The sequence below is a fragment of the Rhinolophus hipposideros genome, assembly GCF_964194185.1.
Source record: "Rhinolophus hipposideros genome assembly, chromosome: 2".
In the NCBI taxonomy this organism is placed as follows: domain Eukaryota; kingdom Metazoa; phylum Chordata; class Mammalia; order Chiroptera; family Rhinolophidae; genus Rhinolophus; species Rhinolophus hipposideros.
This window is the reverse complement of record NC_138048.1, coordinates 71,347,344-71,415,207: the sequence shown is the minus strand read 5'-3', so window position 1 is coordinate 71,415,207 and position 67,864 is coordinate 71,347,344. Positions and strand designations below refer to the sequence as shown.

The 67,864-nt window shown below is 33.6% G+C and overlaps 1 protein-coding gene across 6 annotated transcripts; it reads left to right on the top strand.

Moving 5' to 3' along the window:
• The first annotated feature begins 7,166 nt into the window (after positions 1-7,166).
• On the top strand, positions 7,167-64,705 carry ECT2 (epithelial cell transforming 2). Of its 6 annotated transcripts, none has more exons than XM_081067704.1 (26): positions 7,167-7,278; positions 12,104-12,249; positions 12,866-12,945; positions 13,047-13,139; positions 15,160-15,342; positions 16,586-16,675; positions 17,389-17,496; positions 18,458-18,531; positions 19,232-19,362; positions 19,512-19,627; positions 19,727-19,789; positions 21,151-21,373; positions 25,236-25,372; positions 34,049-34,168; positions 39,756-39,824; positions 42,185-42,295; positions 42,961-43,057; positions 44,635-44,716; positions 48,908-48,986; positions 49,152-49,271; positions 52,257-52,395; positions 53,656-53,810; positions 59,291-59,398; positions 59,877-60,023; positions 61,568-61,823; positions 63,110-64,457. In XM_081067704.1, exons 2-25 carry the CDS (start codon positions 12,120-12,122, stop codon positions 61,820-61,822), a joined length of 2,910 nt encoding a protein of 969 aa, XP_080923830.1. In that variant the 5' UTR covers positions 7,167-7,278; positions 12,104-12,119; the 3' UTR covers position 61,823; positions 63,110-64,457. The 6 variants fall into 6 exon arrangements, with proteins under 6 accessions (XP_080923830.1, XP_080923829.1, XP_080923832.1 ...); XM_081067703.1 differs by lacking the exon at positions 7,167-7,278 and adding an exon at positions 8,899-9,001 and having other exon boundaries at positions 63,110-64,463; XM_081067706.1 differs by lacking the exons at positions 7,167-7,278; positions 61,568-61,823 and adding an exon at positions 8,899-9,001 and having other exon boundaries at positions 21,151-21,286; positions 63,110-64,705.
• The last annotated feature ends 3,159 nt before the right edge of the window (positions 64,706-67,864 follow it).

Below are 67,864 nucleotides of genomic sequence, written 5' to 3'. Positions count from 1 at the left end.
TTTGATGAAGCTAGTTGCAATGTCATGTACTGTCCTACAAAGAGGATTATGATATCGTACTGAGGACAGTGAGAAATGGAGGACATCAGTCAAGCAATCTGCAGGGCACTGAATCCTGCCCACAACCACTGAGTGAGCTTGAAAGCAGACCCTATGCACTTGAATTTTGAGATGACTGTTACCCTGCCCAATACCTTGATTGTACCTTTGAGAAATTCTGGGTCAGTACCTTGATTAACTGTTTTAAAAGATGCTTAACTGGAGGATCTAGCTAAGCTCTGCCCCAGATTCCTGACCAATAGAAACTATAAGATACTAAATTGTGTTTTACATTTTCAAGTTTTGGGGGGTTACTTGTTACTCAGTAGTGAATAACAAATACACATGGTATATTTTTTTCTATCAATTATCTTCCGACCTACCTGAGTTTTCTTAACTCAAAATGTGTTTTATATAGTCTACAGTTGGGTACTGCTCTTTTTATCCATTCTGACAATCTCATCCTTTTAAGTGGACTGTTTAGTCCATTTATATTTAATCTAATTATTGATCTGGTTGCATTTAAATCTATCATTTTATTATTTATTTGTTTTTAGGATTGTATGTCAGTTTTTTGTTATTCCTTTTCCCCTTTCCTTCCTTCTTCTGGTTTAAATATTTCTGGAATTTTAGTTTGCCTCTTTGCATTTTTCATTATATGTCTTTGAATGATTAATTTAGTGTTTTCTCTAGAGATTACAGTAAATACTCAACTTTTCATATTCTACTTCATAAACATGTGCTGTGGTCTGAATATTTGACCCCTCCCTCCAAATTCATACATGGAAATCCGAATGCCCAATGTGATAGTATTGGCAGGTGGGGCCTTTGGGAGGTGCTTAGGTCATGAGGGTAAAGCCCTCATGAATGGGATTACTATTCTTATAAAAGAGGTCTCATAGATATCCCTCACTCCTTCTACTATATGAGTGAGAAGTTGGCAGTCTGCAACGTAGAACAGGGCCGGACTTCCCTAGAACACAAATGTGCTGTTACCCCAATCTTGAACTTCCAGCCTACAGAACTGTGAGCAATAAATTACTATTACTGCTGTTTGTATGCCACTCAGTCTATGGTATTTTTGTCATAATAGCCCAAACAGATTAAGATATATAAACTTTGCAACCATGTGGGTTCACTTATCATCCCCTGCTGTTTTTATGCTGTAATTGGCATATGTATTACATCTTCTTACATTATGAACTCCATAGAAAGGCTATAATATTTGTTTTAAGTAGCTACATATGTTTTAAAGAAATCAATAGGAAAATTATCTTTTATATTTACCCAGTTATTTACCATTTCTAATGTTCTTCATTCCTTCGTGAGGATTAAAATTTCCATCTTGAATCATTTCACATCATCTTGAAACATTTTCTTTAGCATTTATTATAGTGCAAGTATGCTAGAAATTAATACTCAGTTTTCTTTTATCTGAAAATGTGTTTATTTTGCCTTCATCTGGAAAGATATTTTCGCTGGATATAGAATTTGGGGTTAATTGCTTTTTATTTCAGCATTTGAAAGATGTTGTACCACTGTTTTCTGGTCTCCATAGTCCCTAATGTTCAGTCAGTATATTCACAAATTGTTATTCTCCTATTTGTAATGTGTCCTTTTCCATGAAGATTTTCCTTTTATCTTTGTTTTCCAGCAATTTGACTATGACATGCAAGACCTTCATATTTTTCCTAATTCAGATTTGTTGAGCTTCTGGAAGTTAAAATGTTTTCTTTCAGCAAAGGCTATGTTTTGCCAAATTTGAGAAAGTTTTGGCTATAGTTAGTTTTATGTGTACAACATAATGATTAGAATTTCCATTTTATTCTTTTTTAAAAGTTATGTTTACTGAGGTATAGATACATATAGTAATATTTGTGAGTTTAGATAAAGGTATACATTTGTATAACTACTAACACAATTAACATATGAGTTCTTCCATCATCCCAAAAAGTTCTCTTGTGCCATTTTATAGTAAAGCCCTTCTGCTTGCCCTCAGCCTCTGTCAACCACTGATCTGTTTTTTTTGTCTCTGTATTTGTTTTCAAAATGCCACATAAATGGATTCATACAATACATAGCTTTTTGTTTTTCTGTTTTCTTTCACTTAACATAATGCTTCTAGGAGTTATCCATTTTGCTGCATGTAAGTTGCTGAGTATTCCATGTTTTGGATGTACCAATATTTGTTTACCCATTCACTAATGATACACATGTGGGTTCTTTCCAGTTCTAGCAATTTTGAATAAAATTTCCTTAAAGAGTCTCATAGATAGCAATGAAATTGATGGATCTTAAGGCAATGGTATGTTTAACTTTGTAAGAAACATCCACACTAGCAATGTAGGAGAGGTCCTGTTGCTCCACATCCTCACCAGAACTTGGTATTATTTTTATTTTAAATTCTAGCCATTCTGATAGTTGTGTTAGTGGTCAGTGGTTTTTAAATTCTGTGTTCTAGAAGAACTTAAAAATTTTCAGTCTCTAAAAAGGCAAATCAGGACTTCTCTTCCCTTATTTCAGTTCAGTTTGGTTTCTATCTGTTTTATGTATTGCTGTTCATTGTGATATTTCATTTGAAGAACTATTCAGAAAGCTTGAAAACAATGGATAAAAATATAGACTAAATTTTTATTTTAATATGTAGTGAATATGTATAGAATTTTAAAAGCTTTCCTTCCTCCTTTTCATTTTCATTGCTTCCTTTTTATTTTGTTTGATTTATTATTATTATTATTATTATTATTTTAAAGATTTTTATTAAGGAAGGGGGAACCGTGTGTATTTCCAGGACTTTATTGGGGAACAGTGTGTTTTTCCCAGGACCTATCAGCTCCAATTCAAGTTGTTGTGCTTCAGTCTTAGTTGGGGAGGGCGCAGCTCAGCTCCAAGTCCAGTTAAAACTTTCAATCTAGTTGCAGGGAGCTCAGCCCACCATCCCATGCGGGAGTCGAACAAGCAGCCATGTTGTTAAGAGCACATGCTCTAACTAACTAAGCCATCCAGCCGCCCTGCTTATTCTCATTTGAAAAAAATTTGAGTACCTGCTACATGGCAGGTACTGACCTGGTCACTGGAAATATACCAGGGAACAAAACAGACAGAACTCCTTACCTTCATGGAGCTCACATTCTAGTGTGGAGAGACAGACAAAAAACAGTAACATAACAAACAACTGTATAATATGCTTGCAGGTGATAATGGCTATGAAATAAAAAGAGCAAGGCAAAAGGGACCAGTCATGTTTGAGGAGAGTCTGCAATTTTGGGTGAGGTAGCACCCAAGCTGATTGGTGCATTTGAGCAAGAATTGAAAAAGAGGGAGCGAGTCATGAACATATGATGAAAGAACACAAAGCCGACGAAACAGCCTGAGTTAGGAGCCTCGTATGTTGAGAAGCAGCAAAGAGGCCAGTGTGGCTAGAGGTAAGTAAAGGTGTGAAGGGGAGAGCAGCAGGTGATGATGTCTGTGAGGACGGTGTGGGGCCAAGAAGGCTTCTATGAGAACAGTGGCTTTAGTATGGAAGAAATGGGAAGCCAATACAGGGTTTTGAGTAGAGTGACATGACTTACATTTTAACAGGAATATCCCAGTTGCTTTATTGAGAATAGGTGATAAAGGTTTAAGGGTAAAATTGGGGAGGTGAGTCAGGAGGCTATTACAATAATTCAGGTGAGAGATGTGATGGGAGCCTAGAAAATGGTAATGGATAAAAACTGATCTGATTCAGGATATGTTTTTTTTTTTTTCCAGGTTATGTTTTGAAGGTAGAGCCTACAAGATTTGGATTTGTAAAAGCGACACACCTTAACATTCTTGGTTGCAAACAATAGAAACCAATTCTAACTATCTTTAAGGAAAAATTATTTGTTTTGCAAATTCGCAGAATCAGTTTCAGGATCAGCCTTGGGAAAGGGGCAGGAGCTAGAGAACTCCAGAGGTATTGGCAGTGGAAACACCAGCAAATATTGTTGGACATCAAAAAGCCTGGTCTTCACACTGCTGTCGCTTTTGGAAAGCTTATGATCCTTAACCCTTTCAATATCTTTAATACGCACTACAGTTCAAAGACCTACTGAGATTCTTTGGTGGATCAACTTCCCCACTTTCATCTTCAAATTGACTGACACTCTGGACCATTTTTCCTGACTTCCTTCTAACACTTGTTCCTCTTCCAGTTTATTCCCTCTTTTTTATTTGTATTTTCTTTCTTTCCTTCCCTCCCATCTTTCTCCATATCCATCTTTTAAAATTTTTTTTTTAAATTTTTTAATCTAAATTTTTCAGGGCAGCAGAAAACAGAGAGTTGGGAAACTTAGTTTTGGGTTGTGCAGGTCTAGTAGGTTTGAAGTGTGTTTAAGGAGGTGGTGATATGATGAGTTTCGATTTGTATAATGTCACTCCGAATGCTGGCCTGAGAATGGATTACAAGTTTATATGGATTCTTGGAGATCAATTACAATGCTATTCATGCAACGACTTTTGAGAACGTAGTATGTACAAGGTGGAAGGGATACATTGGTTAACAACACCAACAAGGCTCTTGTGGAACTGAAAGCATCTTAATGTTTTCAGAGGTAAAAAATATATAAGCTTTATGAATATATTGGTACTTTTAAAAGTATAATGTAAAACATAAATATTAATATGTTTAATAAAAAGACAGAATAGATTAGGGGAATAACAGTTTTAATCTTGGTTTTGCCACTAACTAGTTACCTGACCTTGGTAAAGGAATATAACCTCTCTGTTGTTAGCCTTAGTAAAATTCCTCTTTAAAGAATGAGACTAATGAGCTGAGATTTTTTTTTTCTACATCTAAATTTTACTAATCAAATTACATAATTTGAAAAAATGGCCTCATATTTGGAAACCTCTTGTTCCATCAAGAAAAGCTAATTTTATGTCTAAGTGAAACTTTAAGTGCTAAATCTGTATAGTATGGCAAATGTATAGCAAGTGATTCATATGAATACTGATTCATATGAATAAAGCAACCATTCATATCATAATTACAAGCTATTGAGGTGTATAAAATAGCTTCTTCTAGCTCAGAGTGATTATAGCTTCTAAAGCTTGTTTTTCAGGCAGAAATGACAGGTTAGAAGATGCTGTATTATATCCAACTTGGAAATATGACATTTAAATTGGAAAATGTTAATAATTCCAACAGGACAGAATTCCATGGTTATTCAATAAAAATTTTGAAATAAACATCTTAAGCTATAAGCTCTTAGAGGGACTGAATCTTTGTAATTGTATACCTAATGTGGCATTACATAACATATAACTATGTACTTCATAAATACCTTGAGTGTGTAAGGGCGGTGAAAGAGGAGAAAACCAATTACGTGAGATCTAGGTAACATTACAGTGTTAACATTTAGTTACAGCAAAACATTTACTTTTATGATGAAACATTTAAATTATAAAACAGATATAGGTTGATAACATTTCACATGTAGAAATAAAATCAGACTATGTAACATATTTTATCAAACTTTAGGTAATAAAAACAAAGTCCATCACAACAAATTTAATAATTTTTCAGATATACTAGTTCTTATTAGGTTAGAACAAGCTAGAAAATTGTGAGAAATCTTTTTTTTTTTGATTGAAAATATATTGGGGTGACAATTGTTAATGAAATTACATAATTTCAGGTGTACAATTCTGTATTACATCATCTATAAATCCCATTGTGTGTGAAAATTGTGAGAAATCTTGTTCACTCTGATTTGAAGTGTGCACACTTGTGAATGAGGGTAGGTGTGGGGTGGAGAAATATAGTCCATAACCCAAAACTAAGTTTCCCAACTCTCCATTTTGTGCTGCCCTGAAGGAGTACAGTTAGAAAGGAAAAAAAAAAAAGATGGATATGAAAGGGGATGGGAGGGAAGGAAAGAAAGAAAATTGAAATAAAAAAGAGGGAATAAACTGGAAGAGGAACAAGTGTTAGAAGAAGTCAGAAAAAATGGTCCAGAGTGTCAGTCAATTTGGAGATAAAGGTGGGGAAGTTGATCCACCAAAGAATCTCAGTAGTTCTGTCCTCTACATTTCATTTTCCCCACCTCAACTTATTTTATTCCTTGAGGAAAATATGTCATACACTTTAATATGCTAAGTACTCAAATTCAGTTCAATTCCTTTAGCACTTTTTATTTTATTTTTTATTGGGGAATGTTCAGGAACAGTGTGTTTCCCCAGGGCCCATCAGCTCCAAGTCGTTGTCCTTCAATATAGTTGTGGAGGGCGCAGCTCAGCTCTAAGTCCAGTCGCTGTTTTCAATCGCAACCTTGCTGTTGAGAGTTCGCGCTCTAACCAACTGAGACATCTGGCCACCCCTCCTTTAGCACTTTTTAAGTGAAACAGGTTCATTCACCATCTTAGGGGCTGTGGGTGAGACACAGTAATTTTTTCAATGGTATATTCTTTCAAGGAACTTCTCATTTTGATCTAGCCAGCTAGCTAGCTCTGTTATACAGTTTTGTCCACTTGACATGTGACTTCAATAACTATTTCCAGTGAAGGGACCATTTAACATAAAGACTCTTGGCTAGGACCTGCCTGGGGAGGGGACAGAAACCTGGCCAATGGCAGCAGCAAGAGGGCCGTATATTCTAGGCAAGACAAGATGGCTTTAGCACGGCCAACTTTCCCTTCAAAGAGAGGGAGATCAGAGTTGGTGTAGAAGGACTGTCCTCCTCCTGGTACGAAAAGAATGCAGTGGAGGTCTTCCCTGCATCAAACATTTTGGTAGGGGTGGAATGTGTGGCTGGAGTAGGGTGGGGCAAAGGCACAGAAACATAGGTGCCATAGCTGCTGTGTGAGAAATGGGGTGAGAAAGCAGTGTAGAGAACCATGTCTCATGAGGCCATTACAGGGCCTCAGCTGAGATGATAGTAGTAGTAACGTCAGCAGCACCGTACAGTAGTATTAAAAGTAGTAGGAATATTAACAGCTAACGTCTATTGAATGGTTATGATAAGCCAGAACGTTTTTTTGTTTTTTTTTTTTTAATTTTTATTGGGGAAGCTTGGGGAACAGTGTGTTTTTCCAGGACCCATCAGCTCCAAGTCAAGTTGTTGTTTTCAATCTAATTGTGAAGGGCGCAGCTCACGGGCTCATGTGGATACGGAACCCGCGACATCGGTGTTAGGAGCACTGAGCCAACTGGCCGCCCCAGAATGCGTTGTACTAAATACATTAACTCTACAATCCTGACAACAATCCTACGAGGTAAGTACCGACTATCATGTTCTTTCATAAGAGGACAAACCGAGGCCCGAGGGGTTCAATAACCCGCTTGAGGTTACCTGGCTAGGAACTGTTACAAGATTGTATTGCCTGTTTATCTGCGGATCAAACTGCAATAGACCCCTTTGAAGGACTCCAGTACAGCTTTTGTTAGGCCAGCGCACAATTTGTGCGGTGCAGCATGGTCAGTCCCTCGGTTTGAGGGCCAAGCCTGCTTGAAAGGGAGCAGTGCACGGAGGAAGTAGGCTGTGCTGCTCCCTAGCTTACCGTATTTGCAGGGATGAGCGTTTTTGGAAGGCTGGGCACACCCTCGTTGACGCGTGCCAGCACATTCCACCGCGGAATTTCAATGGCTGTTTTTCTTTGCTTTTGCCCTAACAGTTATCACAGCATTACAACGAAGGGCAGGCGGACGGCAAAGGTGTGATCATAAACAGGGAACTCAATAATTACCCGACTGCTTCCCCCATCGTGTGCCCTGCCTTACAAACGTTTCAGGCTGTTGTAAGGGGGCCAGTAAAAATCAGAAAAAAGAAAAAAAAATTGTAAACCCCCCAAGGCCTGTCTGAGTGTTTGGAAGCGCTCCATGCTAAAATACAAGTTTTCCTCCTCTTAGGGGGATTTTAGGTTCTGGCCACGATTCCCCCTTTCTTCCTTCTTTTAAATCAGGGATTAGGTGGGAACGATGCAACCCCCACCCGGGAGAGGCGTAGTTTTCTTAAGAGATTGGGCTACACAGGGTATATTATATTTAGAGAATGAAGACAAGAAGATTGTCTTCCTAATAGCAATAGTTATTACAGGAAAAACGATAGATTCGTGGCTAGGCTTTAGAGGAAAAGGAAAAAAAAAATCTCGCGGGGGAGGGGAGGGGGAAGACCAAGAAGCAATTTACTTTGGCCGCAGGGGATTCTCGAACCTCCTGACTTATTTTTACATTTGTTCCCATGCAAGCTTCTATATATGATGTATACATACATACATGTATGTGTATATGTATATAGTTCAAAGTTCGAGAACTAGTAAGACTTTGTTTTACCCCTTCATGAAGTTCCCTGTAGTGCTTTAGGGGCTGCTGCCTTACAGCCCACCCGGAGAGCCCCCGCGTCCTCCTGGCCTTGGCCCTGCTGCGCCCACACCTGTAACCCAGTTCCCCAAGCAGAAAGCACACAGGCAGGGAAATCTTAGTTGACAGCAACCAGTGGGGGGAAATTCACCCAAGGAGGCACAGATTACGTTGAAAAGGTTTGGTGGCGCTTAAAACAAAATCAGCTAGAGGGAGGACAAGCCACTCCAACCTTCCCTAGGAAAAGGGATGTTTACGGAGTACACAGCGCGGTAGCCCCGGCCGCCAACTACTCCTAGGAGTGAAACGGAGGCGCCACCCCCGCCACCGTCAGGTTACATCCGGGGGCTGCTCTACAAACTCCTGACGTTCCGACGTCCGAGCCGTTGGGTTTATTTGAAACACACGCACAGCCAATCGGTTGGCACCTGAGAGCGGACAGCGGCGACCCATCACCGCCCCCCTGGAGACTCCAGCCTATGGGAAGGAGGCTGACATCACGCGCCAATCGGCATGGCTTTTAGAGAGACAGGCTCCCTTTTTGAATTGGCTGTGGCTGCCCCCGGCGAGGAAGGGTGGGAACGGTGAGAGGAATCGGCGTGTGAAGAAGTGGCAGTTCCAGGGCCTTTTCTGAGAGTGGTGAGGACTCCGTGCGTGTGGGCTGGGGAGGTGGGAGCGGGCCGGCGTCGCGGGAGCGGTGGGCTCCTCTGCTCCCGGCCGACCGCCCCGCCCCGCCGACCGCGAATCCCGCGGCTCCGGGGCCCCAGCTGGCCGGCCCCGGGAACTCCCCCAGCGCACTCCCTGCGACGGGCGGCGTCGCCAAGTGGGAGCCCGCGGTCCACCAGGTGGCCGCGCATCTTCACTGCTCGCCTGCGGCGGTGTCTTTTCCCCGGAGAGTCCCTGGGTGACGGGCCGGAGATGGGAAGGGGGCCGGCGGCCGCGCGCGGTGGGCTTATCTCGGGGTTTCCGTGGTTTCCCTCCGGGATGCGTCGCGGCGTCGTCTCGGTGTTGACTCCAAACGCCCGGCGAGTCCGCCCCCGCGCCCCCGCTGCGTCCGCTTCCGGGCAGATACGGACGGCTCCGTGGTTACAAGCGCAGCCCCCGGAACCGGCCGGGATTTGAATCCCGGTTTTACCACTGACGACCGTGTGGACTCGGGGAAGTTACGGAAGCTCTCCGTCCCAGGTTTCTTTATCAGATGGAGATAATAGTAGTACCTGCCTCTTAGGACTGTTGCAGAGATTGAGCACAAGCAAAGGGTTTAGGACGATGTCTGCCGCATATCGAGGGTTCAATACACGTTAGTTTCAAGCACAGTGTTATATAATGGGAAAAATGTTATTGTCAGCAACACCACCGGCATATCCACTGTTGCATTTAGCCCCTCCACCCTGAAAGGTGATTCCCTAAAAATACAAGTAAAAGGAAACCCAAAGTGCATTCAGTTTAAATGACAAATTTTATCTTTGTGATGAAAAGAGGCGTTTCTAGTTAGTGTATTTAGTCGGACGCTCCTTGCGTGTATTATTGGATGAGAAATAAGCTGTATCGGTTTATGCACACTGATCCTGTTGTGTTTATTTTCAAAGCTTAACAGACTCCATGAATACGAAAGAATGATTAGTGTCTTTCAGTTTGTATCCAGACTGTTGCATATCGTGTCATCAATATATTGTGGACCACTTTTGGCCTCTAACTTTTAAAGCCGTTTTGGCAATAAATTGATCATGTACAATATCACCAGAGACAGTTTTAATTTTTCATCACGTGTTTTGATGCGCTTTCAGAAGAGGCATAGGAGAAAAATGTAAACTTTCGGTGTTTTTGACCAAAATCTCCCTCCATTCCTTAAAGCAGGTTAGTTCATCACTTGACTTTTTTTTAAAACATCTTTTAAGGGGACTTTGAATGAAAGCCTTTTTTTAGAGCCTTTTCTTTTTCACTGGAAGCAATTAACTGTTAGAGACTTAAGAAACAAAAATAGAAGGATTGCATAGAATTTATCGTGGATTCTAACTACTCTTATTGACAACTATTGGAGCTCTCCTTTGGACAGCTATAGAATAATTGACATGGATGTTTGGTGAGAACATAAGGTACGTCCCCATTGTGAATATTATAGGAGAAATAATAATTGTCCCATTTAGGACATCATCTCTTTAGTTTTCATCACAACTGGGTTTGAGTTCTGTTGTCTTTTTCACTGTTGTGGAAACTGAAGCTTAACCTATTAAGCGCAGACTGACACAGGAAGCTGAGTTGCCTGACTTTGAAGTGTGCAGCTAACAGTTGTGCTTAGGTCTGTTGTTACTACTAGTGTCCCCATCGTCACGCTACAGTGTCCCCGTCCAGAAACGATGCTAATGATACTTTACTGTTTCTCCACAGCATACAGTTTACTTAAACTTATTTTGCTAAGAATCTGGTAGAAGATATTTGTATATTTTATTAATCTGAAAAAGTAGGAAAGGGTAAATTAGATCAGACATGTACCTCCAAGTAATAGTCTGGAAATTTACAACAAGATAATAAAGACCCCAAATTAAATTGATGAAAATCTGTTCAACTTTTTCTTTTTCCCCTGCTCGTCAAACTTTTCAACTCTTAAACCCTGGAAATCTACAGAACCCCAACAAAACCCCTGCATAATTGTCTTGTTAATTCTTTTAGAGGTGAGACATTTGTAAAGTAATATGAAAATAGAGATAAGGGAGCAGTCCAATTATATTAGGTTGGTGCAAAAGTAATTGCGGTTTTTACAATTTCAACCTTTTAAACTGCAATTACTTTTGCACCAAGTTAATACCTGAGAGGTTCGGAGAAATCCACAGAGGGTGAGTCAAGAGTGGTGGTTTGGTGGTTGAAAGACGTGATAGGTGGAGAATTAATGCAGGTAGGTGTGGAGTAAATTGTGATTGATCTGTGTTTGAAAAATGCTAAGAAATAAATTGGGGCTGGAGCATACAGCACACGTGGACTGGGGGAATTGTAGGACATGAGGCTGAATAACCTGTTTTGCTAGGCTAGGACCAAACAGCATGTTGGATGGTGAATTTGGACTCGCTCATGAAGGGAAGAGTGCTTCTGGAAGTTCTAAGCAGGGAAGTGATATGGTCACATTTGTTTTGAGGGGCATACCCCTGAACACCATAGGGAAAGTGACCTCTGAAGAAACTGGTGATCAAGTTTGAAGCTGTTCTATTTGGCCAGGTGTCCACTGTGGCATTAGAGAGAGAAGAGCCAGATCCCACAGATAATTTGAGGTGGGATTGATAGGAATTTGGAGGCGGTCGAATAGGATTGATAGGAATTTGGAGGAGGTGGTAGAGGAAAGAGTAAGGATGGATCCAGTTTTTGACTGTGATTATTTGGGGGATGATAGTGGTACATAAATGAATATAGAAGAGAAATAGGTTGGTTGAGGGCAAAGGTATAGAGAAGGAGGGAGGTGGAATAATATTTATGAGTACCTTTTGAGTGTTGTTATGTCAAGTAATGTTACAAATTTTGATATATTGTTATTTTTACTATATTCCTATGAGTCAGGTATTAGTATCTTTATTTTATAGAAGAGGAAACAGGCTCAGAGAAGTTGACCGACTTTCTTTGGTTCAGTATTAAGAGAAATGGGTAATGATGCTTTTTATAAATTCTAGTATAAAAGTAGAGCCTCTAATATTTGGTTTTGCTCAATGTTCATGTTAATTTCATGTATTTTAATTCAAATTTTGTTTTTTTCAGCCAGCTTAGATAAACAATGGCTGACAATAGTGGAATAACATTCACTACTGGGAGGACAAGCTTGGCAGACTCTTCTATTTTTGATTCTAAAGTTATGGAGACATCTAAGGAAAACTTATGTATTGGACCTACTTCATTTGTTGAAGGTAAATCTGCTTAAAACACCAAATAACTCTTTTGATCCTAAACTTACTGACTAGCGACTTTCTTATGATTTGACTGTAATACTGTTAAGCTGGAGTACAGGTATTCAGTAAATATTTGTTGGCAGAAACTCTTTACACTATGTAGATTTTTGATTATTGCCTGGATTAACGATTTCTATCTTTGAAGGGGAAGGCATCTTATTGGATATTGCTTTTTCTGTATGTGAGGGTAATCTAGCTGCAACATTGTTAGCTAGACTATTCAGTTATGATTGGTTAGAGGAAGAGACACTTCTTTCCTCTTACCCCACTACATACTGATCTTTACTAAAGTTGCATGCACTGTTGAAGAGGATAATGCTGCTGGATAATGAATGCTTTCTTTAGTTAAGGGAGTGCTGATATTTGTATATTCTGTTAAAATATGTTTTCTCTTCCTCAAATACGTGGCTACATTTTAAAAAATAAACTGGGATTTAAGTAATTTTACAGAATGTTGTGATTTTACAGGTAGAAAACATACCAGATGATAGCCAAAAAAGGGTTTAGGAACTACTGATTTTGATTTTGATGTTAATTCCTGATAAACATATTTAAACCTTTTTAATTTTAATAGAAGAAATGCCTCAGATTGAAACAAGAGTGATACTGGTTCAAGAAGCTGGAAAACAAGAAGAACTTATAAAAGCCTTAAAGGTATTAAATTTTAGTTTTTTTTTAAAGGCTATTTTTCTTCCATCAGTGTGTAAATAATTTTATAGTTTTCTTAATCTCATACTTAAGTCTCTTTTCCACAGACTATTAAAATAATGGATGTCCCTGTTATAAAGATAAAAGAAAGTTGTCCTGGAAAATCGGATGAAAAGTTAATAAAAAGTGTTGTTAATATGGTAGGTCAAGCATTTCATTGCATGTGGCATGCTGCACTTCTCTTGATTGTGTTCTTATTCCACCTATGGTGACTGGACCGAAATTAGGCACAAGGTGTATTTTGGGTATAGATGAATAGAAGCTAGATGAACAGAAACAATTTTATATTTATTTTTAAAATTTGGGTGTTTCTGAAACCCCAAATTATAGCATATATTGCAAATAATGAAATCCTTTAAAGTAATTTGGCTATGTTAAATTTAAATGACATATATATTTCCAAAAATGCGATGTTTTTCTTAAAACTCATTTTCTTCTTTTTTCTCATTAACTTTATATTTATTCTGAATTCTTGCTTTATTTCCAAAACTGTAAATCATAATAATTGACAATCATCAGGGAATTTGCCTCAGCACATTAGATACATGAAATGTATCTAATTCTCTATACCAGCTGTCATAGTTTGTGAGGGCTGCCATAACCAAATCCCATAGTCAGTGGCTAAAACAACAGAAATGTGTTTTCTCACAGTTCCTGGGGCTAGAAGTCCAAGATCAAGGTATCGGAAGGTGGGATTTCCCTTGAGGCCTTTCTCCTTGGCTTGCAGGTGGCTGCTGCTTTCTTGCTATACCTTCACATGACCTTTCTTAAGTGCATGCATATCCCTGGTATCTCTTTTGTGTGTCTAAATTTTCTCTTATATAAGGATAGGTATCATTGGATTAGAGCCCAGCCATGTGACTTCACTTAACCTTAATTACCTCCTGAAAGGCCCTATCTCCAAATACAGTCACATTCTAAGATAGAGGGGATTAGGGCTTCAACATAAATTTTGGAGGTACATAATCCAGCCTGTCACATTAACCTAGCAAATAAAACCCAAATAATTTATTGACCCATTCGGAATTTTCTTTTTTTCCCTGTTTTATGTGGACCACCCTTTTACTTTATTTTTTTCAATTACAGTTGATAGTATTATTTGATGTTAGTTTCCGTTGTGTTATACATTTATATAACTTACCAAGTGATCACCCCATTAGTCTAGTACCCACCTGGCACTATAAGTAGGTATTACAATATTATTAACTATATTTCCCTTTGCTGTACTGGTTTGTAACTGCCAGTTTGTACTTCTTAATTCGTTTACCTTTTTCACCCAGCCCTCCAACTCCCCTCTCCTCTGGCAGCCATCAGTTTGTTCTCTGTATCTGTGAGTTGGTTTCTGTTTTGCTTGTTTTTTTTGTTCTTTAGAGTCCACATAAAAGTGAGATCATACGGTATTTGTCTTTCTCTGTCTGACTTATTTCACTTAACATAATACCCTCTAGGTCCATCCGTGTCGTTTAGAGTTTTCTTTTAAATGGTTCTCTTTTTTCTGGCACAGGAGTTGTATAGGTGCTTAAATATATTCATTCCTTTTCATAGATGTACAGTATAAAATGGTAAATAGTAACTTGCCTTTTTATATCCTACGTTTGCCATGCTGCAACTGCCTACATATTTCACATCTTTCTCTTATTTCTCTTATGTATGCTGAAATAATTAAGTTTATCTACAGCCTTTTTGTAGATATTAAGTACTGCATAGTATTTTTATATTTTCATGAAGACAATTTGTGTAAGAAATATGTGGTATCGTTTTCTTGGTCAGAATAAAAAGTTCTAATAGTGGGTATCTTTCAAATTCATCCTACTATTAAAATGTGTATACTTAAATTCATTTTTATTTTATATACATACTAGATGATTTATAATCACTACTGAATCAGAAATGTGTGCCTTTCTAATATTAATCCTCAAAATTTAAGATCCTAATGTAGATGGAGATATTATACATAAAATACAAATAAGCAAGTAAAGAAATATGGCTGTTCACTACTATTAAGTATAATGCTCGTTATTGTATGATTTAAAACTGAAGTTTTCTATAAATATAAAAATGTTGATGTTGAATTGATTTTTAGGTCTTATTGAGATAGTTACATGAATTAATTTTTTAATACGTAAATTTTATTTCTACTAACTACATGAAAAAAACAAGGAAATTAAAGTGCCCTTTGTGAAGATGAAATCACTGGAAGAATTTGAAAGTTTAGATACTCCAGAATTTGAAAATGTATTCATAGTCATGGACTTCCAGGATCCTGTCTTGAATGAGTTATACAAGACTGATTGTAGAGTCATTGGACCACCAGTTGTATTAAGCTGTGCACAAAAAAGAGAGGTAAGAATATACATTTATTAGGACTTCTCAAGGTTAAATTTTTATTAATGAATGTTGCATATATTCAGAAAAATACAATGCAGAAAAATCCTATTAATTGTTGGGAGTGTGAAATGTTTAGAATAGGAATAGTAGTGCCCATGCTAATATAGTCCTATATTCTTTCTGTTGTAGTTTTCAGTATTGAAAAATCTAAGACATTTGAAAGTGTGTGTGTGTGTGTGTGTGTGTGTGTGTGTGTGTGTGTGTGTGTTGAGAGAGAGCGAGAGAGAGAATGTCTTAATACCTGTAGTGTCTTGGGAAGAAATAATTTGCTTAACTTTGGGTTCCATAAATGCATATACCTACAGAAACTTCTATTTTCCTCCACACAGAACAGATTTCACATTTCCATTTTAATCAGTTACTGCATAATTTAAAATTAGGGAAATTCAGCTTTTTGTACTTAAATAGCATTTCAATATAAGAATTGTAGTAGTCCCTGTTCTTTGGTTTTGTTGTTATGTTTTGCTACTCTTTAGCTTGCCTTATTAAAATTGCTTAGGTCATTGTGCTGCTTTTGTTACAGATACTAGTAATAAGAACATGATAATCCTTAATTTTGTTTTGATTCAGAAATGTTACTTTTAAAAATCAAATAAAAATTTTAAAGACCAAAATTATGAAAAAGAACCTTCTTGCATAATAGTGGTAATTAAATAGCTGTATTTTTAAAAATCATTCTTTCTGATATATATGTGGATATATATGAAACCATTGTTTAGAGTATTTACTGATTACCTCCTGATTAGAAAATCTTAGCTCAGAAATTCGTTCAAATATATATTATATACCTTGTATTTATTATAAAATTTCCGACTTACTCTAAATTTAATTGGAAGCATTTACAATAGGGTATGGAGTCTAAAATATTTCCTATAGATAGATAATGCTTCATATGTATCAAAGTACATTTGAAACTAAAGGTTTGAATATAAATATTTATGTTCAACGTGGCAGTCATAAAGCATGTTTAGATTATATGTGTCAAATATAATTTGGGAATCATGGGAAATTTTTTTGTTGTGAAACTTGCAATGTTTTGATATTTTTTTGTTGCATATTTAAAAATGCAAGTAAATCTTTGGATTGCAAAAATTGATTGGCAAGAGGAGAAATATATTTAGCTTGAGAAAGATGTATTCTATTCTCTACTATAAAGAAAACTCACAGATTCACAGATTTTAATTGTTGTATTCTTCAGCCTTTGCCATTTTCATGTCGTCCACTCTATTGTACAAGCATGATGAATCTAGTACTGTGCTTTACTGGATTCAGGAAGAAAGAAGAACTAGTAAGTATTTTAAAACATTCTATTCAAAGGATATTTTTTCCAGCAAAATAAATTTAAATTGGCATTCTTTTTTGGTAGTAGTATCATGGTCTTACTTTTAAAAATTTGAAGGAGAAATTGCTATGACTACCAGGTTTTAAATTTTGTGAAGAAACATTCTGAAGAGCCTTGTAAAGAAATATTTTGTTTAGATTGGCTGGCATGTGAATTTACAGAAAAACTTAATTGTCTGATCTGTTTAAACTGTCTTTTCATTAAGTATCATATCAATTACATTATTTGAAGTTTTTGTTTATACATTGCAATTTTTAGTTATACAAATACAGTTTTATTAAAATATTCTCGTTATCCTAGAGAATCTATAGAAACTTATTTCTTTGATTCATAAAATTTCCTGTTTTGGAGCTAATGGAGTATTACTCTAATTTTGTGGGAAGAATCTTGATGTGATGTAACCTGGTGTTTAAAAAAACTAATATGTTTAGGCTGTGTGAAAGCCAGTTTAATTAACTTAATTTTATGTGGTAATCTTTACTAGTTTATGACTGTATAATTTTGCATGTACCAATAAAGTAAAATGAATCTTTATAGAAATCCCTGTATGTACCTTATAAATAGAGAGTATTAAATAAATGCTAAATGAATTACAAACATTGTTTAAAATTTTGTTTAAATTCATCATAAAGTCAGTGTTGCTTAATTTTTCTTTTGAGGTCAGATTGGTGACTTTGGTCCATCACATGGGTGGAGTTATTCGAAAAGACTTTAATTCAAAAGTTACACATTTGGTGGCAAATTGTACACAAGGAGAAAAATTCAGGGTATGTAAACGGGTATTTTTGTGTATTTCAATGTAGCAGCACTTGGGAATGGATTTAATAATAACACTCTTCCGTTTCACAATTTATTGAAGATCACAAATTTAACTTTTGTACGTTTAGTAAACATTTTTAAATCATAGGAGTGTGGTCTCGTGTTTTAAGGAGGCAATGGAACGTAAGTTAGGTCTTACATGATGAGTAGGATTGGTAGTAGATAAGGAGGTAGTAGGTAATGATGAGGAGGTTGGTAGTAGATAACATTTCAGGCAGATGAATAATATTAGCAAAGGTTACTATGAACATTGGTCAGTGAAGATCCGGAAGTGATGATAGCAGATATTTAACTCCGTCTAAGTAGTAGTTCTTATAAAACAGTTCTAAGATTTGACTGGTGAAATTATAAAAGAACAGGATAATGTACTTTTATTAAGATTAAAATCTTAGTTTACGATTGTACTTAAATATGTATCTTAGGAAGAGTTTATCATTTTGTTCCCACTCTCCATCAGTACGTTTATGTAGCAAATGGTGATTTGCATGTGATATTGAATTCCTGGGAGGTATACTTTCTAATTCATATTGAAGTTTTTAATTAATCAGATGTTTTCTTCTGTAGTGCTGTCTTGGGGGTCAATTCTTCCAAGGCAGTAAACATAAAGAAAGGAGAAATAGAAATATGATAAACATGAACTTAACTTCAGAAATATATTTATTTAAAGTGGAATAAGAAAAGGGTTTGGACATCATGGAATGTGTTTTCAAGTTATTTTAACCTAAGTTCTGTGATTGAAAACACAGATTTATTTTTTATTTTTTGGTAATTTTTCTTTATATGTTGTTATAAAGCAGATGAACAATGATCTAAAACTGTGCCAAGAAGTATGTATATAATTGCTTAGAACTTCCACAAATGTAGTTATTTAAAGTAAAAGTTAATCGTAGTTAATATTCATGTTTATAGATTGCTGTGAGCCTGGGTACTCCAATTATGAAGCCAGAATGGATTTACAGAGCTTGGGAAAGGCGAAATGAACTGTAAGTGTTTAGAAATTCAGTAGTTCATTATGTGAGTTAAACATACTATGTTATAAAGATAAACTCATGTGCCCAAACCCTAAATTCATAGATAGTATAGAAAAAATGAGTTCAATCTTTGGGTAGCTTAGGAAATAAAGTCTAGGAAGAGCAAAGTTATAAAAAAAAATGATCAAAAATTGAAAGATACCTTTGGTATCTTTGGATTTTACCTTGTGAAATAATTTTGATGATAATAAACCTTCTGAAATTGTTAGATAATAGCTTAATGCATTTGAATGTTTGGATTGTATTATATTTTGTCTTATGTTTGGTTGCATTTTAAGTGGAGACTGCAATTCATAATCTTTTTAAGCTTTCCATCTTCATAATTCCTTGCTATTGTGCTTCATTACTTAAGGTGTCATGAAACTATAGAACCCCTGGAATATATATGCAATTTCATGTACAGAGCAGGGATTTGAATCTTGTACACATTACTACCTGTGATAAAATTTTGTTAGAAGTTACTTCAGGATGACTGAGGGCACATCAGTTTTATTTTTTAACTGAGGTTTTTGTGAGCATTTCAGGGCCAGATGTAAAATATTTTCAATAAGTGGATTTTGCTAAACATGAGAATTCCTTTAGATTTATAAATTATACCTAATTTATTAAATTTTTATTAAACTGGTTTTAGAAAAATACATTTTGTTTTTAGGGATTTCTGTGCATCAGTTGATGACTTTAGAAATGAATTTAAAGTTCCTCCTTTTCAAGATTGCATTTTAAGTTTCCTGGGATTTTCAGATGAAGAGAAAACCAATATGGAAGAAATGACTGAAATGCAAGGTAGAATTTAGCATAATTTATAAGTTACATATATTTAATTCTTCATTTCTGCCCTGTCACTTCCTGGTGAATATTCCTCTTTAAAAATTTTGGTTTGGAGATAAGTAGTTTGCCTTATTCATGCTTGTCTTGTATACATTCCTCTTTAGGAGGTAACTATTTACCTGTTGGAGATGAAAGATGCACTCACCTTATAGTTGAAGAGAATACAGTGAAAGAACTTCCATTTGAACCTTCAAAGAAACTTTATGTTGTCAAGCAAGAGGCAAGTAATTCTAGAATAAGATTGATTTTCTAAAAATACTACTAAATAGCTTTTCTGGTAAAGTGAATTCTTAATTAGAATGTTCTTTCTCTCACATAGTGGTTCTGGGGAAGCATTCAAATGGATGCCCGAGCTGGAGAAACTATGTATTTGTATGAAAAGGTATGCTTTTTTTTTGTACCTTAGTCATTTGTTCTGCGAATCTGATTATATAAAAAATGACACCTTTCTATTAAAAAGGAGTATGGTACAGTTAGCATATAGATCATCTTTTTTTACATCATGTTTTGGAGTTTGAGAATAATTAAACAATTGGATATTGAGCAGTCTATTATAGATTTAAGTGAAACTTTTTAGCATAATGGATATTATTTTAATCTCATATGTCATTCTGTGCTACTACTTGGTGATACTGTTACGAACAATAACATCCCTGTCTTAGAAACTTAGAACCGTAAACGAAGGATAAATATGCAGACAGTTACAGTGCAGCATGATATATGTTGTAATTGAGTAATATGTTCTGACTAACCTCACTCGAAGAGACTTAGGCCGGATTGAAAAGAGCACATGAATGTTGAGCCAATTTACTAGGCTAATCTGGTAAGGACGTTCAATTTAGCAGGTGGAAGAGGGTATAAACGCTTGAAATTACATTAAAATAGCAGGTCGTTTAGTATGGGTTTAGAAAAGTGTGGGAAAGAAAGAAGGCCAACAGTGAAAGCTTACTGGGTGGACAGAATAAAGAAGTTTGGAATTTATCTTATAAGAATTAAGAGCCAATGGATATTAAGGGGAGAGATGTCATTACAAAAATGACTGTAGCCGTAGAATGTAGGCAAGGAAAATCAAGCCTTTGTGCTGGATCTTGGTGAAGAGTGGTATTATTTACCCAAATGTGACATAAAGCTATAAATGCAGGCTTTAAGGGAAGATTTACTTCAGTTTGGGATTTAATCATTTGGAATGGAATATTGAAGATAAAGTACGGATTTATTGTGTTTCTATAAAATCCAAACAGGTACTGTATTCTCTTCAGACTCTGGTTCTTAATGTAAAGGTTAAAAAATATGCTTTAGATTTTGAGAGAGATCGCTTCTCGGCCTTTTGGCTAAGATCAAGTGTAGATTTTGAGAGAGAGCTCTTAAAATCAAGTGTTATTTACAAATACTGGAGAACACTATATCTAGCACTGTGTTAAATGGTAGGGATACAGTGTACAAAATGTGAATGGTTCCTACCCTTCTGGAGTTTAAGGCCTAATGGGGGAATAGACAGTAAACACGCTTACAGGCGAATATGTAATGGTGATGGTGCCATGAAGAAAAAGAATGAGGTGCTAAGGGTTAGACAATTACAGTGGTCTCTCGACTATTATGTTTTATGAAGCTTCTGAATTACCTGGCAGAATATATAGTTGTAAAATTGTGCAAAATCCAGAGTTTGTCAGACTCATAAACATTTTTCTTTTGTTCCTGTCTCACCATGAAAGGAAAACTGAGCTTTTGTGCTTTTGATTGCAGGCTAATACACCTGAGCTCAAGAAATCAGTGTCACTGCTTTCTCTGAGTACTCCAAACAGCAATCGCAAAAGACGTCGTTTGAAAGAGACACTTGCTCAGCTTTCAAGAGAGACAGACCTGTCACCTTTTCCTCCCCGTAAGCGCCCATCAGCTGAACATTCCCTTTCTATAGGGTCTCTCCTAGATATCTCCAACACACCAGAGTCTAGTGTTAACTATGGAGGTAATTCACATTTTTAAAAATTGATCTTTAAAATTTAGTGGAATGGAAGGATTATTAGAGTATATAGATAAATCTGTACTGTAGTGAATATGAAAGGCTGTACTTTTACTTTTGGTCTAGCTGAGGAGAAAAGGCACATGCAGATTCTTCCGTTTAATAATTGCTTTCTATATGCTAAGTGCTTTTGATATTTTGTATATTTATAAGATAGATTTTATTTCTGTTATTTTACAGATGACTAGACTGAGGTGAAAGAAGTAACTTGTTTAGGATCACACAGTTAGTTAAAAGGTGATGGAGCTCTTGAAAGAGGAAATTCTTAGTACTAGCTAAACAAAATCATAGATGTCACATGAATTGTGGAGAAAATAGGTACAATGAAGTCAGAGGAGGGTGAGTTCACTTTGTTCTCAACTGATACAGGAAGACTTCTACAATGAACTCTTACTCTGTTAATCATCAATTTTCCCCCTCTATTTTTTTGTTTTTTTTAGTTTGCACTCAAATATGTTGTATTTTCTAGATTTAAGAAATAATCAAAACCTTCCCTTGACCTCATAACACTCCACTTGTTATCCCATTTCTCTCTTCCCTTTCTCATGAGTATTCTTCAAAGAATTGCCTTGATTCATCGTCTCGTTTTTTTCGTTGTCTTTTCAACCCATTCCAGTTGAACTTCAGTCCCACTACATGACATGGTTCTCGCTGGGGAGAGTGACAGTTTTGATGCAATCAACAGCAGTCAGCACCGGAACAGCTGCATTCCTGGACACATATTTTCTCTTAGCTTTTGTACATTACTCATTTCTCATTCTCCTTGGCCTTACTTCTCTCTCCAACTCTAAATGCTGAACATTATTTCTGAATTGTTTCTTTGTTTCGTTCTCCGTAAGTTATCTCATTTAATTCTGTGGCTTTAACATGTATATGCTGATGACTCCAAAATTTGTCATCTTCGCCATCTAACTGACTAGTTGATGCCTCCTTGTCCCCATCTTAACATAATCAGATTAGAACCCTTGATTCACTCTACCACTCTCACACTATTCCTTGCCATTTTCCCTTTATCAGCTTTTTTTTTTTCAATTTTTTTTTTGTACAAAGAATCTCTTAGAAAATTGCAGGGGTCTCCTAAATGGTCTCTCTCTATCCATTTTTGCTTTTCTACATATAGCACTTATAGTTATCTCTAAAACTGTACGTGAGATCATGCCACTCCGCCGCTTGAGTCATTCAGGCTTTGTATTACCATAGCTTTTAAGTTCCTATGTAATCCTTCCTCACCTACTCTTACCTCATGTGGTATCATGCTTTCCAAAAATACTCTCTAAGCTTCAGTCACACTATCTTTATTCTTTGAATATTTCTACTACATCCCAAGCTCAGGAACATTATACTTGCTCTCTGCTCTGTCGGCTTTAAAGAAATCCAGTTGGGTTCTCTGTACAGCTAAGTCCCTGTTCTACCATTCCTTCCCACCAACCCATTACCTGATTGTTGTCTTCAGTGGTAGTTACCACTGTTGGAAATTATATTTTTTATTTACTTCTTTATTTGTGTCACCAAAAATGTAACGTTTAAAAGAACCTTTTTTATCTTATTCTTTGCTTTATTCCCATTCTTAGTACAGAGTAAGCATTCAGTAAATATTCATGGAAGCAGTGGAAAGTCATTTTTTTGGTAAGCCCAGAAAACTGGTGGATTTGAGAATATAAGAGGAGCAAGAATACAGTATACAAATTGAGTCTTTAGGGCATAGTGACTAGGTCAGTTTTCCTGGAGTATGGAATATGGAGGAGTCATATTTAATTAGAAAGGTTGATTGGGGCCTAATATTAGAGGACTTTGAAATCAGACTGGCATGTCTGAACTTTATATTGTTATCAACAAAGAACTTTAGAAACTCTTGAGCAGCAGTATCATTTAGTAGGTATTTTGTAGTGGATTATTCTGAAGAATGATTAGAAGGAAAGTAGTTTATGGATAACCAGGCCATGAAGTAATCTACAGCGGCGTGGGCCGTGGGATGAAAAGGCCCTGAACCAGGGTTACTGATGATTAGAAAGAAAAGTAAGAAGCACTGGGGAGATACTGACAGAATGGAGTGATAGGTGGGGAATAAGAAGAGGTGATCTCAAAGTATTGACGGAAGAAATGTTACATTGGCAAAAATAGGAAGCCTGTATTTTGGAGTAAGATAGTGCAGTTTTAGAGCAAATCCAGGTTAAATTGAGGTAATAATGTCCAGTAGGCATTTGGAAAAGTTGAACCAGGTGCTTGCACAGGAGATTATGATTAGATACATAGATCTGAGAATTTACTGATTTTGTAATTATGGACGAAATGGGAATTGGATGGGAAGAGATGATCAAAAAGGACTGAAGCTTGACTATGTAATTTACAGGACAGAAGGGGAAGATGAACCATGAAAAAAAAGCCCAGACATGTCAACTATACTAATATATTAGATACGCTTTATAATAGAATCTCCAGTTTGTGGATTACTGTCTAGACACAATAATTAAATTAGGTCAGTGTATGTCAGTTTCCCCCATCCCCAAAGTACTTTTAATGGAGAGGCTCCTCAGTCTGGTGAGAATAGCCTGAAATAACATGGCAAGTGGGAAGTTCTTTGACGTCTTTTATCTTTAAAAAGCTTTCAAAACTCCAAAGTACACATGATTGTTTAAAAAAGGCTTAAAATTATTTTTCATCGAGTATAATTGATGTACTGGGACTCTATACTGTTTCTTTTTATGTGATTCTATTACATGTTATGCATTCCTTTTCCTATTGAAAAATTTGCTATTAGGAGGTTCAGTATACAGTGTTGAAATACTCTAACCACATTGATTGTAAAAAATTTCATTTCTTAGAATTTTCCTTGAAATACACATAAAATATCCTAATGCATCCTTCCTGCACTTTGGGTTGGACTGGATGTTTTATATTATGTTAAGATACTTTGAACTAATAAAGAATTTGCAGTTGATATTGGGTTTTTTTGAGGGAAGCTTTCCTCTTTATGTATGAAAAGCTTTCCATTGTTGTAATTGTGTAATCATAACCTTTTCCATCTTTTTAACTGAAATATTTCTATATGTTGCTTTCCATTTTATTATTTAAGATTTTTATTTTGAAATAATTTCAGATTGCAAAGAAACTGCAAAAATAGTACAAAGATTCCTGTACTCTCTACTCAGATTTCCCAAACGGAAATATTCTGCCATGTTTGCTTTAACATTCATTCATTCATATTCTCTCTTTTTCTACACATGTGTATTTTTCATATCTGCAGTATTTTGAGAGTAAATTGCAGATATAATGTACCTTAATCTAAATACATAAATTTGTGTTTCCCAAAATACAGGGACATTCCTTGTATAGCTACAGTATAAGTATTGTAATTAGGAAATTAGCATTAATACTATAATCTACTCTGAAGTCCTTCAGATTTGACCAATTGTTGTTCAAATGTCCTAATGTCCTTTTAGCAAAAGAAAAAGTTCGTTTTTTTCTGTTTTAGGATCCAAACCAGGATCACAGGTTACATTGTTTTACTCTAGTCTGTTCTAATCTGGAACAGTTCCTCAATCTTTGTTTCCAATGACTTTGACATTTTTGAAGAGTACAGGCCATTTTTTTAGTCAGATATCTGTCAATTTGGAGTCATGGATATTATTGACAATTTTTTTTTCCTGCCCTCATCTTAGAGGAAATTTTACTTTAATAAAAGTCTATATGGTGGTATATTTATAAGAGTAGGTATATTTCCTTTTTTTTTTTTTCTGTTAAATTAGTGCAGTGTTTGGTACTTATATCTGGCCTCCAATTTAAATCATTCCTCCTTTTTACCTTTTAGAAACACCAAAGTCTTGTACTAAGTCTTCTAAAAATTCCACTCCGGTTCCTTCAAAGCAGTCAGCCAGGTGGCAAGTTGCAAAAGAGCTCTATCAGACTGAAAGTAATTATGTAAATATATTGGCCACAATCATTCAGGTAAGAGTGGTTGCAAAATGATTTCTGTTTCACTATTTCAGAGTAAAAAATCTGAAAGGTGTTATTTCTTACAAGAAAATTACATAAGCATAGAATTTGAGCACAGATATTAAAAATGAAAATGTGTGACAAAAACTGCTGTTAGGAAAATGCCATAACTGTAACAGGAACTTTTATTCATGCAGAAATAGTACCATTTTTTAGAGTGACTTTAAAGAGAAGGATCCTCAATAGATGATTATAGATGGGACCGAGTTTAATTCAGAACTTTCTAGGTTCCTTGTCAAGATACTGCATTTATATCTATATTTGGAAGTGATAGATAACTTTTTTTGGAAGTGTGTGTTCTCGAGTCATTGCTGTATCTAGTACTGTACATATGTGAAAAAAGCAATAGCAGTGAAGTATAACAATGTGGACGTCAGTAATTTTTTGGATCTATCTAATTTCTACTGGCTTTTATAAAATAATTTTTAAAAATTTTAAATTACATTTGGTATACAATATTATATTAGTTTCAGGTGTACGACATAGTGATTAGACATTTATATAACTTACTAAGTGGTCACCCCAATAAATCTAGTATCCATCTGACACCATACATAATTATTGCAACATTATTGACTATTCCTTAACGTTATACTTTACATTTCCGTGACTATTTTGTAACTACCAATTTGTACTTCTTAATTTTTTCCCTTTTCACCCACACTCATAACCCACTTCCCATTTGGCAACCATCAAAATGTCCTCTGTATCTATGAGTTTGTTACTGTTTTGTTTGTTCATTCATTTTTTAGATTCTTTAGATTCCACATATAAATGAGATCATATGGCATTTGTCTGTTTCTGTCTCAACTTATTCCACTCAGGACAGTATACTCTGGGTCCAGCCATGTTGTAGATGGCAAGATTTCATTTTTTTAAAATTTTTTATGGCTGAGTAATATTCTATTATATATATGTGCCACCTCTTCTTTATCCATTCATCCATTGATGGACACCCAGGTTGCCTCCATATTGTAAGTAATGCTGTGATGAACATAGGGATGCACATGTCCCTGTGAAGTAGTGTTTTGAGTTTCTTAGGATAAATACCTAGAAGTGGGATATCTGGGTCCCTATTTGTCTCTTGTTAAGCCTTTGTTTTAAAGTCTATTTTGTCTGTGTAATTGCTACTCCAGTTTTTTTGTTGTTTTCATTTTCATGAAATATCTTTTTACAGCCCTTTACTTTCTGCCTGTGTGTCTTTCAATCTGAAGTGAGTCTCTTGTTGGCAGCATACGTATGGGTCTTGTTTTCTTATGCATTCAGCCACCCTATGTCGATTGGAACATTTAATTCATTTACATTTAAAGTAATTGTTGATAGATATGTAGTTATTGCCGTTTTATTATTTATATTTTTTATCTTTTTCTTTTATTGTTCTTACAGAAGTCCCTTTGACATTTCTTGATATACTTGTTTGGTGGTGAACTCCTTTAGCTTTTTCTTGTCTGGGAATCTTTATCTGTCCTTAGATTCTAAATGATAGCCATGCTGGATAGGGTACTCTTGGTTGTAGGTCCTTGCTTGTCATCACTTTGAATATTTTGTGCCAATCCCTTCTGGCCTGAAAAATTTCTGTTGAGAAATCATCTGACAGTCTTATGGGAGCTCCTTTGTAAGTAACCAACTGCTTTTCTCTTGCTGCTTTTAAGATTCTCTCTTTGTCTTTAACCTGTGGCACTTTAATTATAATGTGTCTTGGTGTTGGCCTCTTTGGATTCATCTATTTGGGACTCTGCTTCCTGAGATTGTGTGTCTATTTCTTTTGCCAAGTTTGGGAAATTTTCCGTCATTATTTCTTCAAGTAGGTTTTAATTCCTTGCCCTCTCTCTTCTCCTGCTGGTACCCTAATGATGGAAATGTTGGTACGCTTGTTGTTATTCCAGAGGCCCTTTAAACTGTCCTCATTTTTTTGGATTCTTTTTTTCTTCTTGCTGTTTTAATTGGGTGTTTTCTGCTACTTTAACTTCCAATTCACGGATTTGATCCTCTGCTTTATCTAATCTGTTGATTCCTTCTAATCTATTATTTATTTCAGTTATTGTGTTCTTTTCTGACGGTTTTTTTTTTTTTTGTTTTCTATCTCCATTTTTATGTTTCCTGTCTCTGTTGAAGTTGTCACTAACATTGAGCATTCTGATAACCAGTGTTTTGAATTCTGCATCTGGTAGATTGGTTTTATCCATTTTGTTTAGTTCTTCTTTCTGGAGTTGTGTTCTGTTCATTCATTTGGGACATGTTTTTCTCCCCATTTGGGGTGCCTCCTTGTGTTTGTTTCTGTGTATTAGGTAGAGCTGCTTTGTCTCCTGGTCTTAATAGTTTGGCCTTATGTAGTAGGTGTCCTGTGGGGCCCAGTGGCTCCCTGGTCACATGAGCTGGGTGCTCCAGGTAAGACCCTTGTGTGGGATGTGTGTGCCCTCCTGTTGTAGTTGAGTCTTGGTTGCTGTTTTCTAGTCAGTGGGAGGGATTGACCCTCAGCTGATTGGTTGTGAGGACTGGTTGTCACTAGAGTGGAGGAACTGTTCTGCAGGGGTCACCCTATGGAGCCAGATTTGCTTTAGCAGGGCTCTGATGCCTCCCCAGTTTGCCCTATGGGTGTGTCTTATGTGGCGGTGGTTGAGTGGTGCTCTGGTGTGGTCTGGAGTGGTGCTCAGGTGTGTTGGTTTGGGGCCTTTTGGGAGGGGCTGTGTTATAGGCCAAGGTCAGCTGCTGCCTGTGCCCTCCCCAGGGCCACTTGGAATGAGCTACAAAGTGACATGTAAATGGTTGCCAGTTGTGCTGATGTTGGAAGTGCCTGGGAGAGGCTAAGCTGTGATCTGAGGCCGGCTGTCACAAGAGCTGTGTGTGGGGCTGTGTAGTAAGAAGTATGGATTATGCTGAGGCCAGATGCTGCTTGTTTGGCCAGATGTTTAGTATTTAAACTCACATAAGGTTTTATTTATGTTTGGGGGGGAGAACCTTTGAGAGATTTTAGGGAAGTCTGCAGTATGAGCCAAGACAGGCTGTTTGTATAGAAAAGCTGTTAAAAGCAGCTTGGGTGGGCCCGAAGGTTGGATGGGGCAGGGTCTCAGGGAATCACCAGGGTGGGGCAAACAGTGTTAGCCAAGTTGATGAAGATTAAGATATAGAGCCTGAGTCTGCTTTCTGGGAGGCGGAGAGCTCATTTTGTATTTCAGTAATGTTTTTAAAAAATCCTTTTGTGTGTCAAGTTTTCTTAAAGTGTGCAGTGGTTAGTTATAAATAAATGTTAACTTATTGCTTACCAATATTAAAATGTACTATGAAATTATTTCTGAAGAAAAACAAGTCTAATGAATCCTTGTAGGATGAGATTGAGGAAGATAATAAGGAATAAACTGAAATTCAAGATTCTGAAAGGCATTATTTTGGAATATTTAGAAAGAAGGAATAAATTTGTTTTAGGTAATGAAGGAGATAGTTTGTTAGGAAAATAAAGTTAATACCACCAAACTTGTCTTTGAATAGGAAAATGATAGTGAGTTTTCTGATTTAGGTTTAAGTTTTAACTGACCTGTATTTGAATTCTTCATATAGCTCATTAAGTACCAATAAAATAGCCTTCAGTTGCTTGTGTATTTCCTACCCATTGGTAAAATGCACTGGCAAGAAATGGAATGACTTCTGTGTTGGTAGTCATGGAGAGGTTATTCTTCACAGTTAATTTGTTTAGCAGTAGTCAAGGTTTTATGAGACCCTCAGCTGTATTAAACCTTACTTGTTTTAAGTCAGCTTTTCTCTTATTCCTCAAGGGAAATCATTCTGGATGAGTTTCTTGTTGAAATTTTTATAGTCAGCTGAATGTAGTTGAGTAGCAAAATATCCCTTTGGCATATACTGTTCATGTACTTTGGAAGCATTTATTACCTAGAAATGTAAATCCTTTCAGGCCATGGTAAGTGCACTGGAGTTTCAGAATCCTAATTTGCATATGAATTAAATTCACCAGAACTCCTTTTGAAAAGCCCTTGAAATTATTAAACTGTAGAGAAAATTTTATACCACTATGTTTAATCTGTAAACTCACTTAAGGTTTTATTTAAAAGATTGTGGTCTAACTTCATGATAGCGTTTTCTTGACATTTTATTTTAGGACTGATTTTTTTTTGGAAATTTGATTTGGGGTAACTTAATTTAGCCCCCAAATTAAATGAAAATCCAGAATATATTATAACATGGACTAGTATAAAATATTATTATACTATATATGTACATATAATAATATGTAATATAATGTATAATATTGCAGAATATTATAAATTAATATTGTGGCAGAAGTTAAAGAGGATTTTTGCTTTAAAGGCGCTTAGACTGGAAGAGGAGATAAAATACACACACCAAATTTTAATAACCTAGTGGAAGGTTAGAAGCATTATGAGCAAGGTTTACTTAAGGTATTTGGAGATTTGTGAGGTGAGTTTTACTCCTTTCCTGCTTAGGGAAGGTGCTGGGCTGGAATTTTCAATGAGTTGAACGTTGGAAAAAGCATCATAAAGAAGGAAAAATTGAAGTGAATGTTAAAGTATGAGTCTCATTAGTACATGCAAAGAATATGGGTGGGAAGTGTATTTGAGATTTTGCAAATCACACAGATGATTGTAAACGTATATTATTCAAGGTGATCTGAGTAGTCTAGGGGAATTAGAGTTTAGGGTGGCTTAAGGGGACCATGCTAGGGAATGAGGCATGGGTACAGTGAGAGCTGATACTGCCTATGCAAGACCCGAGGAGACTGTCATCTGTAAGCTATAAAAGAAATTTTGATGGGAAGGGGAAAATGACATCATCTGCCTTGCATTTTAGAACGATAACTTGGTTCACTTTGAAGGAGGCATTAAAGAGGGGAATTTGTGGAGGCAAGGAGCATGATTTAGAGGTTATTGAAATGACTGCTGGAGCTGTTTTGGTTAGAGATTTTGAGGACCTGAACTTATGATAGTGTCAGTGACAATGAAAAGATAATAGAATTAAGAAATATTGGTAAGGTAGAATCAATAGTTGTTGGCCCTAATTTTGTATAGGGGAATAAAGCAAACAGAACTATTTTAGGATGGTTTAAAATATCTTAATACTATTGAGAGATTTTTAATGAACCTTGATGTATTTTGATTGTATGAATATTTTTGTTCAGGATTTTAAATTAAATGTTGATTAGATAAAGGAATATTTATAAATGATTACAAATATCTTTGAAACTTATATTGTGTTTCTTGCCTTCCCTCACAGGTAATCATTATCTGGGATTTTGTGCTTATTCCCCTTAGAGATCTATCACATATGTGTAGGAAAACAAGTTGTATACATATAGCCATATTTATGTTTTTAGTGACTCACTTTTTTCACTTGAGAGAAGTGGCCATGAGACACATCTGTGTTATTGCATGTAGCTGTAATTCATTGTCCTGTGACTAAATCAGTTTATTTAACTTGTTTTTAATGGACACTGGAGTTATTTTAAGTTTTAGTGTTTTGTTTTTGTTTGTTTTTTTACTGTTATTAATAGTTCTGCTGTGGATACTCTTATTCATGTCTCCTCAAGAACAGGTTCTGGGTAAAAACCTGGAATTTCTAAGTCATAGGTTTTATACATTTTTAACTTGAGTGGAAGTTGATAGCAGTTTGGAAACTAGGTTTTTTGTTAGTCTTTTGTACCCACTGAGGCTTTTGAGGTAAAGCTTAACGTTCATCAGTTCAGGCAAATGTCCTTGGGACAAAAGTTGGTTTTAGTACTCAACTCCCTACTTTTACTTAGATTTTGGCCTTTGAAGGTATTTGACTTTCTTGTCAGCTTATAGGTGTATTTAGAAAGAGGTTTTTCTTACTTCAGTGTTTTAGTTGTTTTTCAGCAGGTAGGGTTCACTGTACTTGGAGAAAAGGAAGCCCTGAATATGTGTGTGTGTGTGTGTGTGTGTGTGTGTGTGTGTGTGTGTGTGTACATATATATATTTGGAGAATAAATGGTTGTAGAACTGTAGGAGTTCTTAAAAATACTTAACTATTTGTAATCATAATGTAGTTTCATATTATTTATAATGTACTTTCTTTTTATACATTTCTTTAACTTCCATTCATCCTCTCTTGACCTTTGTCCTATTATTGTCATTTATTTTACTTCTACATATGTTAAGAACCCAATAATACATTATTATTTTTACTTTGAATAGTAAATTGACATTTAAAAATTTTACATTTTAAATTATCATACAGTAAAATTGACTTTTTATTTGTTCAGTTCTATGAATTTTGACATGTGAAAATTTGTATACCCATCACCCAAATCAGGGTACAGAACATTTCCATTCCCCCCAAAAATTCCTGGTGCTGTTCCTTTATTATAAGTAACACCGTTTCCTCACTTCATCTCCTGGTTACCATTGATCTATAATTTTCTTTTTTTGAAAATGTCGTATAAATGGAATTATTCAGTATATACTGAGGCTGGCTTCTTTTAGACTTTGAGTTCTTCTAACTTGTGTGTATCAATACTTTGATCCTTTTTATTGCCGAGTGGTGTACCATTGTGTGGATGTACCACAGTTTGCTTATCTGTGACTCATTAAGGGACATTTGGGTTGTTTGCAGTCTTGGGCGATTATGAATAGAGCTATCAACATTTATGTACAAGTTTTATGTAAACATAAGTTTTCATTTCTCTTGGATAAATACTCAGGAGCGGGATTGTAGGATCATATGGTAAGTAATGTTTTACTTTATAAGAAACTGTCAAGCTTTTCTCAGAGAGGCTATACAGTTTTGCATTTCCACCAGCAATAGGCAAGAGTTCCAGTTGCTCACATTCTTACTGTTGCTTGATACTTATCAGGTTTTTTTTTTTTTATTTTAGCCATTTGAAGAGGTCTGTAGTCTTATCTCACTGTGGCCTTCATCTTCATTTCCATAATGACTAATGATGTGGAACATGTATTCTTGTCCTTATATATATATCTTTTTTGTTGAAATAACTGTTCAGGATTTTACCCTTTTCAGTTAGCTTATTTCCTTCCTGAATTCTTTATATATTTTGGGCACTAATCCTTTGTCAGATACGTGATTTGCAAATATTTTTTTCCTTAGTCTATAGCATGTCTTCTCATTCTAAGTCTTTTGCTGATAAAAAAGTTTTTAATTTTGATGAAGTCCAATTTATCAGTATTTTTCTTTTGTAGGTCCTACTTTTGATTTCATAGTTTAAAAATCTTTGCTGAAGCCTAAGTCACAGATTTTCTCTCATGTTTTCTTCTAATCATTTCATAGTTGTAGGTTTATAATTAGGTCTAGGATCCATTTTGAGTTTTCTATAAGGTTATATTTATTTTCTATAAGGTTATAAGGTTTTATATAGGTTTTATAAGGTTATAAGGTTATATGTAGGTTGAGGTTTATTTTTTTTGCCTATGGTAAATGGTGTTCTCGTACCATTTCTTGAACAACTAGCCTTCCTCCACTGAACTGCTTTTGCACCTTTGTTGAAATTACTTGGCCGTATATGTGTGGGTTTGTTTCTGTGTTGTATTTTCTTCTATTGAGTTTGTATTTTTCTCCTTTCACCAATACCACACAGTCTTGACTATTGCAGCTTTATAGTGAGAACTTCCTTTGCCTTTCCAGATACATATTTATAATCGGGTTTTCTTTATCTACAAAAAGTCCTGAAGTTTTTATCGGTATTGGGTTAAATCTATAGGATGATTTGTGGGAGAATCGACATATCTTACTGTGTTGAGTTTTTTAATCCATGAGCATGGCTTCATTTATTTAGATCATTGATTTCCTTCATTGGCATCCTTAGTTTTCAGTATCATGTTCATGTTTTATTACAGTAAGTCGTCACTTAATGTCTTCCATAGATTCTGTGACTTTAAGCGAAACGAAGTATAATGAAACCAGTTTTACCATAGGCTAGTTGATATAAATAAGAGTTAAGTTCCTAAGGTATTTCATCAAGGTTATAAGGAAACGATGTTGAATGAAACAATGTTATTCAAGGACCCATTATATATTTATACTTAAATATTGTCATTTTTTACTGTACATGATTTTAAACTTTGATTTCCATTTGTACCTTACTGGTACATAGAAATATTGATGTGTCTGTGTGTATGTATGTTGTGTGTGTACGTGTGTGTGCACACGTTGTATCCTGTGACCTTGCTCACTTATTAGTTCTAGGACCTTTTTACCTTTTATTTTTTCAGATTGATACAGGCAACAACATGGATACAAACAGGTCTTCTAGCTTCAAATCTTGTCTCTTTCCCCTAAATCAAGGTTCTCTGCTACCATTTCAAAACATTTAGTACTTATAGTAAGTTTATATCTGGAAATAACTGATTGCTTATTGCTTTTTTCCTTAGTAATTTGAATGCTTATTGCTTTCTTCATTATTAACTTGAATAAAAAAGTATAAGTTTTTCTTCTATCATACTAACATATTTTAGTGATTTTGTAGAACTGTGAAAATGTTATGAGCAAAAGGTCTCAAACTTAGGGAGAAGTATTTTTAAAAACTTTTTCATCAACATCTCATCTTTCCTTTATCGTTGTCTATGTTAGCTTTTTTTTTTCTTTTCTCAAAATCTACCTTTTTTTTTTTTTTTTTTTACCTTTTAGTTGTTTCAAGTACCATTGGAAGAGGAAGGACAACGTGGTGGGCCTATCCTTGCACCAGAGGAGATTAAGACGATTTTTGGTAGTATCCCAGATATCTTTGATGTGCACACTAAGATAAAGGTAAATTTGTATATGTTTGGTTCATAGTAATTCTTTTTCTTTCTTTTTTTTTTAAACTTTTATTTATTTTAAGTGGGTTTTTCCAGGACCCATCAGCTCCAGGTCAAGTAGTTGTTTCAATCTACTTGTGGAGGGCGCAGCTCACACTGGCCCATGCGGGGATCAAACCGGCAACTTTGGTGTTACGAGCATTGCACTCTGACCAACTGAGTTAACTGGTCACCCCGTATACTAATTCTTTTCGATTGTGTATGTTTATTATGATTTTTCAAGGTTAAATTTCTTATTTATTCCTTTGAATGATTTGTTCTTTGTTCCAGTGTCTTATTAATGTTTGTTGTTTGCCTATCTTTTGATTTCAATTCATCCTGAAAATAAGGAATTAAGGCCTTCCTAAGTCTTTTCTATAGAGACATATGGTTGCTAGTATTATTTTTCTACCGTTCCTTTTGGGTTGTATGTTTGGTATGTTTTTGTTTTGTTTTGGTTTGTTTCAAAAACTGAAGCTGGAAGGGACTTAGAAATCATTTAATTCAATTCTTTATTTATAATCAGATAAATGCTAAAATTAAATAAGACAGTGTTATTCTCTTTTTAATGATTTTTTTAAAAATGAAGGGTCTGTGATTTCCAGGTATCAACCTCCCATAGTAAAGTAATTTCTCATAGTAAAGTAGTTTAGTAAAGTAATTAAACTACTCCTAAAAGTAGTTTAGTTTTTTTTTTTTAATTTTTATTTATTAGTTTCAGGTGTACAAGACAAGGTAATACTTAGACGTTCATCATTTATATCCCTCACACTGTGAACCCCCCTCCCCCCATCCACTATCCCTCCAACCTCGCACTGAGCCATCACATTATATATATAAAATTATAGTTGGCATTCATTAATGTTTAGCTTCTGGTGTACAATGCCATGATCAGGCATCCACAGTATCCCTGAGGTGGTCTCCCAAATAGGACGCATGTCCATCGGATACCCAACAAAATCTTTACAACATTTTTGAATAAATTCCCCAAATTAATTTTCAAAAACCCTGAGGCCATCTTGTGGTTACCAGCTGCTTCCTAATCCCTTCACCTTTCCCCTTATCCCCACCCCACCCCGCCCATCTAACAACTCGGTTTTTTCTTTGTGTCCTCAAAACTGTTTCTGATTAGTTCATTCACATAAGTTTAGTTTTATTTCCTCTTATTTTTCCTATGTGGTGCTTGAGCAAAACTGATCAGTTTTTCCTCAAAAAAACCCATATTAATAGTTATTCCATATTTCAGTACAGAGATTAATCCGAATTATGAACTGTTTCAAACAAATACATTACATTACTTTTGACTTTAATGCACATTATAAACAAAATATAAAAATATAAGTTAATAAAAATGCAGTTTATCAAATGCTTTTATTTTGTATTTTATCAAAATCCTTGATTACATTTCAGTTATTTCTTGATCTGACGTGAATTCCGAAGGAATTTTCCTTTATTTATTTCTTCTTTTAGGAATCTTTATTTTTCTAAACAACTTAAAGAACTAGAGTGTCAGGCTGGTTTATGCTTATATACTAGTTAGGGTTCTGAAAATTTGAAGTGGAAAGTATTCTTGGAATGTTTCTTATTTCATAAGAAGTTCTGAGAGGCATAGAAGTAGAATGAGAAGGCAAGTAGGTTCCCCCCCCCCCTCCTTTTTGCGCCTCCCCTTCCCTCGCACTCCGGTTCGAACCTTTTCTCCATCTAGTTGTGGAGGACACAGCTCCCTGGCCCATGCTGGTATTTTGCGTCTTGCGCTGAGGAGCTCACGCGGCAGCTCCTTGCAGCACACAGCAGCCCAGCTCCAGGGAGAGCCGTTGTTCACAATCTTAGCTCTAGAGGGCGCAGCTCACTGGCGCATGTGGGAATCAAACCGGCGACTGGACATTAGGAGCACGGCCACTCCAACTACCCGAGCCACTGGCCTGCCCGGCAAGTAGGTTTTTATCTTGGTGTTCTACCACTCATTTGTGGATCAGTTTGAATTTATGTCAGTCATTTAGCCATTCTAGGAGTGCAAAATTTCCTTCTAATATAAAATGTTATACTTTTTATGTGTATAGGATCACAAATTCAGGAAACCATGTTAGATGCTTCATTGGAGCTTAAAAGATGATTATCACTCTTTTGTTTCTGATGTGTAACATAATTCTTTAAGCTTCTTCTGAAAAGTTGGATTACCAATATTTAAACTCTTAGTTGTTTTTAGCTGATTTCAACTTTAAAAATTATACTTGAGTTTAACTCCTCGTTTCTAATGGTGAGGCACTGTGGTATATGGATTAAGTGGAATGACATGGACTCTGAAGTAAGACAAACCTGAGTTTGAATACTGGTTCACACCTATGATTCGAGGGAGATTACTTAATCTCTCTAAGCCTTATTAGTTCCCTTATTACTTAGTTCCTGAGCTAAGAGTTAAGGCAGAAATCTGTATTTCACTAACAAGCATTAAGAATTAAAGGTTAACCAGAAACAGAGTAGACTATTTTTCAGAGTGCCTAGAAATTATTTTGTTTCCTGGTAGCAATGTTCTTATATAAGTATATACAGCCATCCTGTAGTTTTTTACTTTAAAAACGTACCACTGGATTATATTGTCAGAGCTATGAGTTTTTTTCTCTTTTGCATCACAAGTTTCCAAATATTTCCCCTCCGTCATATTAAATACATAGGAAAATATAGTTAACAACTTATTGAGCACTACCATCTGTTAGGGATTCTTCTAAGTGCTATACAAGTAGTGACTAATTTAATCCTTTATGAGACAGGAATCGTTACCATCCTAATTTTTCATAATAGGAAATTGAGGCACTAATAGGTTAAATAGCTTACCCAAGGACAGAGAACTAAGAAGCCCTAGAGCCAGTATTTAACACTAGCTAGTTAGTGCCAGAATCCACTGTTTTATATTGACCCAAAGTTAGTCTTATTTATAATCTTTTTCCTATTCCTATTGCTGCTTTCAAGTAAAATTTCAAATAATTAAATCTTAGTTCTTGACTTGTGGGCTATGAAAGTATTATTGCTTTCAGTTAACTTTTATGCTCTCAGAAGTATTTTTTTTCTCCATTTGAACTTCTCTGAATCTGCTAGTGTAGGAGAATGGTTCTTATATTATTTGGTCTTAGGATCCTTTTCTATCCTTAGAAATTATTGAGGAACTTTCATGTGGGTTTAACTGTATTTGAAATTAAAACAAAATTTAAAAATATGTTTTAAGATGCATCATTTTTTGAACAGCTTCATTGAGGTACATTTTACATGTCTTTAAATTCCCGTGAAACATTTGAAACAAATGTATGATTCACTGATTTTAATAACTTTGCCAAGTGATGCAACCGTCACTATAAACCCATATTTGAACATTTTTATTTCCTCCCTTAAGATCCTTCATGCCTGATTATAGCTAATCCCCATTCCTATCCCCAGCTCCAGGCAACCACTAATCTATTTTGTATCTATGAATTTTCATATAAATGCAAATATATAGTATGTGCTGTCTTAAGTCATGCCTCTTTCACTTAGCGTGTTTTTTAATTTCATCTATGATGTAGCATGCTAGTAGTGTGTTCCTTTGTATGGCCAAATAATAGTCCATTATATGGCTATGCCACATTTCTTTATCTAGTCACCAACTGATGGAAATTTAGATTGTTTCCAGCTTTTGATTGTTATGAATAATGTTGCTATAAACATTGTGTGCAAATTTTGTGTGGGCATGCTTTCATTTCTCCTCCATAGATATTTAGGAGTGGAATTGCTGGGTCATATTTAAAATTTTTGAAAAACTGCCAGGCTTTTTTACATCATGTTACATTCTCACTGGTAATGTGTGAGGTTCAAATGTCTCCACATTCTCACCAATATGTATCTTTTTATTTAAATAGCCATTCTATGTGTATCTCATTGTGGTTTTTATGTGCTTTTCTGTAATGATGTTGAGCATTTTTTTCATGTGCTTAGTCATTTGTATACTATCGTTAGTGCAATGTGTGCTTAGATCTATTGCCCAGTTTTTAATTGGGTTGTTTGTTGTCTTATGTAGGGTTCTCTATAAATTCCAGGTACAAGTCCTTTATCAGCCATGCGTTTTGCAGATATTCTCTCCCAGTCGGTTGTTGCTTGTCTTTTTATTTTTTAATGGTACCTGTAAAGTCCAAACGTTTTTAATTTTGATGAAGTCCAGTTTATTTTTCTTTTATGTACTGTCCTTATATGGTCATATCTAAGAAATTTTTGCCTAATCCAAAGTGTTTCCTTCAGTTGTATTGTTTTAGCTTTTACACTTAGGTCTACAGTCCATGTTGAGCTAATCTTTGGGTGAGGTGAGGGTTTAAGTTTTTATCTTTTTGTATGTGGATATCCAATTTTAAAAGTATATGTTAATGCATTAAAGTAATAATAACTCATTACATTGTAGCATAAATAACATATTCTTTATGAAAAATAACTAATTTCCAAAAAAGAAATAGTGAGAAATGTTTTACATTTTTACTGTCCAGCTTAATAGAAGACTATTTCTCATATTTACTTCTTAATTCAGTCTGTTGCAGTATCACAAATTATGTAATCTTTAGAAAACTGGAATACTTGCAAGAGAATTAGAGTGAAAAAGTCAAATAATGCCTTAGTATTGTAATGAAAATAGTTTTAATCTTGTGGATCTCACTAAGAAGGTGTGCTGGGAGGTTTGCAGATGACACTTTGAGAACCTCTGGTATAAAAGAGCTAATATATTAATTTCTACTTTTTAATGTCACTTTTAGAATTTCATTTAATGCATATCATTTCTTGGCATCTCATTTTCTCATCTGATTTGCGTTTTATTATAAAGTTTTTAAATGTCTTCTAAATTTTTACAAATATGTAATATTTTAGCATGACTATTGAGGAGATTTATAGACCAGGGCTTAGCAAACTATGGTCAATAAACCAAATCTAGCCAGGTTTGGATTTTTGTAAAGCTTTGCTTGTTTTGGTGTAGGTTTTATTGAAACACAGCCACACTCAATTGTTTATATTGTGTCTATATTGTTTATATTTGTGACTGCTTCCACACAATTGTTTATGTTGTGACTGCTTCCACTCTACAAGGGCAGAATTGAATATTGTGACAGAAACCATATGGCCTTCAAGCCTTAATATTTACCACCTAGCCCTTTCAGTAAAGTTTGTTGACCCCTATTGTAGACTACAGTTTCTAATGGCTGATGTTAAATGATATGCTTCAGCAGCAGGATTGAAAGTAGTTTCTATAATAAACAATGCCAATTCAGCTTTGTAGTTAATAAGAAAAGATGTTGAACTATCACATCATGTTGGGAAGTTAGGCTTAGTCTTATTGACTTGACACTATATTTTCTTAATTATTTTTCAAAGGTTATTTTTCTCATGTTAAAAATTAGTTAATTCCTTGTTGAGAAAGAATGTGATACTGTTTTGCACATCAAATTGAGACACTTTGTGAAGTACTTTCACAAAATCATCTTGAAAATATTAGAAGATGTTTAAGGGGTTGTCAAGTTGAGTCTTAAATGTTGTAATTTGCACTCTTTCAGGATGATCTTGAAGACCTTATTGTTAATTGGGATGAGAGCAAAAGCATTGGTGACATCTTTCTTAAATATGTAAGTATTTTATTTCTCTGTAAAGTTTTTAGATTCAAGTATCATCTCATCAAGGACTGGCAGGGAATGAAAGTCACCTGTTTTAAAAGCTTTTCAAACTTTGACAGTGTTTGTAAAATATACGATTTAACACTTTCTCAATAGCTCAAGGTCATCATTAGAAACACTAATTGTCATTCTGTGCTATAATTGTTTACTATATATCAAGTTATTTGACTTTCATAAATCGCCATAGATTAATCATTTTTTAACAATGTTCTATAAGTTTTTATTTCTCTTTCCTTAGTTGGTATCACTTTTTGCTGTCATTGTGTCTGCTCTGCATAAAAGCTCCTAATGAACTGCTTCTTTTTTGGATAAAAACCACGTAATTTAAGTTTTTCTAATAAAATCTTCTTTTCATTTTGAATGAGGTGCTGTGAATAGGATTTATGAATTTCTATCTCTTTGAATATGATTTATACGTTTCAGTGCCTTGGGTTCTGGCACATTTATTTTGTATTCTGAGGCCTTCTATTAATAATTTACATCCTTACCATATAATTTCATAGATTTTTTTTCTGGTTGGTTGAGAATTCTAGATATGCAAATTAATGTCACATATCTTTTTTTTTTACCTGTTAGTCTCCATAATTAGTCAAGACATTTTTCCTTCTCTTGTTTCCATTTTTGGGTTATAAAATTGATATTTTAATGATGGTTTGGACCCTTAATAAATAATAGCATATTCTTAGGTTCTGCATAGATCAACTCTAATTGCTATATTCTGAACTTACTGACTTTTTCAAAAATTATATAAATTTTAGGTGTACATTATAACTCAGTAACTGCAAACAATACAAAGTGATGACCCCCCCCAAAAGACTAGTTAATTATCACCATGCAATTGACCCCTTGACCCCTTTCAGCAACCCCCTAAGCCCTTCTACTCTGGCAACCACCAATCTGTTCTCAGTATCTATGAATATTTTTGCTTTTTCTTTTTGTTTGTTTGTTTTATTTTTAGATTCCACATATAAATAAACTCATTCAGTAGTTGTCTTTCTCTCTCTGACTTATTTCACTTAGCATTATGCCCTCAAGCTTCATCCGTGTTGTTGCAAATGGTCATATTTCATTTTTTATGGCAGAATAACATTCCATTACACACACACACACACACACACACACACACCACATCTTCCTTATCCATTCATCCATTGATGGACACTTAGGTTGTTTCTGTATCTCAGCTATTGTAAACAATGTTGCAGTGAACATAGGGGTGCATATATCTTTTTGAGTTAGTGTTTTCATATTCTTCAGCTACATATCCAGGAGTGATGGCAGTTCTATTAATTTTTTGAGGAATCTCCATATTGTTTTCTATAGTTGCCGCACCACTTCACAATCCCACCAATAGTGTTCAATGGTTCCCTTTTCTCCACATCCTCGCCAACACTTGTTACTTCTTGTCTTTTTGTTAATAGTCATTCTAACAGGCGTGAGGTAATTTCTCATTGTGGCTTTGGTTTGCACTTCCCTAATAATTAATACCGTTGAACATCTTTTCATATGCCTGTTGGCTATCTGTATGTCCTCTGCCCTTTTTTTAAATCCGGTTAGTTTTTTGTTGTTGAATTGTATGACTTCTGTATATATTTTGGATATTGACCCCTTATTGGATGTATCATTTGCAAATATCTTCTCACATTTAGTAGGTTGCTTTTTCATTTTGATGATGATTTCCTTCACTGTGCAGATGCCTTTTTAGTTTGATGTAGTCCTGTTTGTTTATTTTTGTTTTTGTTTTCCCTTGCCTTTGGAGTCAGATCCACAAAAACATCGCTAAGACCTATGTAAAGGAGCTTAACCTCCTGTTTTCTTCTAGGAATTTTATGGTTGTAGGTCTTACCTTCAAGTCTTTAATCCATTTTGAGTTAATTTTTATGTATTGTGTAAGTTTTGTTCTTTAGCATTTGGCTGTCCAGTTTTCCCAACACCATTTTTTGAAGAGACTCTCTCCATTGCATGTCTTGTTTCCTTTGTCGTAAATTAAATTTGTAGAAGTTTTTAATCTTGTCATGTTTATATCAATTCAATAAGCTTTAATATACTTTTGTTTCTTTCAGGGTCTTTATTTGCTTTTCAAGTTTTAGGCTGTGTGTACCATTTGAAGCATTTTGTTTAACAATTAACTCATTAGTGAGAAGTTTATAAAATAAATATCTGTATTTAACTTGAGAAGAAACTTATTTTAAACTTTTTCATTCAATTTGTCAGATTGTGACTACTGATTATTCTACTTTAAGTTTTATTCTCTAAGGGTGACATGCAGTAGAAATTAATGTTTTTCGGTTTTTTTTCTTTCTTGTACCTAGTCAAAAGATTTGGTAAAAACCTACCCTCCGTTTGTAAACTTCTTTGAAATGAGCAAGGAAACAATTATTAAATGTGAAAAACAGAAACCAAGATTTCATGCTTTTCTGAAGGTAATGTACATTCTTTCAGATAAAAATCTGAGAATAATTTCTGAAGGAGTTCATTAAAATGAAACTTGTAGAAAAAAATGTATCCATGTAAGAACACCTTAATTTTTCCTATAACTTTAGCTGTACCGGAGAGGGGCAGTGATGTTTAACTTCAGGAGACCTGACATATTAGGTAATAGGGTCCAGGAGGCAGCTAAGTGAATGAGGATGTTGTATGTGAGTTTCTTTTTTTCCCCTAAGTTATACATGTTTCAGTTCTCAAACACCTGATAATTTTCCAGGGGTATTTTGTTTTGCCTTTAATGATTATTTTCCCTTACCAGTGCCTTACTTTGTTTATCTGATGTTATCAGCATAATCAATACTTTAAAACTTTTTCTTGTGAGTTATATAGGCTTAATAGCGACTTAAGATGAATTATACAGTAGTCTGTAAAGGAACTCAACTTCTGTTTAAGATGTTAACCCTTGGCTGGCCAGGAGGTCATTTCAGGTCCTGGGAGATTATTCAGCCTCGTTAATCTGCCAGAGAACAATTGCCAGCCATCTCACCTCTCCTATTCTTATCAGGGCACTAACGATAAGGTGTAACCTAATAAATGTAGGGTATCTAATGTTTGCAGAAAACCTTATTTTTAAATTGTTGAATAAATTAATTCCTTTCAGATAAACCAGGCTAAACCAGAATGTGGACGGCAAAGCCTTGTTGAACTTCTCATCCGACCAGTCCAGAGGTTACCCAGTGTTGTGTTACTTTTGAATGGTATTTATCTGATCTGTTTTCAGACTACTTTGGATGTTTTCATGAAATTGTTTTGTTCTAAAAAACTTGAAATTCTTTTTGTTTTCATAGTTTTTTTAGATTTCAGCATTAAAGCTTATATCTTTTGCATAAAAACTATCTTTGTAGATAATCTTATTTATTGGTGCTATGAAAATTCAGTCTGGCCTAAAATATTGTATTTGTTCTGATATCAATTATATTGAGTAGTATTGTACTTTTTATCTCTCTACTGAAAGTCTTTTTGCATTTGATGGTGTGTCATTGATTCAAAATCAATTTATATCCATGTAAACATAACATTCACCCACAAAATCAAAAGACAAAAGGTGATTCATATGTCTCAAGTTATTTGGTTCTTTTCTGAATCTTAGGTTCTGTATACTTGGTCTTATGCTTACTTCTTTTCTTTTTCTTAGTGCAGAAAACTCTTGAATCGTGCATTCATTTATTTTAGAACTTAAACTACAGATGTCAGCGGAAGGGAGTTTTACAGCTGAGAGTTAATTTTTATGAATAAATTTTGCCTTCAGTAAAATCCAAGCATGTGAATATGCCTTTACATTTAGCTGCTAAAGTAGTGAATATTTTTAGGACAGTGTCAGTTTTCATATAAAAATTTAGTGTGAAAATTATGTTACAAACAGGAAACAATCTGTAATACAGCATTTTGATCCCCAAATCTTAACTACAGTAGTAGGTATAGCTGACAAGGAGGCTAATTTTGTGACTCTTTAATCTATTTTTTTCTTTAAAATATTTTGGTTAACATGTGAATTACAGTAGTAACTCAAAAGATTGACAATTTTTATTCTCTTTATCTAATGTAGTTTAGAATTACTAGTTTATAAAATGATTTCCCCAGTCTTCAAAAGCTATCTTACTTTATAGATTATAAGGAGAATATATGAACAAGGAAACTTAACTTTATAAAGCATTGTATTTTTTTTGCTTTCTTCATTATTGTTTCATTAGTACTTGTAGAAATCCATCAAATATTGTCATGACTAAAATGAACTTGATTTCTGAGCCTTTCTTCTATCATTTCACTTAAAAGATTAGGTGGGTATAGTACTACGGAACCATTAGGCGAAAGATGGCTTAGGGAACATTATGAACAACCTGGGTAAGAAGAGTCAAAGTGTGAGCATGCCATGAACCTAAGCAAAAACTTCTTTTAAGGACACCGAATGCTCTCTGTAGTCATGGGCGCAGGTATGAAGTATAACGTATATAATGATTTCTCAACTAATTGAGGACTATGTGTTTTCATTCAGCACTATGGAGAGAGTTTAAGAAATCTAGAAGTCCCCAAGCTTTACTAAAAGGGAATTGAGATAGAAATGTAAGAAAATTTGTGTTATGTATTCTGAAAGTTTAGGCAATAGTAAGAAGAGAACTCTTAAGGGAACATTGCATAAATGTTTCTTTTAAAGTAAAGGTTAGATAGTGTCTTTAAAAATTATCAGCGTATATCTATTCAGATAACATTTTTAAGTCTTAGATGGGAAAACCACTGAATTTTTGTTAATCATGGAAAAAACATTATATTATTACAGATCTTAAGAAGCATACTGGTGAAGAAAATCCTGACAAAAGCACTCTAGAAAAAGCTATTGAGTCACTAAAGGAAGTAATGACGTAAGTGCATTATGTCAATTTCTTGTTGTTCCTTGGACTTAGAATGAAATTGATAGAACAATTAGAATAAAATGGAGAGAAAAATATCAACAAATGCTGTAAAATATCTAAATTATTTTCCTAATAGTGGAGTTACACATTAAAATGATGAGAGAGAAGTATTGTAAGAATACATTAATTAATACATTTATTTCTTAAGGTATTAAACTATTTGCGTAGAGAGTAAAAATGGTTTACAAATTTGAAAACGTTATAAATTAAATAGATATTTTCTTTATATATCTCTAGTCATAGCTTGTTTTTGTCTTTATATTCATTACCCTAATGTAACTTGGGAATTTGGCCATGATAAAAAAAAAAGAAAAGGTTTATAGTACTTTTTCACTTTTAATTTTGACTTTTTGTTTCTTATTTTTTATTTTAAGAAATTAAATTGTTGAGATTGGTTGGGGATGTATTAAAAGTATAAACTCAATGAAATTGACTTGGGGAGCTTGATTGTTAAACTTGGAGACAAAGTTCTGATCAGAAATGATCAAGGTTGTATGTGATTTTTTCTAAGTTATACATTATAACTAAGTTATAAGTTATACATGTTTCAGTTCTCAAACACCTGAATAATTTTGAGATTAGTCCTTATTGTTGCTTAACAATAATTCATTACCATTTATTGTTTTCCATTGTATGGTTATACCACAATTTATTCATTTATGTGTTGGTGGGCATTTTGATTGTTTCGTTTCTGGCTATTGCAAATAAAACTGCTTTAAACGTTTGTGAAAAAAATCTTTGTATGGACACATACTTTCATTTTTCTTAATAAATACCTAGGAGTAGGAATGGCTAGGTCATGTAACTTTAAAAAATTGCCCAGCTGTTTCCAAAGTGGTTATACAATTTTGCATTCCCACCAACAGTGTATGTTGAGTACCAGTGGCTCCAGGTCCTTGCCAACTCAGTATGGTTAGTCATTTTAATTTGTGAAATTCTAATAGATGTGTAGTAATAGAACTCATTGTAGTTTTGACTTGCATTTTCCCTAATGACAAGTGATATTTAGCCTTTTTTCAGGTGCTTATTTGCCTTCATCCATCTTTTCTTTGGTGATGTGTATGTTTGAATTTTTGTCTACCTTTTTTTTTTTTTAATTTGGGTTTTCTTGTTTTGAGTTGAGAGTTCTTTATGTATTCTAGTTAAAAGGCTTGTGTCAGATATGTGAGTGTTTTCTCGTAGTTTGTGGCTTTTTTTAAAAAAAACAGTTTCTTTCAAAAATAGGGATTCTAGATTTTTATGAAATCCAATTCACCAGTTTTTTATGGGTGGTACTTTTGTAATTTTATCTAAGAAATCTTGATCTTCATCTAACCCAGGTTCACAAAGATAATCTGTTTTCTTCAAGAAGCTTTGTACTTTTAATCATCAGGTAAAAATCATTTAGGTCTAATACTCATTTTGAGTTAGTTTTTGTATAAGGCAAGGTATGGATCAATGTTCTTATTGTTGAAAAGACCAACTTTTCTCCACTGAATTGCTTTTGCACCCTTGTTGAAAATCAGCTAACTGCAAATGTGAAGGTTTTTTTCTGGATTCTCACTTCTGTATCATGGATCTGTATGTCAATGATTGCGTTAGTACCACAGTCTAGATTACTGTGCTTTGTATATTATTAACTTTTAAAATTGGGAAGTGTGAGTTTTCCGACTTTGTTCTTCCTTTTCAAGATTGTTTTGATTATTTTGGGTCTCTTGAATTTGCATTTTGCTTTTAGAATCAGCTTGTCAATTTCTGGTGGTAGGAAAGAACATTGAGGAATTACATAGGGATTTTGTTGAATTTGTATTTCAATTTGGGGAATATTGTTATCTTAATAATAACTTTTCAGATTCATGAACATTTATTTCCATATATGTGCTATTTCTTTAATTTCTCTCAACTATGTTTTGTAGTTTTCATTATGTAAATTTTATTCTTTTGTTAAACTGTTTCTGAAGTATTTTATTCTTTTGATGCTATAGTAAGTGGAAGTTCTTTTCTTAATTTCATTTTTGGATCATTCACTGCTAGTGTATAGAAAGACAATAGAATTTTATATGTTGACCTTGTCTTGTTCCCTGCAACCTAGCCGAACCTGTTTTAGTTCAAATAATTTTTTTAGAGGATGCCTTAGGATTTTCTGTAAACAAAATTATGTCATCTGCAAGTAAAGATAGTTTTACTTCTTTTCCAATTTGGATGTCTTTTATTTCATTTTCTTGCCTAATTACCTTGCTTAGAAGCTTCAGTACAATGTTGGAAGTGGTCAGAGCTAACATCTTGTCCTTGTCTTGTTATTAATTTTAGGTGAAAAGTATTCAGTCTTTCACTACTAAGTATGATGATAGCTGTGAGATTTTTGTAGATTCCCTTTATTAAATTAAGGAATTCCTTATTTATTCCTAGTTTGTTGAGTGTTTCTATTGTGAAAGGGTGTTGATTTTGTCAGATGCTTTTTCTGTGTTTTGAGGTGGTCATGTGGTTTTTGTCCTTTATTCTATTGGGATGGTGTATTATTTTAATTGATTTTTTGATGTTAACTTTGTATTTCTGGGATAAAATCTCACTTGGGCATGGTGTATAAACCTTTTTATGTTGCTAGACTTCTTTTGCTATTATTTTGTTGAGGATTTTGGTGTCCATTCATAAAGGATATTGGTCTATAGTTTCCTTGTAATGTCTTTGTCTGGCTTTGGTATCAGGCTAATACTGGTTTTATAGAAGAACTTGGTGTTTCCTCTTTTTGTATGTTTTTGCAAGAACTTGTGAAGAATTGGAAGTCATTTTGTGCTGGGCTTTTCATTGTAAGAAGTTTTATAATTACTAATTGAATTTGTCGTTATAAATCTATTCAGATTTTCTATTTCTTCTCAAGTCGTTTTTCTGTAGTGTCTTTCTAGAAATTTATTTGTTATATCTTCACTATCTAATTTGTTGACATAGTTAGTTGTTCATAGTATTTTCTTATAATCCTTTTTATTTCTGTAAGGTCAGTAGTGATGTCCCATATTTTATTCCTGATTTTAGTAATTTGAATCTTTTCCCTTTTTTTCTTGGTCATTCTAGCTAAAGTTTTGTCAATTTTGTGGATCTTTCAAAGAACCAACTTTCAGTTTTGTCAATTTTTCTCTATTTTTATATTCTCTATTTCATTAATTTCCACTCTAACATTTACGATTTCACTTTTTCTGCTTGCTTTAGATTTATTTTGCTCTCTTTTTACCCATTTTCTTAAAGTGGGCAGTTAGGTTATTGATTTGAGACCTTTTTATTATTATTATTATTATACCCACTTATAGCTATACATTTCCCTTTAAGCATTGCTTTAGTTGTATCCATAAATTTTGGTACTCTGTGTTATTGTTTTTATATATCTCAAAATATTTTCTAATTTCCCTTGTGATTTCTTCTTGACCATTGATCACTTAGGAGTGTATTGTTTAATTCCCACGTTGGTTAATTTCCAAATTTCCTTTTGTTGTTAATTTCTAATTTAATTTCATTGTTGTCAGAGAATATACTTTCAGTCATTTCAAACTTTTTGAGGCTTATTTATGGCCTGATCTGGGGACTGTTCCATATACAGTTGAAAAGAATGTGTATTTTGCTGTTGTTGGGTGGCGTACTTCCATCACTTTACTTTCAGCCTATTTATGTCTTTGAAATATTTCTCTTATAGACAATACAAATTTGGCCAGCTTGCCTTGTTTGTTTCCTGTCTCACAGGTATTGACTTTCAGTGTCTTGAGAACCCTTGCTTCTTTATATTTTGATAGCTTTTTAGTTGTTTCAGGCTGAAGGGCTGGAAGCTGTAGTCTTAGTTTTTGTTTAAATGTAATGAAACTTCATCTCATACTTAAAACTGTTAACCTGAAGATTGTACAGGTTTAATGTATTTTAGAAGAGTATAGAGATTATAGTAAAAAAATACATATAGTAAGGAGTATAGTAAAACATACTTTTCTTAAGGGTCTATGGAATTTTTTTTAATGTAGTGGAATACTTTTAGGGAATATTTTAACTAACTGATTCAGTTATCAGAAGATAGAGACTCATTGGAAGGACTTTTTTCTGACATGAAACGTTATTAATATTTGTATGTAGTTTTCATATTCCGTTGGTTTAAAAGTTTTAAAATAACCTCAATTAATTTTTCAGGCATATTAATGAGGATAAGAGAAAAACTGAAGCACAAAAGCAGATTTTTGATGTTGTTTATGAAGTAGATGGATGCCCAGTAAGTATTTGTTTTCGATGATTGCTGATTTACTTTCTTTTTCGTGTTATTTAGATTCTACGGTTAACAGAATCTTGGTACCACTTTCTTTTAAATTATATGTAATTTTTAAAAAGTTACTTGCTCCCAAGTGATCTCTTCTATTAATATTTTCAATCTATGCAGGCTAATCTTTTATCTTCTCACCGAAGCTTAATCCAACGAGTTGAAACAATTTCTCTAGGTGAGCACCCCTGTGACAGAGGAGAACAAGTAACTCTCTTTCTCTTCAATGACTGCCTAGAGGTAAAGTTGTACTTAATATAATAATATTGATGGTTTGTGTGTTGAATGTTTACAACCAAGCTATAACTGAAGTATTACATATAAATTTAAAGTAAAGTGAACTTAAATAATCACACTTTTTTGATGAGACTAATTGTTGGTTTAATACTATTAATAGAATGCTTTTAGAAAAAGGCCTAATATTAAGAAGTATGATACATTTCCATGACTTCAAATTTAAGTCAGAATTAAAATTTAGTTTATTTCAATGCAAATAAATGCTTAGGTCAAGAATTTTAGGAACTTCTTGTTTTTATGTATATTTGTAAAAGATTTACAAAATAATTATGAGTTAATTTTGAAATTTAAGGAGATTTTTCTAGCAAAGAAGAAGTTAGTATTTTGTCGAAAAGAGGGATAACTTGATTATTTAATAGTATGTATTATGAGCCCCTTAAGTCAGCAGATTTTAGAGTGAGTGAATGGTCAGTATATTAGGTGGCTCGCAGTGATTCTAGTTCTAAATTTCTCATCTGAATTAAATTTTTATCCCCTATAGTACCCCTACAGGCAAATTGAACTATGTTTCTGTGCTTTTTCAACTCTTTTTCGTTCATTCTGTTAATAGTATATTTTTAAACAACTAAACGGCCTAATGGGGATATACATGAGTACATTTTCTTTAATCTCAGAAGGTAAAACTGTTCATTTTGATAAAATGGATATTAACCAGAAGACTAATTTGACATTTCTGTTATTGGGTAACTTTCTGTTGCTTTCAGTAAAGTTATTTGATGGGTTTTTTTTTTTTTTAAGCCTATACCTCTTTTTTCCTTTTCTACTTCACTTCTTTTCTAATACTGCCCTCTTGGATCATGTGTATTATAAAATACACATGGAATTTTAGAGAGTAAGTCATGCATAGTCACCAAAAAATTCAGTTGTGTTAAATGGAGAGTTTTGTTGTGAGGTTAGTGAAAAATGCTATCTTCTTTTATTCAGTAATATCACAAACACAAAAATAAAGACTGAAAATACTGTACACAATTGATCATACCCTGAAATGAGAAAATTATAAAAAAATCATGAGACAGGCAATTCTGAACTTCTTGTCTATCCCATAATTAGAACTGTAGGCTGCTCTGCTTTTGAGAACGGGCTGGGTGGAGTCAACTGTCAATCACATTTTACCTCAATTTACATTCTCATGGGGTTTTACTGTTTATAGTTGCTCAGTACTTGTATTTATTAGCTTCTGTTACAGCTTTTTAGGTTTTTCCTGTTGAATTCCGAGGTCACCTGGCCCCATTCAATACGTTAGGTTTTCTGTACTTCCCTGCTAATCCATTCTAGTTTTTATCCCCTTAATCTTGAGAGAGTTGTGGCTAACTTAAAATTTTTGATAAATTACATCTCTTCATATTCTGTGAAGTCTGCTGTAACTGGCTCATTGACTCACCTTCCACTTTAATTCCTGCCATTGGTCATCCCTGTAGCTTCCACGTCCATTGTGTGATAATCTGGCATCTCATTTCTTTTCGCAATGATTTTTTGTTCTACTCTCTTAGCCTCCCTGTCTCAGAATCACAGTAACTGAAACAGCTCTATTTCTAACATTAAATTTGGACTTCAATATTTACAATCCCTAACTTTTATTCCTTAGCTTGTTTGTTTTAGAAAGAAAACAAACCTCTTAGCATATTCGGAATGAGGAGTATGGTAAAAGTTAGAAACATTTAAATTGGATAAAATCTATATTGGCTTCTCTTAAATATGTTACTGAAGTTAAACTAATACAGTATTTAAGAGTATATTTCCCTTTTTATATTTTATCTGTTTTGAATTTTTTACCTTGTATTAATGGTAGCATTTGTATTGTTAATACTTGTCAATTTTTTCTTTTTAAAAATGAGCCTTAAAATTATTTATTTTGCTTAACCAAATTAATTTAAAAGTATATTCAAATATTGCAGTGGAAATCATTATTTAAAGAGTCTGGCACTTATTTTCACTATATTAATGCAAGTAAACTTTAATATTTGATATGTAACAGATCTGTGTCATATTCTGTCTCAATATGAATATGGCACTGACTGCCTTTTGATTTTTTTCTAATTAGCCAACACAAGGTAATATACTTTTTAGCCATACTTTCTCATATTTATGATGGTGATCAGTCAATCTCAATTCATTGAGTAACTTAATCTAACGCATTTTATGTGAATGTCTTTCAGCTGATGATTATAACCTCAAAAGAAATATTCTTTCAAAAAGGCAAAATAACATAGTAGACTTTCATGGAAATGAAAACAATAAATTTAGAGAGCTTATAAAATTTGCAGAATCATGAATCACATAATGCACTTGATTTTGCTCCTGGCTATTTGAGTGTTACTTTACCTATCTCTTCCTTTTGCATGAATCCCCAGCTTAGATAAAGTTATGTCTTAACACAGCACCTTGAGTTTAAAATTTGTATCATTTGTTTAATGTGTTGTTTAATTTTCCTCTTTCTCAGTAGTATGAAAATATGAGAGGCAGAACCATTTCTGTGTTATTCACTCCTTTATTCTCAGAATCTGAGATAATTGTGAATTCTGCTCTTAAACTGATATCAATTATCTTTTGAACCCAAGACAGAGATTCCGGAGCAACAACTATTCCCCCTTCCTGAACTCAAGAAGATTCCTCGGGTTTTTGATCCTATTACTTCTCACAATGCTTCTAAGTTCTTTCACACCTCTGGGATCTTTTGCAAAGATCTGGTGCCTTGGCCTGTGTTCCTGACTGTTGAGCTCTTCTCACATAAACATGAACATTTCTGCTGCACAAGTACATGTATGCATTTGTCATGTAGTAACTGCTTATCACATATTCTGGAATAGGAGACTAATAGATGAGCTGCATACAGATTTATGTGATTAGTGCCATTTTATTTTTAACTGTTTGGTCTTTGTTTTTATTCATATGACTTATAATGACGTTTTCTTTCCCCCCTATAATCAGATAGCAAGAAAACGACATAAAGTTATTGGCACTTTTAGGAGTCCTCCTGGCCATACTCGACCTCCAGCTTCTCTTAAGCATATTCATCTCATGCCTCTCTCTCAAATTAAGAAGGTGCTGGATATAAGAGAGACAGAAGGTATGCTCATTGGGTAAACTTGGTTAAATAAAAACGGTTTATATTCATTGTAGGTTTGAATCACTCCCTTGTATTTTACTTTTAACTGGTAAATTATCTTTAAATATAGTTCTTATACTTCTGTCCCACCTATCTCTAGGAACTGGCTTGATTTTCGATTTTTTTCAAATGCAAGTGCTATCTCAGTCTGTGGAATATCTTCATCCCTTAAATGGTGACATGTCTAAATAATGCCCTAACCTAGCCTGTTCCCACACCAAAACTTTTTATTTCTTCAGAATCCAAAAGAAATCACCAGTCTATTACCTGTGCTCCACATCTTATACCTTCCGTGTTGCCAATGACTGTATTATTAAGGATACATTTAGGATATAGCCAGGAATAGACGTGCATGAATAAATGCACCCAAAGTAACTATAGTACACTTGACATGGAGTTAAATGTGTATTAAGGAGAACTTGTACTCTCAACTTTGGTAGTTTTAGGGAGGGTTGTCTGAAGGCCTGAAATTGCCAAAAGTTTGTACCTACCCAAAACAGTATCATCTATTTAACTGGCACCTAGTGATGTGTCTGCACGGCTGTATTTTGGATGTTGGGCATATATTTTTACAGTGTAGGCTGGTTTCATTACTGATCCCATCCTCTAATGATGGAAGGCTTTGAGTTAATAGAAACAATTAAAGAAAACATGAACATAAACTTACATTGATACCTTTACTCGGTTGTCAAAGTCTGGATTTATTAAGGGTTATGCAGTGCATTTAATTTAAATCATTTTCATATTTTTGGATTATAATAATGGAAGATTTCATTGTTTAAAATAGGTTCTGTTTTAACATCTTGGTCACAAAACACTTCGTAATAATTTTCATGCTTGGACATTTTATTTCTTTGAACTTGATTTAAGTAGGTTGAGTTCTAATGACATTTTATTTTAAAACTCAAATTCTAGAATTCTAAGAAATACAAACTAATTTTTTAAAAAACTCCATCATATAAAATAATAAATGTCATGGAAAATGCTGTTTACTTAATGTCAAATTATTGTTGATTCCTATATGGTGCTTATTATTATAAGTCTTTCTCATGTTTCAGTGTAATAACTGTGATGCTCTTTTGTTCAATTAAAAATAGAAGGGACGGGAAGGGTGGAAAAGAGGTAATTTCATTGGAATTTTGTTGGTCCGGGGGAATTAAACTTGCATAAATCTATTATTTTCCAAGAAGTAACACTTAATGTTTATGATTCTGTAACTAGATTGCCATAATGCTTTTGCCTTGCTTGTGAGGCCACCAACAGAGCAGGCAAATGTGCTGCTCAGTTTCCAGATGACATCAGAGGAACTTCCAAAAGAAAACTGGCTAAAGATGCTATGTCGACATGTCGCCAACACCATTTGTAAAGCGGATGCTGTAAGTTCTCTATCCACAATTATAATGAAAAGTTAAACTCCATGGTAATGAATTTAGGCTGAACCTATGCATTTCTAATAACTTGTTAATTATGAATATAGGATAATTTTCATTTTTTGTGTATTGAGGAAAGCTGGTTTAAAAGTTCTTTTGGAAAATAATTTTTAAAACTATAGACACATGAAACATTTTTTTGAATTTCTAGTTTGTACGAAGGCCCCTCAAAGCCCTATAGCTCCTATGGCTCTGATTTAGTGGGACTTTTGGGACTTGTTATAAGGTACCCTGTGATTTTCATTATGCTGTTTGACCTGGCTGTTTATAAAATAGAGGGTATTGTGTTCTGTGGTTCTTTTATCTAACTGAAAGCAATAGGTGAGTTATATATAGCAAGTTGTTTTTCCTATCAGGCAAGCAGCCAATTCAGTTTTCTTGGTCCAACCTCTTAAAATCAAATACTATTATGAATGTATAATTATCTTTATCATATACAGATTAAAATGAAGGTATGTGAGAAAATCAAATTATCAAAGTTAAATGATTCACCAGAAATTAGGGAGCCTGTAATAACTCTTGAATGAAATATAGGTCCTTTAAAAGCTAATTTGATTTATTCATCACATATGGGGGAGACGTGTGATAGAGCCCTTCATCTTTTCCCAAGTGCCGTAGAGGAGAATGTATTAATAGATACCCCTTTTCAATGCAGTACTACTGTAACTGAGATTCCTGTAACAGTGAAATGTTTATTTTATACTTAAGTCTTCCCTTGAAAGACATTGAGGTATAATTATTGTGGTTTATAAAGTAGATAATACTTGATTAAAACCCCCTACCTAAGTGTTTAGGACAATTAACAGACTTTTTGATTTGTTTGCTTTTTAAAATTTCTGTGGGCCCAAAATATGGTGTTATATAAATAAAGGATTATTCCACAAGAATGGTCATAGTCATAAAGGTGATAGTCATAAAATAGAATGCTGGCTAGAAAAATGATGGAGACAGTTTTGTTATAAAGCTTACAAAACTGCTCATTATAAGGAAGAATTTTTTTTCATAGTTTTAGGTATCCATGTATAAAATACGATTGCCTATTTTAATATAGAGATTGCCAATTTTAGAAATTGGTCCTACATTTATCATGATGTTAGACTAGGGGGCTTATGCAGTCCTTTCCACACATTTATAACCATAGTACTAAAGCATAAACAGTTAATGGAAAAATCTCCTTAAAATACAATGTATTGAATTACTTAGCCACAAGGTGGCTAATAATCCTAGAACTCAAATATAAATAACTAATGAAAAAATTTCATAAAGTAAAATTAGCCACAAGATGGCAGCAAACATTTAACTATGTCCTGATTTACACTTAAACCACAAAATTTTTTCAAGTGTGAAATTTTGTTACTAAGAAATATGTTTGTAAATTCACATATTCAGTGACTCCCGTTGAGTTCTTTCCTGAATTTAAAATATTGTGCACAGTAAAGTTTTTTAAAAGCCCCAAGTCATTATCTTATCATTTGAGAACATTTGCCATGTTGAAGAGGTCTTTCTAAATATATATGTGTACAACACAAAAGGTAAAAAGATATAAAAATCTCTGATTCAGTAGTTTTTGTCCTCCTGTTGTATATATTTTTTGGTGCCCTAAATAATGGGAGCTTAAATAATTAAGCATAACATGAGTATAACTATTTTTTCTACACAATTTCATGTGTCATGCCCATTTATATATGACTTAAGAATTAAAATTTTCAGTCTGAAAGGAAACTTAATCTGATACTATTTTATATGTGAAACTAAGGCCAAGAGCATAAAGCTAACATTTTGAACCCAGGTATCTTTATTCTTGGTTAAACCTTCTTGATAGTTTTTCTCCTCATAGACATTATGTCCCATATTCTCTTATTTCAGAATTTAAAGATTAAAGTTTTAATCAGTTGAAAAACTTTCTTCCAGAATACTTATGTACTTTTGGTCTCTTGCCAACATTTAACCTTTAATTGTGTGGTCTATACTCTTAAGGCTCGTGAATCACCTGAGGTCAGATGGTAGGTTTGCTGAAGCTACAGATTTCTAAAGTCTAACATCAAAAGTATAATTTTATTAACAATTGAATTTCAGCAATGTTATCACTCTCCATTCCCCATTTTGAATAGTTTAGAAGTAACTTGATAGTTAAATGTTCTATGCTGCACTTCAGTACTTTTACCACTAAGTCTTTATACGACTTTAAAAATCAAACTAATTCTGCATCTTGATGAAATCATCACTGGCTACTTAATTCATAGTTTTTAAACTTATAACTAGAATTTCTAACTAGTTAGAAAGAAGAATAGACCAAAGATAGAGCATATAGAAGAATAATTTGTGTTCCTAAGCTAATAATATTTATAATGGAGTCAATATGATTTCTGTTTAAAATTATAATTATTATGCTGGCTGTTGGCCGTACGTGATTAAGTTGTTAATATAAATGTCTGTTATTGGTACCACTTAAATTTGGCCATATCAGAAGATCTGTTACAAACATGGTTACAGTGTTTGACAAAATCACTGAGGCGCAGGCTCAGGGAGGGGACACAATGATGTTAGATATTTTTTCTTTCAGATATGTGAGTTTGAGGACTAGTGGAAGAGAACTTAGGGAAAGAGGTCTGATAATTTACATGTAGTTGAGCTTATTGGTTTAAGATGTCGGGAGTGCTAGAAAATTTCCTGTGAATTAACACCCAGCAGTAGGCCTCTAAAACTGTAGCTGAGGTACAGTTTCTTTTGAAATTAATACTATGTATCACAGTGGGAGAAATTGATTACTACTTTATAATCTTAAACTCAGCAGATCTGTCTTTAGAACTAGTCTTAGGTATACATTTGGGGCTGATTGAAGAACTCTTTCCCAAGCTTCTTTAATGCTTGAGATATGTGGACTAAGGCATAAAATGTTTTTAGAATTATGATAGTATTATTAAAATGAGTTATGTTACAAAATTCATTTTTATTTTAGAAACTTAGAAGAATAGATTAGAAAGCAGTAAGATTTTTCAGCGGAGAATGGGAACTATTGAGAAAAAAGAGTAACAGAAAAAAGCCTAGGAGTACTGAAGATAAGTTTCCCCTACTTGGCACTTTTGTCTGTGATTTGCTTGAATTTACCTTCCTCTATGCAGAGAGCTAAAGGAAGTTCATCTCTTTACATCTCAGCAACAGCTATATTTTCTGTTCAGAGCCTTTTAGAAATGTAAAATACGTTATATCTATTTCCCCCACACCAAATCAGAAGCGATTTATTTGTTCGTAGAGAGAAAACATGAAGCCATCTGCTTCCTTTAGTTCATAGGTGGTTAATAGTTAAGATAGCAATAAGAAAGATGGAGAATCTGTTTCCTTTATCAGCAATTGCTTTAAATTTCAGGGGCCTTCATTATAAAAAGCATTTTACAAAAATTAAACAACTTGGTATTTTGCTTCTCTAAATATACATTAATGGCTTGCATCTGAATATTCAAGGAGTAAAGTTACCGATATTTAGTTTTATATTCATGCTGTGATCTTTATTCTCTAATTTAGATTGAAAAATAATTGCACATAAGAAAAAAATAGATAAAAGTATACTGCAGTAAAATATATGCACCTATCCCACTAGTCTTTTCAGCAGTGCAACTTTTATGATTATCTTTCCAGAAATACAAGCATAGGTGTGAGCTTTTCTTGTTAGATTTATTCCTCAGTAATTTTCTCTTTATGATAGTATTATAAATGATACACTTTAGCTGTTTAAGTTATTTTGTATGTAGCTGAATTTTTGATGTACATCTGTATTAATTTCGTAACGGATCATTTTTATTAAAGTAATTCTTTTACTGTTTCCAATTGTTTCCCACCTAATTCTATTGGATTTTCAGCTTTCAGTTTTTAAAAAAATGTAAGTTGACCAATTCAGAGTGAGCATTAGGAGTTTAGTTAAGTAGCCAAATAAAATGTAAATACCTACATATCAATAGTTTTCTTCTTTGCCTGCAGTAACCAAGTAAAAATTGTTATAAATGAAGACCCCCATTCCCAATAAAATTTGGTACAAATTTAATTTTAGTATTAATCTAGGTATAGCCTTATAAGGAACAAATGAAACCTATTTTAAGAAAACTACAATACTGTCCGGAGAGACCTGTGATGTTCCTGAATAAGAATGCTAACTGTCTATAAAGATGTCAATTCATTGAAGTCCTTATAAAATCCTATAGGGATTTTCTGGAATTCGACAGAATGATTCCAAAGATGATTTTTTTTAAAAATTAACGTTTATTGGGGTGACTGGTTAGTAAAATTACATAGGTTTCAAGTGTACAATTCTGTAATACGTCATCTATATATCATATTGTGTAATTACCACCCAGAGTCAGTTCTCCTTCGATCACTGTATATTTGACCCCCTTTAAAAAGACGATTTTTAAAGAAAAAGCAATAATAAGAAAATTTGATTACAGTAGCTTTGTAGTGAATTTTGAAACTAAGAAGTTTGACACTGCCAACTTTGTTCTTTTTTAAGATTATTTTTGCTATTTAGGATTCCTTGACAATCCATGTGAATTTTGGAATGAATTTTTCTTTTTCTGAGAAAAAAAAAAACAACATTGGGAATTTGGTAGGGATTTCATTGAATATGTAGATTGCTTTGGGTCGTATTAACTTCTTAACAATATTAAATCTTCCAGTTCATAAACACAGGATGTATTATTTCCATTCATTTGTGTATTCTTTAATTTCAGCAGCATAACATATTGTAGTTTACAGTGTGTAAGGCTTTCATCCCCTTGGTTAAGTTTATTCCTAAGTATTATTTTATCATTTTTCATGCTATTATAATAGTTTCTTTCCTAACAACAAGAAAGTGGAATAAGTGTTCAAAAATAGTAGAATGAGAAAATTAATTCCAGTATAATCAGAAGACATTTCTATAAGCTGTTCATTAAGAGTAATTCCTGAGTATTTAATGACATGAAAAAATGCCCATAGCATACCACTAATTGAAAAACATAACATATAGAATTGAATAGTATGACTCCAATTTTGTTAAAATAAAATATTTTTTGCATGTAAGAAAATATCTTTTAGGAATATACCAGAATGTAAATAGCAAATAATAGAGTTTGTGGGTGATTTTATCTAAACATTTTCTTCTAAATTTCTTACAGTGGTATGCTTTAAAAAAAAATTATATTATTTTTAAAAGATACTGATGGTTATAAATATTTGTTACCTGATTAGAATTAGATAAACAACTATTGTCGTTTAGTAAATGGATCAAGTGGAAAAGAGAGGGTCTGGAAGAAACGCATCAAAAATCTTGAGTAACTTCATTTATATATACTCCCCTGTGTATACAAGTGCATAAAGGCTTCATTTTAGCAACACTTGTGTGTTTTTTTTTCCAGTGTATTTTAAAATAATAAAAATGTTTATTTTTTCGACAGGAAAATCTTATTTACATTGCTGATCCAGAATCCTTTGAAGTAAATACAAAAGATATGGACAGTACATTGAGTAGAGCATCTAGAGCAATAAAAAAGACTTCAAAAAAGGTGAGTCTTAGTGAAGTTATTATTTAACATATCTCCAAAAAGTACTTTTCAGGGTGTATAAAAATAATACTGCCATAAACACCAGTGTAAAGATAGTTTATAAAACAACTTTGATGATTCAAATGAACTTCACTTTTTTAATAAAGAAATTGAGGTTCAAATGGCTATGGATTAAAGATGTCATAACTAAATTTTAGTGGAATTAGACAAAACCCTGGGTTTTATATCAATTAGTCTATGGTAACATTCGTTTCATTATATGTCGTTTCACTTAAAGGTCACAGAACCTATTGATGTTAAGTGAGGACTTATTGTACTACATTTTCTCACTGCTTTATCCAAAGCAATTCCAATTTTGTCATACACTATTTGTACAAAAACTTTTGATGTGTATTTGGCTTTGTTTATGAATAATTGTTTTTATCAGTTGTATTAAGTTTATGTAGATTTACTTAATTGTAACTCTTTTTCAATCTAGGTTACAAGAGCATTTTCTTTTTCCAAAACTCCAAAAAGAGTTCTACGAAGGGCTCTTATGACATCCCAAAGTTCAGGGGAGGGAAGAAGTCCTTCCAGCAATGACAAGCATGTAGTGAGTCGTCTGTCTAGCACATCATCATTAGCAGTAAGTGACTTTGATTTAATGAGCTAAATGACTTACTCATATCTGTGGAGTTGGTATGGAATTTAACGTTTAAAGATGAAAAATCTTAATACCACCATTTAAAAAAACAGGTCTCTAAACTTATAACTTGTTTTATTGGGTAAATTACCTTTTTGTAAAGGTAACTGAGAAAACCTCACTTCATGAACTAGAGATAGACGTACTTAATATGTATTTGATAGGAAATTTTATTGGGATTGAGATATATTCTAAAATCTGTAAGAAAAGAAACATGTTTCAATCTGGCCTATCACTATTAACATAAATAGTGACGGTTCATTTATACAGATGGTTTCCAGTAATATAACAGAAACTGAGTTTTATTCCTTTTACTATTTCTGTAATAAGTAGAATATAATATCTGAAGCTGAACTGTAAAGGATGATGTGGGTTCTACATTTATGTGTATATTTTTAAATGTTTTCTGAACAATTCATATTACCAATGGTGTCAGAATATTAGACATTTAATTAATATTAAGGACATTTCTAACATTTATTACTGTCACTAAGTGTTGTATCTGTATCTGTATATGAGTGCTGTATCTGTTCTGTGTAAAATTATTTTTAACCTAAGCTAAGGCTAAGAAAAGCAAGTGACTGTCATTTAGTTGTTTGTCCATCATCAAGTTTCTTATTCTCTTATCCCCAGTTTGGCACATGAGAGAAAAGAGATGAATAGTACTTGCCCTATACTGTTATTGTAAGGACTAAATACACACACGCGCACACACACACACACAATATATTGTGATTATATAGTGCGAGGCAGTTTGAGTAGTGGTTAAGAGCATGAACTCTGAAATTCACATGTTCAAATCCTGGCTCTCCTGCTTACTAGCTGTATGACTTTGGGCGAGTTATTAAAGATCTCTGTTTTACCATCTGTAAAATGAATCCGAGGTAATAGTTGCTAAGGGTTAAATATGTTAATTCATGCAATGCGCTTTGAACAGTTCCCTAGCATGTAGTGAGTGCTTTAGTGTTTTATAAGTGGTTACCTTTTAGTATATAAAATTTAGGCAGATATGGCACAGTAAGCTCAATAACTATTTTTTTAAGCTAGTTAAGTCTTTAGTTAATACACCAAAGAGTTACAGCTAAATCTATGAGTATGTTTATACAGATACTTGATCAAGGTTAACCTTCCAATGAGAGAGAAGTTGTATTTAGCTGAAAATATAAATATATGCAAAGAAATTTGGTCAATGAAAAAATATATTCAAACTGACAAAATACAGTAAACATTTCTTTATTAAAATCAGATTATAAGCTTTCTGAAGGCCAAAGTACTATCCCTTGTTTATTTTCTGCATCTGTAGTAACTATTATAAACATTACTGGTTTTCAAATTAAGGTACTTGTATTTTATAGAAATAGTTTAGAAAATTAATTTATATTATTTATGGTTTGTCACTTTTATGTAGACAATATAAATAAGAAGTACCTAAAATATCTTTCAGACATTCATGTCCTCTTCTCCATTGCTTATTTCTGTTCTAACAGATTGTCCATTCTGTTTCCACAAGCAATATAATTGGATTTACTAAGCATGTTTATGTTCAGCGTTCAAACTCTACTGGTGGGCGCTCTCAAAACGCCTGGTTTCGATCTATACGTCATTCTAGTTTTTCAGAGATACTAGAAGGAAATACTTATTTTTCAAATTTCAAAAAAAGTTCTATCCAAGTCATCTTTGACATTTGTGAAGAATTAGGAGATATGCCAACCAGTAATGGAAACCAGCCTCGTGAAGTTTAATGTGAGCTTATTAGCTATTTGAAATTTGTATTTATGAAAAAAGAAAGTATTCTTTCTCCACAGAATTACTTTTTAGGTGGGTGGGGACTTTTGAAGTCACAATTTCATAACTGCTTTGAATTTATAACAATTTAGGATTAATAGAATTTCTTTGCATATTGGCACATAAAAATATTTTTGCAATGTAATGTTGAAGTCCAGGAAAAAAATCAATACTGTTAGACATTTTCTTATTTATGAAAGTGGTAATTTTAAAGAATAATAATTGTGCAAAGTGGATTCATATTTCAAATCTGATTCTTAATTTTAGATTTATGGCATTTTAATAAAATTTATGCTTTCAGTATATCAAATCAAAAATTTCACTTGAGGAAATGTAAGTTTTTTTTAGTATCTATTTAAATCATCCTTTGGTTATTGCTTGAGTGGTAATAGTTTACCAACACAGCTCTTTAAACACTATGTATTGCTACCTTGTAGATGAGAACTTATAGCCAGCTACCTTTTGGCTTTAAGTTTAGTTACACATAGCCATTTATGTATGTTAAAATAAAACAGTAGTTTTTTTTATACTTCGTTTTGATTTATACCCACTCTTGGGCTTTTGATATTGTTGTGCATTGCTTCTTCATTGTTGATAAAAATTCTGATAATATTTAACTTTGATCTCTGAAATGATAAGTTTAGACAGTTTAGTAACTTAGTAATCTCTATTATCAGATGTATGGCTGTTTTGCTCAATTTTGATACGGAGGAAAATTATACACACACACAAATACACATATACATACATACATTAGGTTGTATACCTAATACAGATCTCCTTAAGAGTGTATGGCTTTTAATTTGAGAAAATTATTCCCATGAAGTATATTCTCCTCTTAATTCTGCCTTATGATTAAGTTAAGAAGAAACCACTAGGGTTTGTCTTTTTACTTCAAAATTTGTTTACTATTTTATAACTTTTTTATAACCTGAAACACTGAATCATTACTATCTCACAGAAGTACCACTACTAACAGTGAGCCCACTTGTATTCCAATGAGTTGATATATAGTTAACTAGTCTATTAATTTGTTTTGTATTCAGAATGATGAAATAGTTTTGTTTTTTCCTACCCTTAATTTTAAGTTATTTATTTAAAGAGTTTAGGATTTTCACATGTCTTTTAATTACTTGTTATGGTAATATGCAAGCCATAAAACTGATATGTATGATGCTAAACTATATGTTACAGTTTTTTAAAAGAAAAATTTTAAATATAAAATATCTGTCTTGTCTTTACAGGGTATTCCATCTCCCTCCCTTGTTAGCCTTCCTTCCTTCTTCGAAAGGAGAAGCCATACCTTAAGTAGATCTACAACTCATTTGATATGAAACTTAAAAAAATAAAAAGTCTTATTTTATGGAAACTTAAGAACACCTCATAGTCAACTACGAAACTGACTTTTAAATGGTACTTGTCCTTAGCACTTGGTGAAAGCTGGAAAGAAGATAGGTAACACTAAACTATTTGATTTTTTTTTTCTTGAAAGAGTAAACTTAACTTCTAACATTTTTCAAGTTAATTCATGTAAAAAAATTGTATTGATTTTGATGTAATTTTTCTCTTTGCTTAAATCCTTCATTTGAAGACCGTAACTTAAATTATTCATGATATTGGTAGCTTTGCAACACGATACAGCAAATAAATTTTATTGGTGGATGCCAAATACTGCTGTGAATTATTTTGTATAGTGTCCATGAATGAATTTTGGAAATACATATTTGTGTATCTCAATTTGTGCAGAAATTGATAACATAATACTTAACTATATAAAAATCTGCATAGATTTCTGATTAAAGAGTGGGGTCTTGTTTCACATGTGGTGTTTGAAGTAGTTACTTAACTGCTGCTTTTGCAGTTTATTTTATTCTCAAGTATTTTGAAGATCTAGCGTGTGGATTTAAAAAGATTTGCCCTTATTAAAAAGAATAACAGTTAAAGGAGATTGTTTCAGAATTGAGATAAGGACAGACAGATTAAAAAATAATGTATATTTTGCACAAACATGATATTGGTTTATACTTATAGCTGCTTCAGAGACATATACTTATGGTGATTTTTGCCACTAACACATCTAATTTAGTTTGATAGTGTGTGGAATTTTATTTTGGAGGATAACCATGGGGAAATTATGGTAAAGATTGTCCCTTTATGAAATAACTCTAAAGTTGGTATCAGTTTTGCTAATCTGCTGTAAAATACATAGATATGTGTATGGTCAACTTTTTATTGTGGTACCATAATTAAATGTAAAATTGAAATACATTTATTTGCTGTTGTAAAATATTTTCCAATCTTTGGTGTTATCTTTCACAGTAGTTTTTTAAAAAAATTTTTATAGTCAGTAATGCAAAATAATCAAATTCCTATGGATATATGCATTTTTATTTCCTACCTGTTTAGGGAGTACTGCAAACATTACATTGTCATTTAACAATTTTCCGTTATCTGCTTTAATAGTTTAACTGACTATATAGATTTTTTTCTATACCATGTATGTATCTCTTTTAAATAGTAAATGACCCTTTACTGCTATATTTTAAAAGCAGTTGAATTAGTAAGAACTTTGTAAATAAATACTTAAAACCTGAGTATATTTTGTTTCATGTGTTAAACAATTCCTTTAGACAAATTTTTATAGGCCAGTATGAATGCCTGCATTAGTCTCTGCTTTGTTGTGTATTTGCTTGCATATTTATTTGCTTATTCCTTTGTCTTGATATTTTTGAGCATCATGTATACTGGGCTTATATATAGGATAGGATTTTAATCTGGAATCTACTTTGCAGAGTGGGGGTAGTGGATCCTATGATAGTTATAAAATTTTGTTTATGTGCAGGTATGTGTTTCTTTTTTTATTTCAGGTGTACAAAACAATGCAAAGTAGACATTTCACCCCTCACAAAGTGATAACCCTCGCTCCTAATCTGCTGCCCCTCTGGCATCGTATGTAGCTGTTACAATTCCATTGACTCTCTTCCCTATATTGTACTCCATGTCCCGTGACTATATGTATATTAAATTATAGTTGACACACAATATTATTCAGCTTCAGGTATACAGTGCAGTGGTCAGGCATCTACACCGTCCATGAAGTGGTCTCCCTAATAAGACATGTGCCCATATGACACCCTGCAAAATCTTTACAACATTATTGATCATTTTCCCCAAACTGTCTTTCATATCCCCAGGGCAATCTTGTGGTTACCCATGTATGCTGTCTAATCCCCCTTCCCATTTGCCCTCATTCCACCCTCCTTCTTTCTAGCAACCCTCAGTTTTTCCTCTATATCTCTGAGACTATTTCTGTGTACTTTGCTCATTGATTCAATTCTTTAGATTCCACATGTAAGTGAAATCATATGGTATTTGTTTGACTAATTTATTTCATGTAGCATAATGTTCTCTAGGTCCATCCATATCGTTGCAAATAGTAAGATTTCATTCTTTGTTTTTCTGGCAGAAAGTACACCGTTTTTATCATTTTGTTGGGAATGGAGCGGTGATTCTCTCAAAGTGTGGGGTTTCTAGGGAGAGGAAATAACATGAGATAAGGCATGAAATTGGAAACATATTGGATCTACACAGATAAATTATTATATTAAATTCTGGTACAAAAATTAATATAGAAATATTAATTGTATTTTTTGACTGGCTATAAACAGGTTGAAAATACTTTTCTTAAAAGATACCTGTTACAACAGCATAAAAGCCATTGAAGTACTTCAGAATAACTGTAACAAGTGATGTACAAGATTTTACAGAGAGGACTATAGAACTTTATTAACAATAATTATGGACCTTAAGGGAGGTGCTGTATCATAGTCATGGATTGGATACTTCAATATTGAAAAATGTCCGTAATGCCCAAATTGAACTATACTAGTAGATTCAAACAAGGCCAATCAAAATACTGACAAAGGGGTGTGTGTGTGTGTGTGTGTGTGTGTGTGTGTGTGTGTGTGTGTGTGAGAGAGAGAGATATATGACAAAAAGTGCCCAAAATTTATATGGAAATACAAAGTGCTAAGAATAACCAATCAGTTGAAGAAGTGAGAAGACTTCCTCTGTCAGAAACAATGTCACTTACAAAGCTGTAGTAATCAAGACAGCCAGGTGTTAGAAGTCTTGAGGTGTTAGAAGTCTTGGTATAGTGAACACAAACTAATGGATCACAATTGAAAACCCACAAACAGATAAAAGTGCACTTAAAACAGTGGGAAAAAGACAGTCTATTTACTAAGTGATTCTGAGAAAAATGGGTATCTTTATTAAAAAAAAGAGAAAGAAATCTAATGTCTTCTTCATACTCTACAAAAATGAGTTTCAAGGGGATTATAGACCTAAATCTGAAAGGTAAAACTAGATTTTACTAGATAACATAGGATAATATAATCTTGATCTGTCATATTGGAAGAGATTGCTTAAACATATTACCACATTTAAGATAACTATAGTGAAAAAGACTGACAAATCTACATTAAAATTAAGAACTTCTAGTCATGAAAAGACATTAGTAAGAGAGTGGAAGTCACAGAATACATGTTTGCAATATATGTAACTGACAAAGGTCTCATATCCAGAATACATAAAGTACTAAAAAATGAGAAAAATAAAACTAAAAATCAATTTTATATCTATACATCAGCAAAAAATTAAAAGCTACAGTGAAAACAATGGAGCAGTTATAATAACAAAAAAATAGAAAATGTTAGAATTCCAACAGAAGACTTACAAGACTTTTATGGAGAAAATTAAAACTATTAGAAGGCATTAAAGAAAATCTAAAAATCCAGAGTATTCTTACATAGGAAATTCCCCAAATTGCTTGTCAATCCTCAATAAGAAATTTTCATTTATTAAACTAGCTCATTCTAAAATGGGCTTACAGAACAAGTAATTCTGGATAACCCCAGTTCCCTCTGGGTTAATGAAGGGAGAGAGGTGGTCAGGAAATGTACAGCACAAAAGGTGCATCTGAGGTACTGATAATTTTTAATTTTTTAAACAAGATAGGTATACACAGGTATTTTGTTATTTTTATACTATTCATTTACATTTTTAAGTTGTATTTTATATTTTACAATAAAAATTTTTAAAGAAAAGTATTCTCTATAAAATAGTAATAAAAGGAAATCACCTAAACATGGTAAAAACTTTATAACAACAATGTCATACCATAACAATGTCATGGTACATAGTGAAATACACCATTGCATTAAATTAGGAAAAGGTAGATTTACCTTCCATCACCACAACTATTTGTTGGGTTTTTAAAGTCTTAGCTTAGTCAATAATATAATTAAATAATTGATATACATTTTTAAAATAATAAGCATTTTAATTTGCAAATAATGTGGGTGCATAGTACAAAGATCTAAAAATCTTGTAAAATTAGTATTTGGCTGGTTACATGATACATATACAAAAATCAAAAGCTTTTCTCCAAATTGGCAATATCCAGTTAGCATTTGAAGCAACAAATTAAAAATTGCCCTTAGAATATTGACAAAGTTTATAAAATCTTTTGGAACAAACTTAATAAGAAAGGTACAGGCCCTGTGTAAATTCAAACCTTTATTAAAGGGCATGAATTGATCTTGAATGACTGTAGAGACTTACGTTTTCTAGATGACAATGCCTACTATTTAAAATAATTCTTCCTAAATATCTAGGTTCACTGCATTTCCATTCAGTACCTTTAACGTTTTTTGTAATGTTGGTTTAATGGTGATGAATTCCTTTCACTTATGCTTGTCTCAGAAATTCTTTCCTTTAATTCTGAGTGATAACCTTGCTGCGTTGAGTATTCTTGGTTGTAGGGTCCCCCTCATTTCATCACTTTAAATATATTGTGCCATTCCCTGCAAAGTTTCTGCTGAAAACTAAGCTGATTGTTCCTTGTACATAACTACCGGCTTTCCTTTTGCTGCTTTTAAGGTTCTTTCTTTAACTTTTGGCATTTTAATTATGATGTGTCTTCATGTGGACCCCTT

Coding starts and splice junctions, on each gene's coding strand:
- ECT2 (XM_081067703.1), top strand. CDS start 12,120: ATGGCTGACAATAGTGGAATAACATTCACTACTGGGAGGACAAGCTTG. Junction 21,374..25,235: donor GTCTAGTGTTAACTATGGAG/GTAATTCACATT, acceptor TTTACCTTTTAG/AAACACCAAAGTCTTGTACT. Junction 42,296..42,960: donor GATTTCATGCTTTTCTGAAG/GTAATGTACATT, acceptor AATTCCTTTCAG/ATAAACCAGGCTAAACCAGA.